The 72,089-nt window shown below is 40.9% G+C and overlaps 1 protein-coding gene and 1 long non-coding RNA gene across 2 annotated transcripts in view; both read left to right on the top strand.

Moving 5' to 3' along the window:
- Positions 1–18,208: 18,208 nt before the first annotated feature.
- Positions 18,209–56,555, top strand: UGCG (UDP-glucose ceramide glucosyltransferase). Its single transcript, XM_046022464.1, has 9 exons — positions 18,209–18,707; positions 37,403–37,544; positions 45,167–45,269; positions 46,021–46,122; positions 47,566–47,678; positions 50,946–51,124; positions 52,154–52,240; positions 53,280–53,469; positions 53,975–56,555. The coding sequence occupies exons 1-9, from the start codon at positions 18,610–18,612 to the stop codon at positions 54,143–54,145; spliced, it is 1,185 nt and encodes a 394-aa protein (XP_045878420.1). The 5' UTR covers positions 18,209–18,609; the 3' UTR covers positions 54,146–56,555.
- Positions 56,556–67,372: 10,817 nt separating this feature from the next.
- Positions 67,373–72,089, top strand: part of LOC123953404 — a 10,382-nt gene continuing 5,665 nt past the window's right edge. The window contains exons 1-2 of the long non-coding RNA XR_006820870.1: positions 67,373–67,865; positions 70,433–70,553. This is a non-coding gene — a long non-coding RNA (uncharacterized LOC123953404). The remainder of the gene's footprint in view (positions 67,866–70,432; positions 70,554–72,089) is intronic.

Here is a 72,089-nt window from a genome sequence, read left to right as displayed (position 1 = left end):
GTCTTCTAATTTTCCTCCCACTTCACAGGTTATTCTGTCTCAGTTTTCTGTGTGGGTTAATTCAGTTTGCCAACTTATAAACATCTGAGTCTGAGTGTCTTCGAGTTCAGTCCTTAGGCCTCTTCTTTGTCAATGCTGATGATTTTATCGATCTGTTTGATCAATGCTGATGGCTTTTCAGTCTTGGGGTAAGTGGATAGAATGATATTTCAGTATAATTGTCTTCCTTTGTAATACTATATATTTAATATTTTACATCTAAAAAAGGGATTCATAGGGGCGTCTGGGTGGCTCAGTGGGTTAAAGCCTCTGCCTTCGGCTCAGGTCATGGTCTCAGGGTCCTGGGATCGAGCCCCGCATCGGGCTCTCTGCTCAGCGGGGAGCCTGCTTCCCTTCCTCTCTCTCTGCCTGCCTCTCTGCCTACTTGTGATCTCTGTCTGTCTAATAAATAAATAAAATCTTTTAAAAAATTACACTTAAAAAAGGGATCCATAAACATCTCTAGATTACCAAGGGGTTCTGTGTCATTAAAAAGGCTAAGAAACGTACATCATAATTTCATTTATGCTCTTAAAGTTTATTTACGTGTAGATGACCCTTAGGTTTATATTTTCAATACTTGGATCTTATCAGTTATTTACTGTGGTGTAACAAATTGCCAAAAATCATAGTGGCATAAAACAACAACCGTTCTCTTTCACAATTTTGCAGGTGAAGAATTTGGCATTGACAAAGATTAGCATTCACTTGGCAGATGGTCAGGTCTGGAGAGTCTAAGACAGCTTCACTTGGTAGTAACAACTGGAAAGCTGAGCTTATCAGGGATCATTGACTGAAATACCTACTGGGGCCTCTCCAGCATGGTGGTCTGAAAGGGTGAGATTTTTTATGTGGAGGATGAGGGCACCCTAGAGTATGTCCCAATAGGCCTCAGTAGAAAATAGCGAGGCTTCTCATGGCCTAAGCTAGGGTGTTCCAAAATGTCACTTGTCTCAGTTACAGTCCACATTCAAGAAGGGAGGAATTAGACTCTGTCTCTCAAAGGGAAGGGAAGCAGAGAATCCATGGCCATCTTTAATCTATCACAGATGCCTAATAGGTATCTCACTTGTAACACATCCAAACAAGACTCTTAATTTCCTCTCCAAATCTGTTCCTTGTGGTGATCACCGTCCCAGTGAATGGGACCACTGTTCACCCAGTTTCTTGGGCTCTGCATCTTAGAGCCATTCATGACTGCCCTCTTCCTCTCATATTCTATCCTGTTTATTAGCAAATCCTGCTGGCACCACCTTCAAAATACACCCTAAGTCTAACTGCTTGCTCACTTCTCCACTGTTCCTGTTCTCATAGAATCTATACTTTAATGGAGAAGGCAAACCATGAAAAAAAAAATGTACCCTAATACAATCCACATCATCCTTTTCCTGAACTGCTTTAATAGTCTCCAGCTGGATTATTAGCTTACACTCTAATTCTCATGGACTCTTCTTCACTATACAGCAGTCAGAGAAATTCTATCAAAGTCATATCAAAACTATGTCACCCATTTGCTCAAAATGTTCCAGTGGCATCAAATCTCAAAGTAAAATCCAAAATCCTTACTATGACTGTCAGAGCTTTATATTATCTAGACCCTAGCCCTTACTGGGACCAATTTCCTACCTTTCTTCCCTTTACTTATTATACTCCACCCCCACTGGCTTATGTGATCTTCCTCCAAGAAGCCAAATGTGCTCTTCTGCAAGGCCTTTTCCTTGCACTTTGCACTAAATGGAACTCTCCCTATTTATATATTTACATGACTTACTCCCTCTCTTTGTTCAGATCTTCACTCAAATGTCAGCTCTTCAGAGAAGCCCTCTCGACAACTGCAGAGATATTTACTTTTTACTCCCTCTACCACACTATACTATGTATACATTTTTATTGCCTGCATTCTCTATTAGAATACAGGCTCCATGAGAAAGGAACTCTGCTCACTGCTATTTCCCCATTACTCAAAACTGTGTCTATTACATAATAGGTACTCAACAAGTATTTGTTAAATGAGTGAATAGATAAATGTGCTTAGTCTGCTTTGGAGCCAGAAGAGGATTTCAATAAAATTTGGGGAGTAATTTGGCTCAATGTGGAGCAGCACCTTCCCTAATATTAATAATGAGGAGATTCCATGGCAAATCCAAGAAAGGTATAAAATTTGTGAATCTGCCTCTCATTCATTCTCTTCTAGGGATCTAACAATAGTCCTTCTTAGAAGAATTATGAATTGCCAACATTAACACAACGGTTTTCCTTTTATTCCTTCTTCAGAATATTGGATTATTCTCCCCCCCCCCTTTTTAAGGTTTTATTTATTTGAGAGAGAGAGAGCATGAGAGGGAAGGGGGTCAGAGGGAGAAGAAGACTCTGCTGAGTGGGAAACCTGATGTGGAACTCGATCCCAGGACTCCAGGATCATGACTTGAGCCTAAGGCAGTTGCTTTTTTTTTTTTTTTTTTTTAAGATTTTATTTATTTATTTGACAGAGAGAGAGGTCACAAGTAGGCAGAGAGGCAGGCAGAGAGAGAGGAGGAAGCAGGATCCCCGCGGAGCAGAGAGCCCGATGCGGGGCTCGATCCCAGGACCCTGAGATCATGACCTGAGCCGAAGGCAGCGGCTTAATCCACTGAGCCACTCAGGCGCCCCTAAGGCAGTTGCTTAATCAACTGAGCCACCCAGGAGCCCCAGAATATTGGATTATTTCCTATCTCTTTCTTGCATATACATTTTATAGGATGTATATGCAATAGAATAGAATCTGACAGGATTCCAGTTCTACTGATAAATGTATGTATCCTTGGCAAAGTTAGTTGGTAATATAAACCATGGAATAAATCAAGGCCCATGTACAAGATGAGCTGGTCAACGTGTTAGGAGGATAGACATAAGAAGAGTTTGGGAAACTGACTTTAACATAGGAGGTTATAAATGCTAGTAAAAATTTCCCTTTCCGAAGCAGTCTTAAGATGTAACTTAACTCCCATTTTACTATGTATGCTAAGTGGTTAAATATCACAACCTAAAAATATTAAATTCTATCTTTTGAAACACTAAAAGCAATGTGAACACTGGCAGAAGCTGTCAAAATTAGTTGTTTTTTTTTTTTTTTTTCAGAACTCTGTAAGTTAACCAAAACCTACAACCATCTGAGGAGACATTATTTAAGAAAGATGGCTGAATCTGGGTAAGAACAGTTGGTTTTATGACATATTCATTTGCCCTATTTGCGTACTTTGAGGTGAATGGAAGCAAAACTACAATATCCCAGAACTTATGGGGGATACTAAGGCACTGCAAAGAGAAATTTGTAGCTGTAAACATCTATATTAAAAAAGAAGAAAGATCTCAAATCAAGAATCTAAACTTCCACCTTAAGAAACCAAAAAAAAAGGGGGCACCTGAGTGGCTCAGTTGGTTGAATGACTGCCTTCAGCTCAGGTCATGATCCTGGAGTCCCGGGATCCATTCCCCCAACAGGCTCACCAGAGGGTCTGCTTCTCCCTTTGACCCTTCCCCTCTCATGCTGGCTCTCTCTCATTCTCTCTCTCTCTCTCAAATAAATGAATAAAATCTTTAAAAAAAAAAAAGGAAACTAGAAAAAAAGAAAGAGCAAGCTAAACTCAATGTAAGCAGAAATAGGAAACTTACCAACATGAATGTGGAAATAAATGGAACGGAAATTAAAAAAATAGAGAAAACCTATGAAATGAGAAGTGGGTACTTGGAAAAGATCAACAGAATTGACAATATTTATCTAGACTGACCAAGAGAAGAGAGGACTCAATTACTAAAGTCGGCTGTGAAAGAGGGGACTTCACTACTGAGCTTACAGAAGTAAACAAGGATTACCAGGGAGTAATATGAACAACAGTTTGTCAACAAAGAAGAGAACCTAGATAAAATAGAAAAATTCCTAGAGTGACATAAATTATTGAAACCGATTCAGGAAGAAATAGAATATCTGAATAGACCTACAGCAAGTAAAGACATCAAAATGATCATTTAAAAAACAAAAACAAAGAAAAACCCAAGCCCAGATGGCCTTGCTAGTGAATTCTACCCAACACTGAAGGAAGAACTAATACAAATCCCTCAAAAACTTTCTAAAAATTAGATAGAGGAGGTAATGCTAACCAGTTGTTCTTTGAGGCCAGTATTATCAATACCAAAACCAAAGATGTAAGAAAATAAAACTACAGACTAATATTCCTTATGAATGTAGGCATAAAAATCTTCAACAAAATAATAGAAAACTGAATCCAGCAATATCTAAAGAGGTTTATACAACACGACCAAGTGGGATTTATTCCAGGAACACAAGGTTTGTTTAACATCTGAAAAGCAATCAGTGTAATACACTGTATTGATAGAATAAAGAACAGAAACTATATGATCCTTTTAGTAGATGCAGAAAATGTATGTGACAAAATTCAGTACCCTTTTGTGACAAAATATTCAGGTCTTGGAATATAAAGGAACTTCCTCATCCTAATAAAACTCACAGCTAAGATCATAACTAGTGGTGAAGGACTGAAAGGTCCCCCCTCCACCCCATAATCAGGAACAAGACAAGGATTTCTGATTTTGCCATTTCAATTCATATTATGTATTATACTAGAGGTTCCAGCTAAGGCACTTAGGCAAGGAAAGGAAATAAATGCACTCAGATTGAAGAGAATGAAGTAAAACTATTTTTTTAAGTAAAACTATTTCTATTGGAACATCATGATCTGACATATAAAAATCTTAATAAACCCACAAAAAAGCCATTAGAACTTCAGGAGGGCTTCAGGATACAAGATCAATATATAAAAATCAGTTATATTTCTATACATTAGCAATGAACAATCCACAAATGAAAATAATTCCATTTACAATAGCATCAAAGAGAATAAAATACTTTGGAAATAAATTTCACAAGAAATAAAATACTTGGGAATAAATTTAAGAAAGGAAATATAAGACTTGTGCACTAAAAAGTAGAAAACATGGTTGAATGAAATTAAGGAAGACCTTACTAAATGGAAAGTCATCCCATATTCATGGATCAGAAGACTTAGATTAAGATGGCAGTACTACCCAAATTGATCTATAGATCCAATGCAACCTCTATCGATATCTCAGCTGTCTTTTTTGCAGAAATTGACAGGCTGATCCTAAAATTCATAATGAACTCAGGAGCCAAAGCAATCTTGAAAAAGAACAAATCTGGAGAGCTCACATGTCCCAATTTCAAACTTACCACTAATCTATAGAGATGAAGACCATATGGTACTAGCAATAGAATTGACAGTCTAAAAATAAATCCATACGTTGATGGTCAACTGATTTTCAATGAGCATGCCAAGACCTTTCAAGGGGGGAAATTGTCTTTTAAATAAATGGTGCCAGGAACAACTAGATGTCATGTACAAAAGAATGAGGTTGGACCCCATGTCACATCATATAAAAAATTAATTTAAAAAATTAAATCAAATTGGATCAAAGACTTAATACAAGAGCTAGAACTATAAAAGATGAAAGCAGAGGAGTGAATCTCGTGACCCTGAATTAGGAAATAGTGTCTTTGATATGATGCTAAAGCACAAGTGACAAAATTAAAAATAGATGAATTGGACCATTAAAATGTGTGAAAAACTTTGTGTTTCAAAGGGCACCATCAAGAAAAGAAAAAAGGCAACCCACAAAAAGGCATAAATGTTTACAAATCATATATCTAATAAGGGACTTGTATCTAGAATATATAAAGAACTTGTACAACCCAATAATAAAAAGACAAAAAAAAAAACAAGAATCAACAAGGGATTTTTAAAAAAGATTTTATCTATTTATTTGACACAGAGAGAGCACAAGTAGGCAGAGAGGCAGGCAGAGAGAGGTGGGGAAGTAGGCTCCCCGCTGAGTGGAGAGCCTGATTTGGCGCTCAATCCCAGGACCCTGAGGTCATGACCCAAGCTGAAGGCAGAGGCTTAACCCACTGAGCCACCCAGGCACCCCTCAACAAGGGATTTTAATAGACATTTCTTCAAAGAATATATGTAAATAGCCAATAAACACATGAAAATATGTCCACCATCTGTTTTAGTCTATTCAGGCTGCTAAAACAAAATACACAGACTGGGTGAAATATATATTATATATTATATATATATATATATATATAATAAACAATAGAAAATTATTTCTCATAGTTCTGGAGGCTGGGAAGTCCAAGATCAAGTTCCCAACATAGTTGTATCCCGTTGAGAACCCTCTTCATGGTTCATAGGGAGCATTTTTTGACTGTACCCTCACATGGTGGAAGAAGCTGGGGACCATTGTAGGATCTCTTTGATAAGAGCAGTAATCCTATTCTTGAGGGCTTTATCTTCATGCCCTACTCACCTCCTAAAGGCTCCACTTCTTAATAATGTCATCTTTGGAAGTTAAGATTTCAACATATGAATTTTGGGGGGGTCACAAACATTCAAGTTAAAGGATTTTTTGTGTAGACACATATTTTTATTTCTCTTGGTTACAAATCTAGGAGTGCTGAGTTGTGTGGTAACAAACTTTTTATGGAACTGCCAGACTTTTTTCTAATGTGGCTCTACCACATTTTATAATCTCACCAGCAATATATGTGGGTTTCCATTTTCCCATATCCTCACCAAAACTTGGTATAGCCATATTAGTAAGTGGGAAATAGTATTTCATTATAGTTCTAACTTTAGTTCTATAGTTGCCTTTTGTTTCTGCGGTCTAAATGTGATTTCAATTCAATGATTTTTAGTGTATTTACAGGGTTGTACAACCATTACTACCTAACTTCAGGACATTTTCATCACCGTAAAAAGAAACTGCAGACCCATTAGAAGTCATTTCCCATTTCCCTCTCCCTCCAGCCCGTGGTAACCACTAATTTATATTTGTCTCTATAGATTTTCCTATTCTGGTTATTTCATTAAAATGGAATTATGCAGGGGCACCTGGGTGGCTCAGTGGGTTAAAGCCTCTGCCTTCAGCTCAGGTCATGATCCCAGGGTCCTGGGATTGAGCCCCACATCGGGCTCCATGCTCGGCGGGGAGCCTGCTTCCCTCCCTCTCTCTTTCTGCCTGCCTCTCTGCCTTCTCGTCATCTCTGTCTGTCAAATAAATAAATTAAAAAAATAAAATAAAATAGAATTATGCAGTTTGTAACTATCATCTTTCATAGCATGTTTTCAAGGTTTATCCACATTGTAGCATTTATCAGTACTTTGTTCCTTTTTCTAGCTACATAATATTCCACTATATGGATATAAAACATTTTATTTATTCTCTTATTAGTTGAGTTGGATTTAGATTGTTTTCATTTTTTGGCTATTATGAATAATGCTGTAATCTTTGAAAGAGTGAATTTTATGCTATGTGACTATAACTCAATAAAGGTATAATAAAAATAATAAAAGTTGAAATAGGTTAAATGGGATTTCACATTTAAGACTTTCTAGAAATTATCCATTGTTTGAGAAAAACTCTGTAGTGAACATCGTGGTTATCTCTCCAGTTCTATTTTTCCTCCATTCATTACATAATTGCTATGCAGTTTGAGTGTGATTACCCCTACCTACTACCAGCTTCGGTGGATCCTGATTTGACCATTCTAGTCTCTTGCCATAGCCTAAGCCAGTTAACAAGTGACATCAAGGGTTTTTGTTAGGTGGGTTTGAATAACTAACACATTTTCCTTCTTCTTCAGGGAAAACTATAGAGAAAACTATAAGGTACAGGTAACTATTAGCCACCATCTTACAACCATGAGAGAAGTCAGCTGGAAGATAAAACTGACACATTGAGAAGGAAAAATCCAACATTATTACAGAAAAAATGGAGCAAGAGCCCTAATGGAGCTTTGGCTGACTCCTGTGTCTTTTATTTATTTATTTTTATTTTTAAAAGATTTTATTTATTTATTTGACAGACAGAGATCACAAGTAGGCAGAGAGGCAGGCAGAGAGGGGGAGGGGGAGAAGCAGGCTCCCTGCTGAGCAGAGAGCCCTGTGCAGGACTTGATCCGAGGACGCTGGGATCATGACCTGAGCCGAAGGCAGAGGCTTTAACCGACTGAGCCACCCAGGCACCCCCTCCTGTGTCTTTTAAATTGTGTATGTCCACATGACTAATTTGCCTAAGGTAGTCTCAGTTTACACCAGTTCTCATGGCCTGATTGGTAATTGTGCCCATTTGCTTTCTCGAAAGGGTACCAATTTAGATAGACATCACTTATACAGTCAAATTCCCTATGACTGGATTTTCAATTACCTGTCAATTCAATTCTTAGTTAACCAAGGCCAACTGTTTCTCAGGTTGTGTCCATTCAGACTGTTTTCTGGCTGACTCCCGGCGTGCTCCCTCAGATTATTCAGTTGTTTAAAATACTGGGAGTCACAAAGGAACCACATGAGACATCTTGCTTTCCTCTAACTTCACCCCACTTTTCTTTCTTCAGGACCCAGGACTTCTCCATGAAGTCTTTTTAGACTTTACTAAATAAAAATAATCATTCCCAATCCCAAACAATTTCCCTCATGCCTCTTTATCAACACTTATAAATTTCATACAGTGATCTATTTTCATGTTTATTTTCCATAGTCCCCTGCAAACTTCTGGGGAAAAAAAAAGATTACATCAACTTTAACTTTATTTCTAAAGCATGAGAACAAAGTTCTCCTGCAACATAGTTTCTTTTGAAATTGGTTGAGGAAGGGGCGCCTGGGTGGCTCAGTGGGTTAAAGCCTCTGCTTTCGGCTCAGGTCATGATCCCAGGGTCCTGAAATTGGTTGAGGAATAAAGGAAAAGGAATAACTGAATAGGAAATCCATTTGTTTTCCTTGTTATCTTGTTATCTGAACAGTCTTGTTCCTATAATTCTGCTCAGCATTTTCCATTGTACAGTGACTGGCCCTTAATGATGTCTCCCAAACCCAAATGATTACAAAATAATTACAATGGGCTATTGAGTTTAGGGATCAGCTTAGTATAAGAAATGCCCCAATAGTTGTTTCTATTTCCTGGAATTGAACAATGGACTGTTTCATGCTTCTTCACACTTGAGATAACACTTCAAATTTATGCCCACAATAAAGTAAAGGTTTAAAAATTATCTGATAGGATTTTTGAACCATTAAATTGCTAGGCTGGATGGAGGGCTCATCTTCACAAATTCATTCTTAGTTTGGTGCTATGCAAATGTAATCTTTTTTTTTTTAAAGATTTATTTATTTATTTATTGGGGGGGGAGCAGGCGGGGTGGGGGGTAGAGCACAAGCAGGGGGAGAGGCACAGGAAGAGGGGGAAGCAGGCTCCCCTCTGAGTAGGGAGCCGGAAGTGGCACTGGATCCCAGGACCATGGGAATGTGACCTGAGCCAGAGGCAGACGCTTAACTGACGGAGCCACCCAGGTCTCCTACTGTAATCTTTGTTTTGTTTTGTTTTTGTTTTTAAACCAAGTCTAAGCTTTTAAAAAAAAATGTGTATATATATTGTCATTTAAACCAGACTCTGGAAGCTTTGCCTTCTGTTAATCCTGATAGCCTGATGCATTTTATTCTGAGTATTTTAAGGTATTTATTACACCAAATAATATGAACACTTATTCAATATCACTATTTCTTTTTTTTTTTAAAGATTTTATTTATTTATTTGACAGAGAGAGATCACAAGTAGATAGAGAGGCAGGCAGAGAGAGAGGGAAGAAGGCTCCCCACTGAGCAGAGAGTCCAATGCGGGACTCGATCCCAGGACCCCGAGATCATGACCTGAGCCGAAGGCAGCGGCTTAACCCACTGAGCCACCCAGGCGCCCTCAATATCACTATTTCTTACATGTCAGAAAACCCTCTGTATATCTAAATACCTTCTTAATCTTACTCTTTGCTTGGTATAATGTTATATTTCAAGGCCTGAAATAAAAGGAATTTATTCATGGAATAAAAGTATCTTTGTTTGTTCTTTACTATTTAATTATATTTTTCCTATTCCATACAGTTGTCATTGAATTGCACTTATTTCTGATTGACTAAAGCAATTATGTTGGCAAAAAAATGAGATCTATAGGATATTCTTATTTGTGTAAAATGCAAGACTTAGGGGATGTTATATGCTTCTATTACAGATAGACTGATTTGCTAAAAAAAATCCTTATAATTTTATTTTTTATAGGTAAAAACAGTAGAGGGAGAAGTGGAGGAAACAAGTGATCTAGATGAAATTAGAATGAATGAACTCTATTAAGGGATAGTAATAAAACTTTCATAGAATTTACATGTGCTTTAAACTGCTTTGGGTATTTAAAAAATGTTAACTTTATGCCTCACAACATATAGCTAGTAAATGGTAGAACTGGGATTCAAACCCAGTCACTTTGACCTTCACAGTGGATGTGTTTAAATCATAGCCTACACTGAATCCTAAAACAAAGCATTCTTTTTTTTTTTAGATTATTTATTTATTTATTTGACAAAGTGAGAGAGAGACCACAGGTAGGCAAAGAGAGAGGGAGAGCAGGCTCCCCGCCAAACAGAGAGCCCGATGTGGGGCTCGATCTCAGGACACTGAGATCATAACTGATCTCATATGATATGATCATGATATGATCATGTGATATGATCAGATATGATCATGATCATAACTGAGATCATGACCCGAGCCAAAGGCCTAATGACTGAGCCACCCAGGCACCCAAGACTATTCTTTTTAATTCTTCTACTTGTTGTACTCTCTTAGATGAATTGTTCTGAAATGACGGCATATTTTATGAAATTCCTCTTAAATGAAGCAAAAAATGTAAAAAGAAAAGAGCAAGGTGTTTAAATGGTCAGTGTATCAGCAACAATATATTATCTATTCTTAATATATTTTTCTATATCTCTAATGGTGAAATTGACCCTTACAGAACATTGGTTTCCAAACTAAATAATGCTAAACAAAAATCTCCTTTGCAATCTGAACTGTGAGGATTGATCATCTGCTATATATTGTTTAAAATAACTTAATATTTTCTTGCTTATACAAAGACAATTGCTTTTGAAGTCTGATAGAGGCAGGTCCAAACTCCAGCTCCCTCACTTACCAGGTGTTTATGTTCTTGTGTTCAGAAAACATTGGAGTCTCATCCTCAGTTCAATAAATATTAGTGTCTCTTTCAATAAACTACCAAGTTTGTTTACACACACACACACACACACACGCAGCTTAGGTGAACTTTTTAACATTATAAACTTTAATAAACAAATTAAATTGAGTCTATCCAAAAACAAAGCAATTTTAGGGGTACCTGGCTGGCTTAGCCAATGGAGCCTGTGATTCTTGATCTCAGTGTCATGAGCGCAAGCCCCAAGTTGGGGGTGGAGATTACTTTAAAAACAAAAATAGGGGTGCCTGGGTGGCTCAGTGGGTTAAAGCCTCTGCCTTCGGCTCAGGTCATGATCCCAGGATTCTGGGATCGAGCCCCACATCGGGCTCTCTGCTCCGCAGGGAGCCTGCTTCCTCCTCTCTCTCTGCCTGCCTCTCTGTCTACTTGTGATCTCTGTCTGTCAGATAAATAAATAAAATCTTAAAAAAAAATAGCCTAGGGGCACCTGGGTAGCTCAGTCAGTTAAGCAGCTGCCTTTGGCTCAGGTCATGGTCCCAGGGTCCTGGGATTGAGCTTAGTGGAGAGCCTGCTTCTCCCTCTCCCTCTGCTTGCTGCTCTGCCTACTTGTGTTCTCTCTCTCTGTCAGATAAATAAAATCTTTAAAAAAACAAACAAACCAAAAATAGCCTAAAGAAAGTAAATCAATAAATTCTTTAAAAGTTAAACCAAGTTTAAAGCAATTTTTAAAACATTATGGAAAAGAAAATTGTTGACATTTATATGAGACATATTTGCAAATATCTTAAATTTAGCCTCCTCTAAAAATAAACATTAACTCTGCAACCTAGCACACGAGCACACTATGGATTAAAATAAAATCAAATACAAAATTTGAAAAGAAAAATGAGTATGAGGTAAATCTTTTTAATTAGCCATTTGGATATGCGTTAGCAAAACACCTGTGAATGAAATGAACTCTAGTGCACTCTGGGCACTCCCCTGGACCACACCCATACACACAAACACATTCTACCTGTGGATTGGCAGGATCAGGCCCCGAACTGAGAGTTTGCCTACAACCTTTGTGTGTTTGAAGGCTATTCACAGTAATGTATAGTATCTGAGAATTTGTTGCTACCCATTCCATGGGTAACAAAACCAGCGTAAGTTAAGCACCTGAGCTAATAGGTAGATAAGGCATTTTTCTAACTAATTGCAAACATGCTTGGGCGGGGGAGGGGGGGGGATAGAACAAGAATTAAATTGTTTCTTTTGTTATTAGCACCACAAATCTCAAACCAATTGATTGTTTTTGAAACTTGGAGGATCATCTTTTTTTGTTTGTTTCAATTAATCTTATTAAAAATATTTTTAACAAGGCTGAAAATTTACAGTATATCTGTCTTTTAAAAATAACACATTAGGGGCTCCTGGGTGGCTCAGTGGGTTAAAGCCTCTGCTTTCGGCTCAGGTCATGATCCCAGAGTCCTGGGATCCCTGCATCTGGCTCTCTGCTCAGCGGGGAGCCTGCTTCCCTACCTCTCTCTCTGGCTGCCTCTCTGCCTACCTGTGATCTCTGTCTGTCAAATAAATAAATAAAATCTTTAAAAAAAAACCACATTAACCATAGGGAACTGAATTGTGATTTTAAAAATGTGTCTATGAAAGATTCTTTGTAATAATGACAAAGATGGAAAATATGTCCAATGCTGACATAACAATCACGCTGTTGAGGGGCGCCTGGGTGGCTCAGTGGATTGAGCCGCTGCCTTCGGCTCAGGTCATGATCTCAGGGTCCTGGGATGGAGCCCCGCATCGGGCTCTCTGCTCCGCGGGGAGCCTGCTTCCTCCTCTCTCTCTGCCTGCCTCTCTAACTACTTGTGATCTCTCTCTCCGTCAAATAAATAAATAAAAATCTTTTTTAAAAAAATCACGCTGTTGACTGTCAAGTAAAGCATGGGCTTTGGAATAGGTCTTCAGGTTGTGATTAGGCAAATTAATGGGTAGTTACTCTCACTCTGTGATCTAATTGTATAATATGAAAGAGGGGTTACAGTAGTTAATGTGTACATGTGTATTTTTTCTGCAAAGAAAAAATATATTTTTAAAGATTTTATTTATTTGAGAGAGACAGAGAGAGAGCCAGCATGAGAGAGGTCAGTGGGAGAAGCGGACTCCCTGCCGAGCAGGGACCCTTATGTTGGACTTGATCCCAGGACTCCAGGATCATGACCTGACCTGAAGGCAGTCCCTTAACCAACTGAGCCACCCAGGTGCCCCAAAATAATTTTTAAAGTATTTGCAAACACAGGAAAAAGGTGAGCAATTTTTCCAGTGACTTGTCTCAATGTAGATTTTTTATTAATTCATTCAACAAATTTTTGAGTGACTAGAAGCCCTAGTGTTTGATGACAAACTAGCTTACAACATTTTCAATATATTTTTGAGTGGAGTACTTAATTGACTTTTAGAAGATAGACTTTATTTTCTGGAGTTTTAGGATTACAACAAAATTGAGCAGAAATTACAGACAGTTCTCATATACCCCCTGCCCGAACACACGCACAATCTCCGCCACTATCAACCTCTCCACCAGAATGGTGCATTTGTTACAGCAGATGAACCTCCACTAACACATCATTATCACCCAAAGTCCACAGTTTATATTAGAATTCACTCCTGGTGTTGTAAATTCTGTGGGTTTTGACAAATGTATTATGCGTGTACCTACCATTACAGTATTGTACAGAATAGTTTCACTGCTTTAAAAATCTTCTGTGGGCGCCTGGGTGGCTCAGTGGGTTAAGCCGCTGCCTTTGGCTCAGGTCATGATCTCAGGGTCCTGGAATTGAGGCCTGCATGGGGCTCTCTACTCAGCGGCGAGCCTGCTTCCCTCTCTCTCTCTCTCTCTCTCTCTGCCTGCCTCTCTGTCTACTTGTGATCTCTCTCTGTCAAATAAATAAATTAAAAAAAAAAATCTTCTGTGATCTGCCTCTTCATCCCTAGCCTCCCTGGCTCCCTGGACAACCATTGATTTTTTACTGTTTTCATAGTTTTGCCTTTCCCAAAATGTCATATAATTAGATTCTTTCACTTCGTCATAAACATTTAAGCTTCCTTCATGTCTTTCATAGCTTGATAGCTCATTTCTTCTTGGTGCTGAGTGATATTCCATTGTTTGGATGTACCACAGTTTATCCATTCATCTACCAAAAGACATGGCTCCTTCCACGTTTTGTCCGTTATGACTAAAGCTGTTATAAACATTTCTGTGCAGGTTTTGTGTGGTTATGTTTTTGACTCATTTGGGTAAATATCAAGGATGTGATTGCTGGATCGTAGGGTAAGAGTATGTTTAGTTTTGTAAGTAACTGCCAAAGTATCTTCCAAAGTGACTGTGCCACTTATAATTTGAAAAAAAAAAAAAAAAGAGAGAAATTTCTACTTGGTTTGTATCAACTCCTTTGTAAAACAGAAAAATGGCCATTTTTCACCATAAAATCAATAATGCTCATTATTGGAAATCAACAACATAGACAGGTGAAAAATATTAACACATTTCATTATTCAAAGACAAATATTTATAATCGTCTGGTGTAATTTCTTTGTCTTTTTTTCTGTGCATAGGCTTTCAGTGCCACATTTTACACTTGATTTATTTAGAGTCTCACCAAAGATGGTGTTTTTCTTAGATACAACCCAAACCAGGAATCCTGATTGTTGAAAATGTAACTTTAAAAAAATGTAACACCAACTTTTAAATACAGGCTGTTGGGATAAATGTAACTATCAACTTGCCAAAGATAAACTCTTGTTTCTCTGGAGTAACTTGTATGCCTGTGTTCTCCCAGCCTTCTGCCCTATCTCTTCTGGGACATGGAGCTAGAACCAATACAATTTCATTTCAGTTTCAGTTTCTAGTCAGCTAAATATTTTGGTTTGGATTTGGTTCAAGCCAAAAGTGTGTTCTAACTACTTGGTTTGAATGAGCTATTTTGAATTCTTTTCTTGTTAAGGTTTTATAAACTAAAATATCTAGGGCCATTAAATGACAGTCAGATTTGGATTTTTGTCTCTGAAAATATTGCTCCTCAAACTACATGAATTCTAATACATGGTTTGTCTCTGGAGAGGATCAGAAGCCCTGACCTTGGTGAAATTAATTTTCTAATAGAAAGGAGGGCTCTTCAGACAACCAAAAAAAAAAAAAAAATGTTAACTGCCAAAAAGTAAGACCAGTGGACAGGGTCTTTGTTAGATTCCTATGCTGCTGAGCTATGTAGAAGAAATGTACACCTTTACAGTATCTGTAGAATGTTAGGATTACATATTCATGCATATTCCTTTTAGAATACATAATCCTATTGTTCTATAGATGCTGTATAATGATTTGAACATGACAGAGTTTAACTAGGCCTAACTACAATATAGCTGATCTTTAAATCTACTGATTATACTCAAGCATACCAATTGTGTTAAGTCATAAGAATATGTGCTGCTTTCGCCTTTCTTGGCCTCATTTTCCATGTTATTCATACTGTATAAAATCTTTTGTCGTAAGTTTCCAAAAGAAACATTTTGGAGAAAAGCAGAATATAACAAAATGCTTTTAATTGACCGAATTGATACAGTTCACTGAATCTAAGAGGGCATTCATTGTAAGAGGCTTTGTTATTTACATACGATCAAGAAAAAAAATCCACCAGTTAGTGTTACTATGAGATACATTTCCTTTTCAGAAATGTTAAAATAGGGGCACCTGGGTGGCTCAGTGGGTTAACCCTCTGCCTTAGGCTCAGGTCATGGTCTCAGGGTCCTGGGATTGAGCCCCGCATCAGGTTCTCTGCTGAGTGGGGAGCCTGCTTCCCCCTCTCTCTCAACCTGCCTCTCTGCCTACTTGTGATTTCTGTCTGTCCAATAAATAAAATCTTAAAAAAAAAAAAAAGAAATGTTACAATGTGTTAAATTGGGTTTTTTCTTTTTTCAAAAATTATTTATTTCTTTGAGAGAGAGTGAACGAGCGTAGGGTGGGGGGCATGGACAGAGGGAGAAGCCCGATGCTGGGCTTGATTCCAGGACCCTGGGATCATGACCTGAGCCAAAGGCAGACTCTTAACCGATTGAGCCACCCAGGTGCCCCTAAAGTGGTGTTTTTTGCTTTTTTTTTTTAAGGAGGGAGAGAGAGAATCTTAAGGAGGTGGCGCTCAATCTCACAACCCTGAGATCATGACTTGAGCTGAAACCAAAAGTGGGACATAATCAACTGAGCCATTCAGGTGCCCTATGCTAAAGTATTTTTTAAAGTGAGCCCTAGAGATACGTGGGTTGCTCAGTGGTTAAGCTTCAGATTCGGATTAAGCTTCAGATTTTACAGTTGTGGGATCAAGGCCCTGCGTAGGGGGTAGGAGTCTGCACTCATTGTGGGGTCTGCTTGAGATTCTCTCTCCCCTTTCTGTCCCTCCCCCTACTGGCATGGGCACTCTCTCTCGCACTCTCTCTCTCATAAATAAATAAATAGATAACATCTTTTTCTTTTTAAAGTGAATCCTAGAATTAATGAACTACAATGCTGATGTTTTAAAAATTTCCATTTGTAGTTAATTTGGTGGTAGTATTCTATCCTGGTATAACTTTAGTTCATTAACCAGTAACTCTGAACAACGGAAGTTTCATTTGTAAACATTGTTCTTTCTTACTGACTTTACCCCAGTAAAACAGATATGAATGCAGTACTGTTTCTCAATACAGACATTAATTTAAATTCTTCTCCGATTCTAGCTTACCGTTTAACTGTAAATTAAGGTAGTTCATTTAATCAATATCAAACATAATAAATAGCAAGGGTAAAATAACCAACTTCTTTTCAAAATTGAATTCAATTCTGAAATCTCTCAAGGGAGGTCATGGATTATTTAAAGGAAATCACTTGAAATAATAAACACTGTCTAAACATAAAACAATCAAGAAACAATATAAACTCATCCAGGCTAAAGAAACAAACAGAAACATTTAGTACGAGATTAAAACATCTCCCTGAACTGATTTAAAATTAAGATAAAGGCTAAGTTAACTTACTATCCAAAGCGCCGCCGCTTCTTTACATTTTAGAGCAATGCTGTCCACATGTGTAATTTAAAATTTTCTGGTAGCTAGCCACATTTAAGAAGGAAAACACCAAAAACCGTGAAATTAATAATTTTTAATTTAACCCAATATATCAAAAATATTGTTTCGACATGTCATCAAAACAAAATTTATTCAGGAGGTGGTCTTTGACATGCTGTGTATGGTTTAGATGCACAGGGCGCCTCAATACCTACCGGTCACACTTTGAGGGCTCAATAGCCCTGTATGGCTACCGTATAGGACAGTAGCCTTAGGGGACTTCGGTATTAACTGATTCCTTATATTCCGAGTTCAGAATTTCTCTTACATCACACACTGTCTCCATGGTGCTTACAGATCTGTGAGGAATAAGATTATTTTGCTCTCGGGTTGGTTGCCATCCAAGACAACACAGCATTAAAAGCAGTGAGGGAGGAAGGCAATGGGACAGCCAAGTGCCCAGGAACGTGGCTTGGAGGAGGGCCGAAGCCTCTCCGAGCAGTGCGGGCCGCAGAAGCGGGAGACACAGCTTTGGAAGCTGGATTTCGAGACAACGGGGGCGGCCGCCTAGAACTCCGTGTCTTTCTGCGGGACGCCGGGAAACACTGGAGCCCGACAGAGGGCAAACAGCCTTCGGGCCGGACACAGGGTCACGTGCCGCCACCGCCGAGGGAGGCCGGCGCACCGCCGCAGTGCTGGCCGCCCCGGGTCGCCGCCACCCGACCGCGAGGGTTAGGCGCGGCCGGAGACTGGAGCCCGCGGGGAAAGCAGGATCGCGTCCAGCAGAAGCCTCCCGGGGGCGCGCTCCCGACAGTGACGGTGACGCAGCGGGCGCGCGGGCGGACGGGGTGGGCGGGGAGCCGCGGCGCGCACCGCCCCTTAGAGGGACTGGCGCCGCCGTTCCGGTGGGCGGAGGCGGGGCGGGGCACGCCGGAGAGTCCGAGCGCTGGCCGCCGGTTTCGATTAGTGCCCGGAGCTGCGGCGGCGGAGCAGGGTCGGAGCTGTGCGGCCCAGGGCCGGACGGCAAGGCGGCGGGGCGTTGGCATCGGGGGCGCAGGCGCGCAGGGTCCGGCCGGCGACCGCGAGGGTGTGAGAGGCGAGCCTGAGCGCGGGCCGCGGCGGCTCTGACCACAGAGCCCGGCCACCGCAGCGCCCGCAGCCGCGAGCGCGCCCAGGACCGAGCGCGAACGAGTGCGCGCGGGCGGGGCGCGCAGGCCCTGCCCGCCCCTTCCGTCCCCACCCCCCTCCGCCCCTTCCTTTCCCCACCTTCCTCTCCCCTCCAGCGCCCCCGCGCCGGGCGCCCACCCTGTCTTCCTGCGGGAGCGCGGTCCGCGGCGGCGGCCGGAGCGGGCCGGGCCGGGCCGGGGGATGGCGCTGCTGGACCTGGCCTTGGAGGGAATGGCCGTCTTCGGGTTTATCCTCTTCTTGGTGCTGTGGCTGATGCATTTCATGGCCATCATCTACACGTGAGTGAGGGGCTGCTGGAGGAGCTGTCGGCCCGGGGGCCAGGGCCACGGGGTGGGAGGGTGGGAAGGTGGGAAGCATTGCGCTTTGGAGAAGATTGGGTTCGGGTGGGGGTGGAGAAAGCGAATTCTCATACGGTTCCCCCCATTCCCTTTCCCCTTGGACCAGCTGGGGCGGGGGTCCTTGAGGGGGAAAAGTGATGAGTGAGGGAAACGTTTTGCTGGGCTGCGGGAGACTGCACGGCCGGGGGAAGGGAGACTGCGCTCTTTCTACGTGTCGGGCGGAAGGTTGCTTGCTTGATTTCATTGTGTTGGGAATTCGTTTGATTTTTCATCTGGGCCAAGATGTATAGTATGTTGTTGCTGTTGCTGTTTTTTCGACCTGGGCGACATTTCTATTATGATGATGATCGTTCCCACTCTACTGGGAGCTGCACACAGCTACCCGGCGACCTCCCTGTGGATTTTCTTCTTCCTGGAAGAGCGCTATGCTTTTAGATAAGGTGTGGAGCACCTGTCCAGCTTAAAAAATGTCCACCAAACCTCCGGGCTGATGTTACAGCCTTGAGTCATGTCAGCTTGTACATTTCATTGTGGTTTTCTTTCCTTTCCTCCAATTCCTTATTTATAGTGTTATTTAGATTTATCCCCTCCGCACACACACCCCTTTTTCGTTATTCAACAAATAACTCCTTGAGGCCTACTAGATGCCATTCACTGGGGACACAGTGGTGAGGGAGGAGAGAATTCTTGGCCTCATAGAGCTTACATTCTAGAAGGGAGAGACAGATAATAATTCGAAAAAGGTTATTTCATATCGTGATAAAGTCTGTGAATAATATAAAACAGGGTGGGATGAATAATGACAGAGGGTATGTAGCTAGTTTGATATTTCAGTTTTTTAAATGTCTTTAAAATAAAATCTGTTTTTCTGAAGAAATGGAAGAATTGCATAGAGCACTTTTTTGATGTGGACTCACTGGCATTTTAGCCTGAAAAAGAAAAAATGACTATACATAGTAATCTTTATTACCAGCTAGAAGAGGGCATGTGTTAATAGAGGAGATGGAAGGACGTTTAAGAAATTTGTTGCTTTACCCCCCCTTTCTTACTACAGAAAAAATGTGCTTTTTCTTTTGGACATTCTGCATTTTATTAGTCTGGAGTGGCATTTCCTGGTATTAGAGAAACATGCTACATTGTAGAAGACATACCAATTTGGATATTGCTGATACCAGTTTTTGTAGTTTGTGAGCTGTTGTCGCTGGACACTTAGTGGAGTTCTTTTTTAATGTATGAGTTTTTAAAAGTCAATTTTATTACTTTTTTCCAATCACAAAAATTTTAAAAAAATGCTTACTATGTAAGGAATTTAGACAGTACAGAGGGGAATAAAGAAGAAAGTTAAACACACACCAAAACTCCATTACCTTGTCTACCTTTTTGTGACTGCCCTTCCGTGTGTGTGTGTGTGTGTGTGTTTGTGTGTGTGTGTGTATGTGTATGTATGTGCGCTGGCGTAGAGAGAGAGAAGGGAGGGGGAGAGAGGAAAGGGGAGTCGACATGATTATTCTGTAGCTTGCTTTTAAAATTAATTTATTTAGTAAATGCTTTTTGGGAAGTTCTTTTGTACAAGGCACTATTCTAGGTACTTGAAGCAAGGTTGCAGAACAAGACATCCAGGGTTTGCCCAACCTGTTCACATGGAGTTTCCATGTAAAGTGTTATGACCATTTTTTTCCATGTCAATAAATGTATGATCTCTGCATCATTTTAAATAGATGGTGACATTTTTGTTTATGATGTACTAATATGTATTTGTTGTTTTTAATTGGCATTTAGGTTGTCAATTCATAGAGATTAGAAACAACACTGTGGTGGATTCACATGTGTATATTTTGAGAGGGGATGTCCTTAGTTTATGTGCCTGAAAGAGGAATTACTGGGCCAGAAGCCTGTGCCTTTTAAACTTTGATACATACTGCCCTGTCGAAAGTTGTATCTGTTCATAGTCCTGGTAGCAATGTATGATGGTGCCCATTTCCCCTTACTAAAATATCAGGCTCTTCACTGTTTTCTGTCTTTTATTTTCATTCCTTTAATTACTGGTTCCATTGAATGTTTTCATAAATTGACATGCTAGTTACATTTAGTTGTAAATTATATACTCATAATCCTTTGTGCTGCAATCCATTGCCCCATTAATCTTGATGTGAAGATTGTTTTTCTGTGATAGGTTGCAGGATTTTTTTCCCTAGCTTTTTTTTTTATTTTTGGTTTTTCAACTATATTCATATATTTAACATGGAGAAAAATATGTGTGCCTGTGTTTTGGGTTTGCAGGGCTTTTTAAAAAAATGTTTCTGATTTGTGTAATTTTATATCTATTCCTCCAATTATTATATAGTTGACATCTGTTTTCCTTTAGTAATTTTACACTTTATCATGTGATGTACTCATTTTACTTCATAGCATGATGAGAGCCAGACCCTTAATTTTCGGTTCACCTAAATATTTAGCACTTGTTCCCGAACCACTTAGTGGATTATTATTTGATTGTTCCATGGTTTTGAAATACTGTTTTTATTATAGACTAGATTCTTCTGTATACTTACATATGTCTCAAGACTCCCAGTGCTATTTCATTGATCTATTCCTGTACTAGTATCCACTGTTTTAATTAACAAAGTTTATTCCCTTACTACTGGGGAGGCAAACCTCTCGTTCTTTTCCAAACTTTATTGGCTTTACACATTTTTACTTAAAGGTGTAGTTTAAAATTTTTTTCAAGACCCTAAGTAATCTTGTTTTTTAACTGCGATTTTTATTTTTATTTTTTTAAAGATTTTATTTATTTATTTATTTGACAGACAGATATCACAAGTAGGCAGAGAGGCAGGTAGAGAGAGAGAGGAGGAAGCAGGCTCCCTGCCAAGCAGAGAGCCCGATATGGGGCTCGATCCCAGGACCCTGGGATCATGACCTGAGCCGAAGACAGAGGCTTTAACCCACTGAGCCACCCAGGCGCCCCTAACTGCGATTTTTAAATCTCGTTTTTAAATTGGAATTGTTAAATTTACAGCTCAATTTGGGAAAATTTGACTTCTTTCAGCATAGGACTATGGTATATCCCTTCTTCAATTATATATATACATAATGATAAAGTCATACTTCTTTAATTAAAATGAATGCTAGCGATATAGCCTAATATTCCAAGTAACCTGTGCTGTTAGACTGAGACAACTCCATAGTTGTTTTATTTATTTTGTGCTTAATGATGCACAGCAGAGTTTTCTTTAAATATTTTGTGTTTGAGAATAGTGCAGACACCTAGCGTAGTTAAAATACTATAGAGAGGCTTTTATTTATTTTCGAATATCTCATGTAGTTACCTTCTTGACTGATAGTAACAGGATTCTGAAAATAGAAGAAAATGCAATTAGTTTATAAGAGATTTTGATGAACAGCGAATTAAAGGAATCTTGTGAATACCTTTCTGAAATGGGTAATTCAACGTAGAGCAAATAGTCAGCAGCGTAATTTATGTATAGATTAAATCCCGATCTCCCCCCCTCCCTTTTTTTGGATAAGTTCCTTTCTTCTGGTCCCACCTTCAAAATTACTTAGGTGTTTGGTCTGATTACTTTCTTACTGAAATAAAAATACATCCCAGTTTAATGAGTTATTTTCAGCAGAGAAGTACGGAGTGTGGCCCATCCCCCAAAATGTCTTTAGTGAAATTGCAAACTAGTTAGCTTAACATTTTGAAGAGGAAAACTAAAGAACACTGGCAACAATATTTTGGTTAAAACAGTGTGCTGACATTCTGTATTTTATTGAAAAATATATTTTCTGAATACATGTTCCGTGTCTCTCAAATCTTTTTTGAAATAAGGTGAAGTGTACATAAAATAAGCAAATATTGAAACTCTCCTACTTTGCGCTTGTAACTGGTGGAAATGGAGCCTATTTCAAAAACTTATATTGCACCATTATCTGGTTGTCACATTAAAGAGATTAATCACGACCCCTAATTGTTAAAAGCTATTAAGTCATAGAAATATTATAGTAAATGGCTAAGGAAAGCTAAAAACTTTAAAAAATGAATTGGTTATTTTTAAAAATTAAATACAGTGTTTAATGGTATCTAGTTAATTTAGATTCAACGTTCTATTGAATTGTGTCCCCTTAGAAAGAGACAGAGCTAAGTATTGGCCTGTGTTAAAAAAATGGAGTTCAGGGCACCTGGCTGGCTCAGTTGGTAGAGCATGCAGCTCTTGATGTCAGAGTTGAGAATCTGAGCCCCATATTGAGTGTATAGATTACTAAAAAAATAAACTAAAAAAAAAAAAAGGTGGGGGCAGCTCAGTATGATTAATACAATAAATAGTTCTTGCTCAAGTTACTCAGATTTCACAGATGTCTCACAATTCCTGTAAGCCTGCAATTAAAAAAAAAAAAAAATGAGGGGTGCCCCGGTGGCTCAGTTGGTGAAACATCTGCCTTTGGTTCAGGTTATGATCCTAGGACTTCTGGGATCAAGCCTTGCTTGGGGCTCCTCCTCTGCAGGAAGCCTGTTTCTCCCTCTCCCTCTGCCTGCCACTTTGCCTCCTTGTCCTCTCTGTCTCTGTCGTATAGGTAAAATCTTTAAAAAAAAAAAAAAAAAAAGTTAAAAAATTGAGATAATTTATAAGCTAGAAAACCACTCTTTTCTTTTTTAAAAAAGATTTTATTTGAGAAATGTGACCATGAGTGGCGGGGGTAAGGCAGAGGGAGAGAAAAGAAGCAAACTTCTTGCTGATCAGGGGGGTGGATGTGGAATTCCATCCCATTACCCTGAAATCATGACCTGAGCCAAAATCAAGAGTGGGTTGCCGAGCCCACTGAGGAAGCCTTCCTTTCCAATTTTCACATTGAACTGATGCTTAGTCATTTTGTAATATATTCTAGATGACAGACTTTTGTGGGATTACCGCCTATAGCATTCAAGATAATAGATTAGAGCCTAGAATTCAGGGCTCTTATTCCCAAGATTTTTTTTTTTTTTCCTAAAAATAACTAATGATTCTAACCTCAGGTAGAGTTGGTTAGTGATCTTTGAATTTTTTCCTTTTTGAGAGGTAGTGTGGTTTGATAGCTTGGGAGCAGCAGTGAAGTCTTACAGAAGTCTGGAACCAGTAATTTTCTTCTCTTTTTAGCCCTTGGGAGCCATATTGCTGGATGATAAGAGTATCTGAGCGAGGCACCTTGCCTTTTTCCCTCCATCTCCTTATTTCTTCTCTTCTCCCTCTCTTTCCATTTCTCCCTCTCATTGGATTATAATTTTTTGTCCTCTGTAAAGTTCTAATGTTCAGGGTAGGCTTTATCTTTGAAGTGACTGGAGGTGCCAGGCTAGTGTGGAAATACTTCTTGTATCTGTAAATATTAACTGCCCTCTAGTAGAGCAGAGGTCTTTCCCTGGAGTTTCCTTTCAAGTTCATACTACCTTTTCAAACCTTTTTCGCACAGCAGCTTTTATACTTGCTGCCTAGCTTTTCAGTGGAATTTAAATAGTTATTGTATCAGGATGTCTGTGAACATCCTATCAGAAACTAATTGTTTTTAATGTAAATTTTAGCATTTCAAATGTTATTTTTAGATAGTTTGATTTTTGCCTTAAATTCATTAATACACTGGTGTTCTGAGCCCTAGTGGAACCTGAGTTGAGAGTTTCTTTTCTAGGTTCAGTTCTGAGGATGCTCTTGGACTTTGGTCATGTGTTGCTCTGTCAGGGTCATTGCTGCCAGGACATCTTGCAGGAGAATGAATGAGGCGATTGAGCCCCCCCCCCCTTAAAAAAAATTTTTTTTTATAAACATATAATGTATTATTAGCCCCAGGGGTACAGGTCTGTGAATTGCAAGATTTACACACTTCACAGCACTCACCATAGCACATACCCTCCCCAATGTCCATAACCCCCCCCCACCCCCACCCTCAGTTTGGTTTGTGACATTAAGAGTCTTTTATGGTTTGTCTTCCTCCTGATCCCATCTTGTTTCATTTATTCTTCTCCTACTCCCCAAACCCCCCACGTTGCATCTCTGCTTCCTCATATCAGGGAGATCATATGATAGTTGTCTTTCTCCGATTGACTTTTTTCGCTAAGCATAATATCCTCCAGTTCCATCCACATTGGCACTTGAACCCCTTTAACCTGAGCCTGGGAAGATACCGAATTTAGACGATAATGTGATCCCTTTAGAAAGCAAAATGACAGGGGCGCCTGGGTGGGTGGCTCAGTGGGTTAAAGCCTCTGCCTTTGGCTCAGGTTGTGATCCCAGGGTCCTGGGACTGAGCCCCACATTGGGCTCTCCGCTCCGCAGGGAGCCTGCTTCCTCCTCTCTCTCTGCCTGCCTCTCTGCCTACTTGTGATTTCTCTCTGTCAAATAAATAAAATATTTTAAAAAAATAAATAAAAAGCAAAATGACAGTTGTAATTCAGTGATTAATATTCTGTGATGGTTCTGTTAACTCCGTCATCCCACCCTTTTCCTACATCAGGAGTGCAGTAGCCTTTATCTCTACTCTAGATAAGTGAAACTGTCTCTGTTCACTGGTATCTCTACCCACAGCCATGCTCGATCTCTACTTTATTTTTCTTAATGCAGCCTTATCCTCCTGGAGCATTAATATTAGACCATGTGCTTAAAATTTTACCATGGTTCCCCCACTGCCTTCAGGTTAACATTCAGGCTCCTTAACAAGAGACATGCATAGTTCTTTGAGAACTGAGCCCTTGTACCTAGGTCTTCAGCTATATTTGTGTGTGTGTGTGTGTGTGTATATATATTTTTTTTTTTAAGTTTTTAGTTATTTATTTGACAGAGAGATCACAAGTAGGCAGAGAGGCTGGCAGAGAGAGGGGGAAGCAGGCTTCCTGCTGAGCTGAGAGCCCAGTGCAGGGCTCCATCCCAGGACCCTGAGATCATGACCTGAGCAGAAGGCAGAAGTTTAACCCACTGAGCCACACAGGCGCCCCTAAGCTTTAGCTTTTTACTGCATTAAGTGGCTCTTCTTCCTCCTCCTCCTCCTCCTCTTCTTTTTCTTCTTCTTTTTTAAGATTTTATTTATCAGAGACTGAGAGGGGGAGTGAGGGCAAGCAGGGGGAGCAGCAGGCAGAGGGAGAGGGAGAAGCAGGCTTGCTGCTGAGCAGGGAGCCTGATGTGGGACTCCATCCCAGGACCCTCGGATCATGACTGGAGCCAAAGGCAGATACTCAACTGACTGAGCCACTCAGGCGTCCCAGGCACCTCTTCTTATACTTTAGTGCTTTGAATTTACGCATCTAAATTGTAAATGTGTGCTCAGTTGTCTCTTTTTCCCAATTAGATTGTAAGCTCTTGAGGGTAGGGGCAGTGTCTTGTTTACTGTTCTATGTCCAGTGTGTACTTGGCACTCAGTTACTGCTGGTTGAATGAATGAACTCTGAATTTTTTCCAGTAGTAATGGTGGATTTTTCAGTGTCATTAGTTTAGTTCATTTGGTCCTTGTGATCTGAGGTAGGTGGTCAGATTTGGGGATGTTTTCAGCGGTGATGGACTTCAGTGAAATTTATTGGACCAAATGGAATCTTTATTTCACTATTTCTAATGAATAGCATGTTAAAATAGGGTTCTGTTAATGTTTACTTACAAATCTGAATCCCTCCCCCTCCCCAGGGTCTTCCTGTGGGAATGCCTGTCTGGTGATAAATAATCTTTACGCTAAGATCTGACTTTCAGAGGGTGCAGAACCCACTGCTCTCCTCAGTTGGTGTGCAAATCATACATGCCCCTGCTTTTCCTCCATCCACAGAATTTTATTTTATATACAGAATAATTTAAACATTACATTCTGCTTTAGGGAATTTTGTAGAAGAGCACTGGGATAGTCCCATTAATTTCCTTTTATTTGAAAAGAGTGTGAGCATATGGTATGTTTGAGGGTCTCCTGTGTTTCTGAGCACTGTGTACTGGGACCATAGCTTCTGCTGGGCGCCTGGCTTGCTTAGTTGCTATTAGCGAAGCTCTGTACTCTTACCTATTTCCCCTACACTAGGGCCAGCTCTTTTGTCCCCAGAGAATTAGTGAGTTGGGGGGCACCTGGGTGGCTCAGTGGGTTAAAACCTCTGCCTTCAGCTCAGGTCATGATCCCAGGATCCTGGGATCAAACCCCGCATTGGGCTCTCTGCTCAGCGGTGAGCCTGCTTCCCCACCTCTCTCTCTGTCTGCCTCTCTGCCTACTTGTGATCTCTGTCTGTCAAATAAATAAATAAAATCTTAAGAAAAAAAAAAGAATTATTGAGTTGGGGTGTTTTGGGTAAAATTAATAAAGATCTGTTACTTGTTTTCAATGGTAACGGAATCTTTTGTATTCTGTGTTATGTAAGTCTACTGTCCAGTGGAAATAGTTTGTGTTTTCCCGTAACACTAACTCACTGTTGGTTGTGATGTGTTCCGTGGGGAAGCTTGTGTCTACAGAGTGCAGGTTGTTCCATAAGGTGTGCTTTGTGTTGCTGAAGGATCCCATTTTGATGCAGTGCTGTTGTTGAAAAGATCCGTGCGTTGCGGAAGTACCATGAGTCATGACACATACTGATCGTAAACACACAGTAACAGCTTTGCAGGGCGCAGTCACAAGTTAACAACAGAAGCCTTTAATCATGGGAAATCGCAGGCAGGGACTCGGAAGTAGGGGTACCTGCTGATGCAGCAGTCAGCCTCATTTCACATAGTAGCAAGCTTGGTGGCATGGAGCAGAGGAGATAAATTCCGAGAATCAGATAAAATTGGTTCAAGGGAACCACCGAGCAGAACTGTAAAAAAGCACGGTCTGGGGCTGGTAAGCAAGGTGAACTTTGCTCTCAAGGAGTCCACGTTCTCCCTTGGAAGCCTTGCGGGAGGATCTTGGGCTGCCTCTCCCGGAGGTGTTTTTTGCATTAAGATCGCTGTAGACACTGCTGCCCTCCCACAGAAGGGGCACAGCCTGCCCTCCCTCCAGGGACTTTGCTTTCGCACCAGGCTTGCTCCTGAATGAAATTAGGATAGGAACCGGTAAAATAAGTCATTTGAAGTGGTACGCCCTATCAAATCAAAAACTTGAGAGGAAGCAGGGAGGGGGAACGACAAGCTTAGACAGATGAAACAGTAAGCCATAGAAAGAGTAACAATTTTAGAGACTGAGCTCTTAGGAAATATAAATCACCTAAGATAAAAGAAGGCCGTTCCAGCAGCTCAGAAGTTGAAAACCCTAGTGCCAAGAGGCGATTAGGTCTCATCAAGCTAAAGCTGCTATAAAATCCAGCAGAACCTCCGAATATTTGATTATTTCTTAACAGGTGCTTGGAGTTCTTTGAAGTGTTCCCTGAATAGATGTCCTTCTAGCTCACAGTGGAAAGCAGGGCCCTGAAGGCCTCTCTCTCTTTTGCCTGTGATTCATCCCTCACGACCTTTCGGACTTCACTCTGAGGAAGCACTCCTGCTCCCATCACCCTGCTGGCGGGGCACCCCTGCAGGTGCCTGTGCCTGCTGTGAGCACCCCCCCCCCCCCATCGTGATGGGCCTTAATTACAGGAATGTGAGTTTTGTGACAGAGTGACTACCTTCTGATTGAGACTTTAATTCAGAAATCATTCCTCGGGAGTGAGATACGGAACTTTTCCTGTGCTTTCTGTCTCCCCAGCATTGCTCAGTCACATTTCAGGATCATTTTAGTCTTTAAAAATGAAACAAATCAAAAACATTGACCGGATGTAGAGGAGGTGCATTCCCTTTATATCCAGTGTGTTCCTGAAAATACAATACAATCAAATTTCTGAAAATTAAATGGACATAGGTGTTAGGGGAGATTCTGTTTCATAAAGAACTAAGATTATTATCAAAGTCCCAAATTAATGGTTCTGCTGGGCCCGAGGCCTGGGACACGCTACCATTGGATTGAAGGCTTTCCAGGTGTTAGGGGTGGTGTGGGGGGGCCTCCCCCTGGCCTGGACTAGCAGGAGAAGAGTGCCTTGTAGCGTTTGCTCTGGGTACTGCCCTGGGCATGGTGATTTTATGGTCAACAAAACACTGTCATCTGGAATCCCTCAGAATGTCTCCGTCCTAGAAGGCAGTGTGCTCGGATTACATAGTAACTGGGAGTTACTCTGCTCATTGTGTCTGGCCTTCTCTCCGCTCTGAGCGCGGCAAGCTCTCCCTCTCGCAGAGCCAAGGGAAGGGTTCTTGTAGCACTGGAATCCCACATTTCCCGTGAGTCTCTGAGGGTAGAGGAATTCAGAGAAGCCAGGACTATGCAACACCTCTGCCCAGTGGAGAATGTTTCCAGCAGTTTAAAAGGAGAGCTCAGGCCACATCTCATTGGTAATATTTAATGTTCCTCTCTGTTGTACTTCCATTGTCTCTGTGCTTTTGGATCATCTCTGTAGAACTTTAAATTGGTTCCTAAATATTGGGCACAATTTTAATTTTGAATATAATTTTTGCCTAAATGCTGCATATAATTTAAACTTTGCATTAAATCTGTCTTATGTCCTCTTTCTACTTTGTTTTAACCATGATTTGAGACTTTTGATGATTCCCCTTTCCCCTTTTATCTTTCTTAAAATACAAGGGTGGTTTTATGTTTTAACCCCCCACCCCCACCCCCCCCGAGAGCTTGGGTGGCTCAGTCAGTTAAGCGTCCAACTTGATTTCAGCTCAGGTCATGATCTCAGGGTCATGATCTGAGTGCTACGTGGAGCCTGCTTAAGAGTGTCTCACTCCACCTGCCCCACACCCCTCAAGTGCTCATGCTCTCTCACTCGCTCTCAAAGGAGAAAAAACAAAAAACAAAAAAACGACAACAAACACCAACATGGGGGCACCTGGCTGGCTCAGTCCGTGGATCCTGACAGTCTTGATCTTGGGGTTGTGCCTTTGATCCCCACATTGGGTATAGAGATGAATTAAAAACAAAATCTTTAAAAAATAAAAATATATTTAAAAACCGCAACATAATGGCTTAATATTTAAATATCTATGAAAGAATCTTTAAATATATGAGTTTCCAGTTCTTCCATTTTGGTGTATAAGCCTCCTCAATGTTTGACAGTTCTAAATCTCTTACTAGAACTATGGCAACTCAGAGAAGTGAACTATGGTAACTCAGAGAAGTGGGAATTGTCCTTGAAATTAGCAGTTTTTAAAAAATTGTCAGTACTAGCTATCATTGAATACTTACTGTGTGGCTCAACCTCCCCTATTTCTCACTACTAATTATCCATGCTTTAAAAAAATGAGATAAAGAAGTATTTTACCCAGGGATACTCAGTTATTTTGCTGTGAACCTGGCATAAAAATCCAGGCGGTCTGCTCCAGCCTGGGCTCTGAAACCAGCGTGCTGCTCTGTACAGCCAGTGATAACCTAAAAATAATCCCGGAAGTAATCCAAAGGGATAGAGTATCTGTGCGGGACTTAGGCTTGAGGTTCTGATAACTGGCGACACTGAGGGTTCTGTGGAGGGACTCCCCTACTCCTTTTCTGCAGCTCTTCCCATTCTCACGCCACTTGAACCGCTGCACCACGGCCGCCTCGTTCTCCGCTGTCCTGAACTGCTGATCTTCCCTCGCTCCCACCCCTTCTCGCGTCCTTCTCTTCTCACAGTTATCTGGTCTTCCTAGTCCATGGTTCTCAGCTCAGACTGCCCTTTGGAGTCCTCAGGGGAGACCTTAAAAAAAAAAAAAATACTGCTTGCCTGGGTCTTAGCCCTAGACATTCTGATTTAACGGTCTGAGCAGCAGGCTGCTTTTTTTTTTTTTTTTTTAAATAAAGCCCCAGGTGATTTTCTTGTACAGTCAAGGTTGAGAACAACTGCCCTAGGCTGTCTGTCCACAGTTGTGGCCTCCACCTGTTATCTCTTGGTTTTGTTGGATTCTCCCTCAGAGTTCATCGCTCCATCATCTTGCCCCTCGCCTTCCCTTCTGTCAGTCTGCCTTGTTATCCTGAGCCCATCTTACAATTTATAGCTTCTCAGCTTTCAAAATCCCGCAGAGGGCAAGCACACAGCCACGTGGGTTAGTACTACGACGCATTCATGGTCTCAGATCTCTGCCGAGCCTTCAGCACTGTCTGGCAGTGCTTTGTTTCTTTATTTAGCCCCTGTCACCCATTACGGGCAGAACCTCCTCGAACTCTTCACCCTTCTACCTCAGTCTTGTCAGATTTTCCTGACTCCTGCTCCACACCATGGGTCCCAGCGTGCCATGAATTATTTTAAATGTTGTCTCTCTTTACCTTTGACTGGCTTGTTCCCCTTACTCTGTGTGCTCAGGTATTAAAAAGAAAATCATTTTTCCAAAATTAAACTGAAAAACCTTTCTCCATCTAGTTCCTTTGGCCAGAGTAACTTACTCAGATCAGATCTCAGGAGAAACTGTTACCACATTGCCCTTCTCATTCATTTGCTTCTCAGGCTGTTTTCATTGACCTCCCCTGCCCACCGTGCTCCAAGGGCCCCAAGTCCACACAGTTGGGGGAAAATTCCAGATCTTGTCTGGACCTCTCAGCTGCATTCACTGTTGCTCTTCCTTGAACACTTTTTTTTTTTTAAGATTTTATTTATTTGACAGAGAGAGAGAGCGATCACAAGTAGGCAGAGAGGCAGTCAGAGAGAGAGGGGAAAGCAGGCTCCCTGCTGAGCAGAGAACCCCATGTGGGGCTTGATCCCAGGACCCTGAGATTATGACCTGCCAAAGGCAGAGGCTTAACCCACTGAGCCACCCAGGTGCCCCCCTTGAACACTTTCAAAAAGAGAAACAGCTTAGCCAAATAAAGCCTTCTTTACTAAATCCTTTCTTCCTGCCTTTCTGCTGCTTGGGTTACTCACTCATAGTCCCCTTCGTGCATGACCGGCCCTCTCTCAGTTACATTGATCTGTGGCTAACTGCTGATGGCACGCTTTGCCCACGAGAGCTCATGTAGTTAACATACTCTGGAGGGCTCTGTATTTTTATCTCTGAACTCTCCTTACCTTCTGAGCTCTGTATATGTTTATTTACTCTTATTTAGTAGGTGTTTTTTTTTCTTAATTGAGGCACATGTACGGTTTATTATTATTTTGCTGGAGCCTGGAGAATTTGTAGGCTACTGTAATGTGGCTCACTGCTGGCCTGCACCAGAATCATTTGGGATGCTTGTGAAAATACAGATTCTGAACTTCTGCAACTGGTCCATTAAGCTGCAGCTTTTACCTCTGGGCATTATATATGTAAATTTTGAAAAACACTCATCTCCTAGCCTGGAAATTGTTTCTAGGCAGTAGAGTTACTTCATCTGTTTTCCATGTCGCAGGAGCCGGTGTCCTTCTTTACCTTATGTCTGGTTATCTTAAAAAACCATTGTTTCCTGTGTTTTGTCTGATTTTTAAAAAACTGCTTCAGGTGGGCAAGCAAATACAGTCCCTGTTTCTTCATCTTGTCCGAAAGTTTTAACTCCAGGGGTGGGATGGGGTTTAGGCCAGGGTTTTTGATACTTTCGTAAGGACAGAGACAAGGCTGCAGACTATGTGTGTATTAGCCCCAAATTGGAAATAACCCAAACACCCATCAACGGAAAGTAACTAAATAAAGTGTGGTGTATTAATACAAGGAATACGTGCTGTAATAAGAAAGAAAGAACTGAGTGAGACAGTCGGTTGAGCGCCGGACTCTTGATTTGGGCTCAGGTCATGATCTCAGGGTGGTAAGCTTGAGCCCTGTGTCAGGCCTCATGCTCCGCAAAGTCGGCTTGAGGTTCTTTATCCCTCTCCCGCTGCCCACGCTCCCTCTTGAAAATAAATAATAAATCTTTTTGAAAAAGTGAATGAACTGTAACTAAATGTAACAGCAAAGATGAGTCTCACAAACATTGAAGTCAAAAAACCAGACACAAATGAGTACATCCTATGGGATTCCATTTAGATAAAATTTTAATGCTGGTAGAATTAGTGTGTTGGAAGTCAGGATAGTGGTTACCCTTGAGGAGGAAGGTAGTTAGTTGGGGACAGGCCAAGGGCTTCTGGGGTTCTGGTAATATTCTGCTTCTTGATCTGGGTACACTGGTTACACGCGTGTTTCACTCAGAAAATTCATTGTGTTGTATACTTACATGTGGTCTTTACTGTATGTGTGTTACCCATCAATAAAAAAATACTGTCCTCCACCCTCTAAAAGAAGGACAGGCCCGCAAGCCAAATGCATGATGGGGAGGGAGAACTGGATTCCCAGTGCAGAACCTGAAGGATCCTGACAGAAAGCAAGTCACCTGCTTTAGGCCAGTGGTGGAAATGGGCACCCATGATAAAGCCTGGCCGGTGTGTGGATGTGTTGGGCTCAAGTTCAGTTCTGAGTGATCCAGAACCCCTGCCCTGAGATACCAAAGTTAAAACTGGTTTGAAACCAGTAACCCTTGTAGATCCTGTCAGAGCTACCCCACTTGGAAGCCTCCACCACTCAGGCCACTTTTTGAGACTCTGGGTAAATAGGCTATTGATCATATTTTGAAAAATACTGACTGGTTTACAAAACACTGGCTATGGCCAAGGCACCCACCAGCATCATTTCTCCGGGTGGCAAGCCAAGTTAATATATTTCTTGCTTTAGAACATAGCTTGGTTGACTACAACAGTTTTATATGGGAAGAGCTTCTGTATGTGTGCGACTCCCCCATACGACTGCAGCCCCCGGACAGTCAGGAATTTCCCTGTTCATCGCCGTTTTCACCAGTGCACAGGGTAATGGCTGGTGTACATTAGGGGTTCCAAAGTGATTGTTCAGGAGGGGAATGCTAAGTAGTCGTGGAACACCGCTATGTGGTGAGCACAGTGCGGAGTGATTTTGTGTGTGAGTTAATGGGTATTTTACTGTTTTTGATAAACATTTCACCTAATTTGTAGCAAAGGGCTTTGTCAGTTGTGTTACGTAAATCGAAACAGTATTCTCCAAAGTAGGATTCCTGTATCCTAGGGTGTACTCCACGAGATGACTCCTTGGGGTATGAAATACTGGGGGGTGGGAGAGGAGAGATAGATATGGGAGAAACACAAATGGGAATTTTTTTTAAAGGTCCCGTGATACAGTTTGGGTTATAGTTATTTTGACTAGAAATTTCAGATACGGTATTAACCAGTTCTCTTCATCATAAACCTGGAGACAGCTTCATTGCTGTTGGGTGAGTCAGAATGTGTCTGATAAAATATTGCATTCTTGATATGAAAAGATCTCCAAAGGATAGAAGGTATATCTATATTAGCATTTGAAGTAAAATGTCTTAATAAAGAAGAAAGGAAAGGGGAAATGGAATCAATTCTAGACTATTTAACACTGTTTAAGTTATCCTTGCCGTTTTTAATCTGAAGACTCACCAAATTCAGTGGGTTAGTAGGCTGGGTTTCTCTGTATTGGTCATGAACTCGTGCATGTTTTGATGAATTTAATAGCACTTAAGGATCATGCAGTGGGAAGAGATGAAAAATTCCTGGGATTTCAGGCCTTTTTATTTTATCCTCCGTGTCTCAAACTGTTCCATAATTTCTATGTCTTTGCGTCCCCTTCTCTTTATGCCTTCAGGATGTGGCCCAGCCTGAATAATTTCTTCGAATCTAGATTCCGGTTCTCCAGTTCTCTTTTGAACTGTATGTGCATTCTTCTGTCCTCTCTGTCTATTGAGTTTCTAGTGTCAGTGATTATAATTTTTATTTCTCTTGGGTTTTGTTCAAGCAGCGCAGGTAGTTTGCCTTTTGGGTTCCAAACCCATGTGGTTGGGTGTTCTCTTGGAAGACATTTTCCTTTTATTCCACTTTATTCAGGAGTTAATCCAAGAAGGCAACATCCCCATCTTCCGACTGTGGGCCAGCATTTTTTTACTTTGCCTTTCAGAGATTCCATATTTCCACAAGGTGGACAGACCAGAGTTCCCTCATTCTTGTCTCACTCAGGCTTATCTCTATCTCTGGATCATCCTGGACCAACAGATGGCCCTGGGCCAAGCAGCCAGTTCTCCCTCACTCAGAGATTTCTCCTCGTTTCCGACCTGGGAGGTTTCCTTTATTTTCCTAACAGTTCTGTTATGTATTTTAAAACATGCTTTTAATGCATCTATGTTAAACATTATAAATATTATGTAAGAATTTGTACGTGTGTGTTGGCTTGTCTATGCAATTTTTTTTTTAAAGTTTCTGGAAAGATGAGTAAGAAACTAATAATGCTGAACCTGGGGGGCAGAGGTGACAGGGAGACTTCTTTCATGTGACTGTCATAATATCTTCAGTGATTTGAACCGTGTGAATATTACTGTCAGTCAATTAAATATATAAACTTTTTTTTCTCCAGCAGTCTATACGTTCTGTATTGGATAGGTTTCTCCAAATATCTCCAGTCTGCCATTTTGTTAGGTATGGAATAGAGGTCATTTTGTGGTTATATAAATTTCATTTATTTTTATTGTTTTTTGAAGAGAGAGAATGCGTGCACACCAGAGTGGCAGCGTTGGGGAGCGGGGAGAGAGAGAATCTGAAGCAGGCTCCGTCTCACACTCAGTCTCATAACCTGAGATCATGACCTGAGCCAAAATCAAGAGTTGGATGCTTAGCCAACTGAGCTGCTTAGGCACCCCTTATTTTATGTTTTTAGAGGGAGAGGGAGAGAGAGAGCCCATGCATGTGTGTGGGGTTGGGGGGACGGAGAGAGAGAATCCTAAGCTCCATATTCAGCACGGGCTCAATCCCATGACCCTGAGATCATGACCTCTGAGCTGAAATCAAGATTCGGACGCTTAACCAACAGAGCCACCGAGGTGCCCCAGTGGTTATATAAATCGTGGTTTTTACCTCTGTCCAGCCTCTCGATGAACTTGCTGAATATTTTCCAAACTATCTATGGCAGAGGATCAGCTCTTTAAAATTTTTCCAGTCTGGCACGGACTGATACTTCAGTAAACTACAATAAAAATAAATACTGATCACGTGCTTGGATGGCATGTAAATGTCAGATTGCTGTAAATGTTTCTAAACGCTTTCTTTCCATTTCTTCTCATGGCAGACCAGTAAAAAAGCAACTTGTGCACTAACTATACTGTGCAGCACTCCTGGAAATGGTGCCCCATTATTTCCCAACATTTGGGGGCTGTAGATCTGATATTGATGCCATCTTGTTCTTTAAAAAAAAGCTCTTACTGCTTTAAATGTTTTCCATTGTAGGTAACCTGTTTTCTTTCTGTGAAATGTCTTGTGGCCTTATCTGAAACATCAGATGTTCTCTGTGGCACATCCCTGCCCTTCAATTAGTTGAGCATGAGCACATGGCTCACTGCTCTGCCTGACATTAGTGGTGTACTTTTAGAAGTCATTCATGGATTAATAGTGTATTTCATCAAATCAGAGATGCATTGATGCTGGCATTTTCTTGATCTTCTAGAAGGTTTCGTTGGTTGGTTTTCATGCTACTAATTTAGGACTGCCATCTGGCTGCCACCAATTGTTAAGATGCCTTCGATTTCAGAGATGTTAAAATGTGGAAGAACGTGTGTCTTAAAATATCTTGCGCATGGTCCCGTGATTGTTCTAACCTCTAATTACTGTTGAGTGCTTGGAGACTTGCTTATAAGAAGGAGGAAAGACTTCAGTGACTTCCTTTAGAAACATCACCACTCTGCTGAAAGGCATCTGTTCTCTTTGTTTGCATGCCATGAACATTAACCAGGGCACATTCTCATTAAAAGGCATGGCTTCCCTCTTTAGGAGCCCTGTGCTATCGTACCCTTGGGATGGACCAGCTCGGAGAACGTTGGCCAACTGACTTGTGTTTTGGTGGCACCGGTGTATCTTCCAATATCATTAATAGACATTTTGCTCGGGCACCTGGGTGGCTCAGTGGATTAAGCCGCTGCCTTCGGCTCAGGTCATGATCTCAGGGTCCTGGGATTGAGCCCCGCATCGGACTCTCTGCTCTTCAGGGAGCCTGCTTCCTCCTCTCTCTCTGCCTGCCTCTCTGCCTACTTGTGATCTCTCTCTCTGTCAAATAAATAAATAAAATCTTTAAAAAAAAATAGACATTTTGCTCATCATAGAGATTTTTTTCCCTTAACTTTGAAATTCACTCTGTTCCACTCCTGCTGTTCTGATCTTGTGAATATCAGGAGGTCTGCTAGTTATCCCATTTGCTTGCTTGCCATGCTGGCAGCGTTGTACTTCTTTTAGTCGTGTGTTGTGTGGACTGCTTCTTACAAAGATTTCTCAGATTTTTCTGGTTACATTTCTCCCTCTTTCTGGGGAAGATAGGGATTCCCCTTCCCCCCCGTTGTTAGAGTTCTTGGTCCACATAGATGGCAGGCTGGGAGGAAGGGCAGTTAATATGTGGGCTAACACTATAATTCATTTCTTCACCGTGTATTTATTTATTGGCTGCGTACTCTCTGCTGGGCATAGTTCTCGAAGCATAAACCACAGTCTTAAGCTCCAGGCTTCATCAGAACATTCATTCTGCTTAGTTCTGGTTTTCCTAACTAGATAATGTTTCGTAGACATTTATCTGGTTACTTTCCTTCATTTTCAGATAGCTTTTTAAAACTGAGAATTTAGTAATTTCTTGATAGCTTAACACATTATGCTGATGTAGCACTAATGTGTTCTCCAGAAATGATGTATATATATATCCTTTGCTTTTTAGCCGATTACACCTCAACAAGAAGGCAACAGACAAACAGCCATATAGCAAGCTCCCGGGCGTGTCTCTTCTAAAGCCACTGAAAGGAGTAGATCCTAACCTAATCAACAACTTGGAGACCTTCTTCGAATTGGATTACCCCAAAGTAAGTACAACCTTATCATTAGGTATGGGTGAGACCTCTTTTTTTTGAGGCGGGGACAGAGATCACAAGTAGGCAGAGAGGCAGGCAGAGAGAGAGGAAGGGAAGCAGGCTCCCTGCTGAGCAGAGAGCCCGATGCGGGGCTCAATCCCAGGACCCTGAGATCATGACCTGAGCCAAAGGCAGAGGCTTAACCCACTGAGCCACCCAGGCGTCCCCTCTTTTTATCTCTTCCCTTTAATATTCAACCTGTAGTTTCTTAGGACAACTTACTAAATCAAGAGATTATGTATCTAGCTTTATTGCAGCATTTTAAATTGCTTGAAATACTGCTTTGAATGTGTCTTTACATTTCAAGCAGGTAGCTGCTTGATTTTTCGGCCCATGTGAATTTTCCTCCTAGGTCCCTATTTGCTTGTGTCTGTTTTGACCCTCAGTGTCTCAGTTTGTCCATAGTTTTTGCCATTTGGAGGCTCTTCCCCTCCTGTTTCTTTAGGACATTCGAAATTGTGAGAAGGAAAATAATACACACACCACACTTCTCATGATGACAGGTTTTCACACTCTTGTTTCTTTCCTTTTAGCTTGTACTTTTCTCGGTAGCATCAATGAAAAAGAATAGAGAAGACACAGATGTGATGTAGCCTTAATACATCTCTTATTAAGTATGTAGACATGAGTATAATTTGGCTATTTTTTTAGTGTTGTTTTTTATATTAGTGCTTTTAAAGTTTGGAAGTCTAGGTATTTGAAGCTGATTTGAAGCAAAAGAGTTATTTCTTCTTGTTTGTGTGTGTGTGTATGTGTAGTTAATAATTTTAGAGCTCTGATTCATGCATGCAGTACCTATCCAATAAATTGAATATGTAATTTTTTAAAAATAAGATTCATACTTGATTTTTTCAAACTAAAAGTGGAGAAAGTGTCCTTTTGTAATTTGGAAAGTATGATACAAATAAATTAATTGTAAAATAAATTTTGCAATAAGAAAAATGGAAGGTTTTCAAACCTTATGTAAGTAAATGCAAAGAGAATTTTTCTACTGAAACATATTCATTATTATTAAATCTCATTATTAAATATTTTATTGATTATAAGCTAGAATCATATATTTATCCTTGTGAAATTTAATGTCACATTTCAATTGTTTAATCATCATCCCACCCTTCCCCCCCCATTCACCCACTCTCAGAATTTGGTTATGGACCTTTTATTTTGGGTCCTTGGGAGTTGATAGTCATGGAATTGAATTGGTCATGAAAGTTAGTGTGGGCTGTGAAAGAGTGTCTAAGAATAACCCAGGAATATAGTATCCATTAATCCTGAACATTTGGGATAAGTCAGTAATTGATTTCTTCTTCTGAATGATTTTTTTTTTAATTACAATTTGATATTATCTCAAGAGCTCGGGGCACCTGGGTGGCTCAGTGGTTTAAGCCTCTGCCTTCGGCTCAGGTCATGATCTGAGGGTCCTGGGATCGAGCCCCGCATCGGGCTCTCTGCTCAGCAGGGAGCCTGCTTCCCCCTGTCTCTCTGCCTACTTGTGATCTCTCTCTCTTTCTCTCTCTGTAGCAAATAAATAAAATCTTAAAAAAAAAAAAAAAGAGCTCTAGTTTTTGCTTCTTTTTCCATTTTTGTCATTGAGGTATTTAAATTGATCGCGGAGAAAATGATTTTGATACATACTATAAAATGAAGAACCACCACGATATAAGAGATCGTTTTTATTCTTTTTCTCAGAACTTTACTTATTATAAAAGTACTGTTTGTTAGCTCTGTAAATAGAAAACAAAGACAGCGGAGGGAAAGTGCTAAGGACCTGTAATCTAAAGGAAAACTTGGACCTCGTGGCATTTTTATTGGCTTTTTGAAAAGACCAAGCCCAGTGGCAAATGTTCCACAGGAAACTGAAGTTAAACCTCTGAAATCCCACAAATCTGAGTGTGAACAGGCAAGGGGCTGTGTCACCCAGGAGGCATGTAGTCCTGAAATGAATCTTTGTGTGACTGCCAGGCCCAGCACACTTTACTGTTGGCTTTTTGTCCAGGGTGAACATTGTTTTCCAGAAGTATGTCTGGTTTCAGTCCGGACATACGATTTTCCTGCTAATTTGATTCAGAACATTATAGACCACTCTAGAAAAAGAACATGTTGAAGTTCATAACTTCTATTTAATTTGGGGCACGTGCAGGAAGATTTACTACTGGTACTTGCCCTGAATTTCTGGGCTTAAATTTGGGTGAGAATCGTTACTGTACTAATTGCCCTGAAAGATTTCTGTACTTGACATATCTTGTCAGTCCACTATTTTGGGTTGTTTTGTTTTAAGATTTTATTTATTTGAGAGAGAGAATGCATCAGTTGGGGTAGGGGCAGGGACCTTAAGGAGACTCTGCACTCAGTGTGAAGCCTGACTTGGGGCCCCATCCCAGGACCCTGAGATCATGACCTGAGCCAAAACCAAGAGTTGGGACACTTAATCATCTGTCACTCAGGAGCCCCAATCCACTTTTATTGATATTTATTCCTTGGGGTGTAAAAAAAAAGAATGAAAAAGTCATATAATTCATTTTCTGCAAAACTGAGCACTTAGCTTGGCTCAGCATAGACTGCATTTATGGGGGAGATTTAGCCACAGAGGGAAGCAGCAGCAGTCAGCTTTACGTTTGTAAATTCTGACCATATGAAGAGTCTTTAAATTAAATGATCAGGGGCGCCTGGGTGGCTCAGTGGGTTAAAGCCTCTGCCTTCGGCTCAGTCATGATCCCAGGGTCCTGGGATCGAGCCCCACATCGGGCTCTCTGCTCCGCAGGGAGCCTGCTTCCTCCTCTCTCTCTGCCTGCCTCTCTGCCTACTTGTGATTTCTCTCTGTCAAATAAATAAAATATAAAAAAAAAAAAAATTAAATGATCAGAGTTATTACAAAAGTGAGGCTGTGGTAATAGTGGTGGGTTTTTCCCTCCTTTTTTTGCAAATACAGAATTGGTTTAAAATGTTACAAGTCTGGTGCCATGTTTGGACTCTTTGTTGCCGGTGGTGTAGTTATCCCTAACAGGAATTGTTTCTTACTGAATGGTCTTCTAAACAAAGAATTAGAGAAGACAGAAAAGCAAATCCATTTTCAAAAGACCAAGCACAACATTTGTGGTGAAACTAGTAAATCTGCAAGATAGGAATTTGCCAAGTAAATTTGGAAAACTGTATAGACAATTTTTTGAAAATAAAGAAGTATATAACGTTACTTGTCTAGACTTTGAATTCAGAGCTGTGTTCTTACAAAGCATCTCCTTCCTGGCATCTGTCTTTCACTCAGAAGTTATCCTAAGGACGAATGCATTAACTTAATAAGTGTATTAATCTCTCCATGCCAGAGAATGTTCTAGGCATTTGGGGTCTAAATATGTTATGTCATAGAAAATTCATATTCTGTTGTCATCCAAATATCATCGTAAAATTTTTCTGTAAAAATGATGTGTAGTGGGGTGCCTGGGTGAGTCAGTGGGTTAAAGCCTCTGCCTTCGGCTCAAGCCATGGTCTCAAGGTCCTGTGATCGAGCCCCGCATCGGGCTCTCTGCTCAGCGGGGAGCCTGCTTCCCCCTCTCTCTCTGCCTGCCTCTCTGCCTACTTGTGATCTCTGTCTGTCAAATAAATAAATAAGATCTTAAAAAAAAAAAGATGTTTAGTTATTTATAGAACAATAGATAGAACAAGATATTCCTACTTGATATGCAATATAATTGATTAATGTCATTAAAACAGTTTTCTATTTTAAAAGGATGTATTATCTTGTTTGCTATAGTACACAGTTTATATTACTAATGTCTACAGGGCTGAATCAGTGGGGTTTTTCTAATGTTATTTATATACCTAAACTAATACTATATATGCATCGTAATTTATTCATGCATACGAATTTATTCATAAAAGCTAAAAAGTAGCTTTCATGATTATTGCTGTTCCAGATACTCAGTTCTTAGATATCAAAGGGCTGAATCCCTGTTTGTGGATTTCCTACACCTCTCTTGTCCTCAGCCTTTTAGTCGTTGCACTGTTTGAAAAGCAAAACAGAAAATTAGCCACTTTAGCTATATGTATAGTAACCTTAGTAAAGGGTTATCGGACACTAACCTTTTCATTTAAACTACTCTGGGGTTTATTTCTAGGCTTTATGTATTCATACTATACTGATTTATAATGGAATTCACTATATCTTACAGCCCTTTCAAATCCATAAAGTAAGTGTTTTCTGGAGATATTTTTAAAGTGTAATATTTTTAAGATTTTTTATTTATTTATTTTGGCAGAGAGCGATCACAAGTAGGTAGAGAGGCAGGCAGAGACAGAGGGGGAAGCAGGCTTTCCACTGAGCAGAGAGCCCAATGTGGAGCTCAATCCCAGAACCCTGAGATCATGACCTGAGCCGAAGACAGAGGCTTAACCCACTGAGCCACCCAGGCGCCCCTAAAGTATAATATTTTTAATAAACACTACGTTTTTGAACATATATACTTCTGCCCGATCCTTTAGATAATACAAAAATATCCAGGGCCGCCTGGGTGGCTCAGTCAGCTAAGCCTCTGCCTCTTGATTTCAACTCAGGTCATGATATCGAGCCCACGTCAGGCTCTTCGTGCAGAGTCTACTTGTCCCTCTTCCTATGTTCCTCTCCCCCACCCCCATCTCATGCACCCTTCTCTCTGTCTAAATTAAAGAGACAGTCTTAAAAATAATTTCAGAAAAAAACTTTTTGTATTCTTTAAGAAAACCTTTAACCTATTTGATTCGTTCTGTCTTGCCAGTTGCAGGGTAGTTGGAGTGACTTAACTATTCAGTACAGAGATTCCTAGCAAATAAATGTTCGATCAGACTGAAGGCACAGGTGATTATCATAGCTGAAAAATGAACTCCAGGTTAAAATCTAATACTTTAGAAAATATTTGAAATGCTTACCTCTTATTTGGTATGATTTTCAGTATCAGAAACGAGCAAAAGTTACATGTTTAGTAAGAGTCTGAACATTTCTTAGATAATGTGAATTGAGTTTTATTTGCACTCTGGCTAATCAGGAGGTTTTTGATTTTCATTTTCAGAGGTATAATCCGTAAAAATAAAAACTTCATTTTTTAAAAGATACTCGTTTTAGAGAGTGCAGTTGGGGGTGTAGGGCAGAGGGAGAGAGAGAGAATTTCCAGTGGGCTCCCCGCTGAGCGCGGAGCCCCATGTAGAACTCCAGCTCTCAGGACCCTGAGGTCATGACCTGACCTGACACCTAACTGACTGAGCCACCCAGGTGCCCCTAAAATAAAAACTTCAAATCTTGCATTTGAAGAAAGGTCAACTCTGCCTCCTTTGAAATCATTTTTAGAACTATATTCTTCAAAGTTTTCTTTCGCTGGGGAAAAAAAAAAAGCTAAGACTAACTTCTTTATTATATTTTATGGAATTATATCACTTACGAACATTTCCTTTCACTGCATTTGCTCATACCTGCAAAACATCATAAGTTATAAAAGTATTAAAGAAACCATGCGGTGTTTGGAAAAACGAGGAATTCGTTACCACGAGTCTTGCTGAACAGCTTGCTCTAGTACGAAAGCCAATAGTTACGTTTACCCTTTGGAAGGTCACTTAATCTTTCTGATCTTCATTGTTAAGGTCAATGCCTTTTGGCTGGTTCAGCCAGACATTGTTTTGAGAGTCAGGTTGGGAGGATGACTGATGCTTTATAGGACTTAAGAGTCAACTCTTTGGGAAGTTCAAGGGTGTGGTGGTGTCCTTCCCATCCTCAGATTTTTATCTGGTCCCTGGAGACTGGGTAGTTGTAAAATTCATTTTCAGTACCTCCTGAGTGGCAGTTTTGGTCCGTCATCATCAAAGGTAGATAGTTGATAGAATGTATAATAATAGTAGGTAGAAAGTATGAGGGAAGTATACATTGTTTTCCCCTCTACTTAATTATTGAGAAAACATTTTCTTTCTTTGACTTAAAAAATCGTGTTACCTTCTTTGACTTTAGTCCTGGCCCTTTTCATACTCAGTCACTAATTTCTATATTGCCAGTTTTTGCTGGGTTTCCCATTTACCCGAGTTAGTCCCTGTATGTTAGATACTTAAAAAGTTATGTCCTTAGCTCTTTTTATTTTTTAGGGCACATAGATTTTTTTTTCGTGGGCATAATTAACCTCCCTCCTCTGCTTAAAAACGCCCACCCCATATTACAAAGAGGATTGGTAGGAAATTTGTCACAGAGTCAGCATGAATTTAGCAGCACTCCTGCAAAAAAAAAAATACTGCTTAGAATACTTACCCATAAAATATTATAGTAGCATCTTTGTATGTGAAAGCAAATACTTATTTTAAAATTTATTTTTATTTTTTTAAAAGATTTTATTTATTTATTTGACAGATCACAAGTAGGCAGAGAGGTAGGCAGAGAGAGAGGGGGAAGCAGGCTCCCCGCTGAGCAGAGAGCCCAATGAGGTGCTCCATCCCAGGTCCCTGGGATTATGACCTGAGCCGAAGGCAGAGGCTTTAACCCACTGAGCCACCCAGGTGCCCCAAGCAAATACTTTTTTAAAACTTAGTAGTTTACTAAATGGTAGCTTAAAGGTTAAATGCTCAAGATTTGATAAACATGGCTACATGTCAGAATCATCCCCAAGTTCTAATTCAAAAGTTAGAATGGGGCCCAGTATTCTCTACTTTAAATAAATATCCCAGGGTAACAGACATAGCCAGTCAAGTGCAAAGAAATGACTCCCTAACCTAGTGAGCAGAATAAAACCCTGGGTATTTCCATTGTTAGAAGGCTAACCATGCTTTTCAGGGTGATAGACTTTCTTTTCTTTCTTTTTTTTTTTTTAAGGATTTTATTTATGTATTTGACAGACTGATCACAAGTAGGCAGAGAGGCAGGCAGAGACAGAGGGGGGAAGCAGGCTCCCCACTGAGTAGAGAGCCTGATGCGGGGCTCAATCCCAGGACTCTGGGGTCATGGCACAGGCTTTAACCCACTGATCCACCCAAGCGCCCCAGGATGATAGATTTTCAATCAAACTCCACTTTATTTCAGAACTTAGTATACAGCAAAAATCGAATCTCCCTTTGTCCTTTTCATGTGAAGAGTTTGGGGAAACCCTTTAAATCATAATGGGAGTTGATATGTAATTTATAGCACCTTCACGAAATAAGAAATTCAGATACCAAGCTTCCAGAGAACAGAGTGGGTGTTTATTTTGTTTGCTTTCCATGTTGCTTTTACACTCCTAGGCACCCTGTGAGTATTTGGTAAAGCTGCAGTGATGGGCCACGGAGAAGCTTGAGATGCAATTTAATTACGAGGTCCTGCCTATCTGGGAATGGCAAGACTTCAGCTGTCAGGACTGCAGGGCTTTTCCTTATCTCTTCTGCCTGCAAATAGGCCCCTGTTCAGGGAGAAGCTGCTCTCTGTTAAAGCAGCACTTGACATCTTAAGTGTTTGCATCCATTATGAGTACTCTCTTAACTTCTCAACTCTGTGTGTACCATTGCTTGTTTTCCTCATGCCTTTTTATCAGCCAGTAAATACTAATAATGTGCTTCTTTTTGGAAGAGATTAATTTACATAAAATGTGTTCTTTGACTAGTATGAAGTCCTCCTTTGTGTACAAGATCATGATGACCCAGCCATTGATGTATGTAAGAAGCTTCTTGGAAAATATCCAAATGTTGATGCTAGACTGTTTATTGGTAGGTAAAAATTAATTCTGCAACAACCTTTTGCTTTAATAGTATTAAGTATCAGTAACCTTTGCATTAAACTAGAGTGAAGATACTAGCATGTTTGCTTTACGCATGTTGGAGTAGCAATAGGGTGTGTTATATCCTTTTGAGAAAACTTAAGTTCTAAAAACACAGGGTTGTTTTCATATCTGGAATTAACAAAACAACAATAAAAACCCTACTCCCTCACCACCCCACTCCCCGCCATTACCCTGTTATGTTTTTCTCAGTCAGACGTGAGAGTCTGGTTTTTCTTGTTGTTGTTGTTTCTTTAGTATTTTCAACCTGTGGGCTTTTCTATATCTTATTCACTGTAATTGGGAATGAGTGATAGAATTTGCTTTCATGATATGACAAAAAGAATATATATATATATGTATAGTATAAAGGATTTTTTCAAAAGCCTATAGGTTTATTCTAAAGACTTGTAGAGAGATATTTGCTATTAAACATTGATTCATACTACTGATGCATTAATTTAAGAATTAAAAAACTGAACCTAATACATTTTCAAAGAAATTAATTCCCTTTGAGAATGAACAATTTCTTTCTAAACATATTGTGAATAATAAGGAACGTACCACATAATGGTAAAAGTATGTTTGTTTAAATTATTACGTATGAAAGTACTTTTCGCTTCTCTCTACCCTGTATTTGTATTCTAGAAAATATTCTTGGTGTTTCATGAATCTTTCACTGTTGCACTTTACATTTCTAGGTGGCAAAAAAGTTGGCATTAATCCTAAAATTAATAATTTAATGCCAGGATATGAAGTTGCAAAGTATGATCTGATATGGATTTGTGATAGTGGAATAAGAGGTGAGCTTCTTTTTACTTATTTCATAAAACTATTCCTTTGATGATAAAATGCCAAAAGCAATCTGAAAATATATTTATCAGTCCTTTTTGTTTGCCTCATGAAGTAATTTATTTCATCTAATTTATGGTAAAATGTCAAGTTACACTTACTAAGATTAGGAACTTTTTAATGCTAACCTAGACTGTTAGATGTATAAAAATATCTTTGCTTTGAAGAGAAAATTCCAGCTATTAAAAAAAAAGTTATGGTCCATTTTACAGTCCCTTTTACAAGATTTTTCGTAGTTTTAAATTTTCCCTTGTTCATGCTACCCTTATCTTCTACTTTAATCTGTTTGGCACCAATAATACACTCTCTCACACAAAGGGATAAAAATTAATAGGTGAATATATTAATATTACCAGAATACGTACATGGCTTATTTTAGTAGGAAGGCGTTTACATACTGATATTATAATTTGCATCTTTGCATTTTTAAACATTTATATTCTAATCACCACCAGTTTCTCAACCTCGGCATTTGGGGCTGGGTAATTCCGCTGTGGAGGATGCCGTGTGGGATGGTGAGTCAGCAGCCCTGGCCTCTACACACTGAATGCCGGGAGCACCAAACACCGTCTCTAAGCATGGCTAGCTGTCCGCTGCAGGGCAGCCGTGGAGAACCAAGGCTCTAGAAGATGTGTATTGAAGGTCCAGATAAAGTTTCATAGAGTAGATTTCGTTCGTGAAGACTTGAGGGAAGTAAAATCATGTAAAAAGATAGGAGGTGTTTGCTATTTGAAGAGGGGACCATGATTTAATTTTTTTTTATTAGTTTTAAAAAGCAGATTTGAAAATTAATGGAAGTGTGTCCTCCCTGATTCATCAGGACCATTACAGATCGCTCAGTCTGTGGCCAGAGATGATGTTCATTCTTTGTGTTTGCTATCCTAAATTATCATATATTATGTTTTCATAACATGTACGCATCTCTGTGGAGTATCATCACGTTCAGTTCCCACTAGCAGTTTGCGAGATAGGACATCTCATACCCTCTAGGAAAAGTGGAGGCTCATTTCCTGCGGTTAGAGAATGCAGGAACCAGCATAAGGACGAGGTCCTTTGACCTTTGCTCCTGTACGTTTTCTGTTAGGACACATTATCTCTAGTCCGGTTTGGAGGTTCTTAAATAGGGGGAGTAATGTTTTCAGGGTATAGCCTATTTCTGATACATGTTAGATATATATTAGACTGAAAATGTATCATGTAAATTAGCTTATCCTGTATTAATGCCTTTTTTGAGATTTTGTATTCTAATTAAAAAAGTGATGGAGAATAGTTCTATTATATCCAAATATAAAAAAAGACTTTAGTAATGGCTCACAAAATACATTTCATGTTAGTGGACGCTTTATTAAAAGGAATTTTTTTTCTCTCTCCCTTGTCACCTTTTTGTCTTGTAGTAATTCCAGACACACTCACTGACATGGTTAACCAAATGACAGAGAAAGTAGGCCTGGTTCATGGTCTGCCTTATGTGGCAGACAGACAGGGCTTTGCCGCCACATTAGAACAGGTAAGTATCGTGGTCATGTGTCATATTCTTACTATCACATCCCTCATCTGCCAGAAACCTGAGACTAGTTTAAGTGTGAGAGTTGGGATGAGCTTCCCGAAGATAACTGTAATTAGGTCTATTTTAACCTGCTAAGTACTGGCTGGCATCCTCAAGATGAGAGTAGTTTTCCTTCTTTGTTTTCTTTTTTTTAAAGATTTTATTTATTTAAAAAAAAAAAAAAGATTTTATTTATTTATTTGACAGAGATCGCAAATAGGCAGAGAAGGAAAGAGGAGGAAGCAGGCTCCCTGCTGAGCAGAGAGCCCTATGTGGGGCTTGATCCCAGGACCCTGGGATCATGACCTGAGCCGAATGCAGAGGCTTTAGCCCACTGAGCTACCCAGGCACCCCCAGAGCAGTTGTTTTATTAGTGAAGACTTCTTTGGGTGCCTGGAATCACAGCTGAAGTTACTGCCCTCTGGCATTGAGTGGATGTGCACAGGAAACATCCCTGTGGTCTCATCACCAGCTGAACACAGTATATTCTTTCTTCTTACGGCTCTCCCTCTCAGTTCTAGAGTCAGGTTCTAGACTACTGACTTACATAAAAGCACATGGCATGTGGTTCTTTCAGAGATCCAATATAAAAAGAATCTTTTTTTAAATATCACAGAATATTTTAGTTTTTAAAGATTTTATTTATTGAGTTGTCAGAGAGAGAGAGCGAGCACAAGCAGCGAAACAGCAGGCATAGGGAGAAACAGTCTCTCCGCTGAGCAGGGAACTGGATGTGGGACTCGATCCCAGGACCCTGGGATCATGACCTGAGCTGAAGGCAGATGCTTAACGACTGAGCCACCCAAGGCGTCCCCAGAGTATTTTAAATATACAAAAAAGGGAAAATTATTTGTACAAATCATTATAAAATCCATTTGATGTCCTACTTTTTTTTTTTTTTTTTTTTTTTAATTTGAGAGAAGAGAGAGCATGCTGGAACTTGGTGGGGGGCGGGAGGTGGTGTCACAGAAGGAGAGAAAGAGGGAGAAGCAGACTCCCCACTGAGGTAGAAAGCCTGACATGGGGGTGGCCCTGGATCCCAGGACCCTGAGGTCATGATCTGAACCAAAGACAGGTGCTTAACCGACTGAACTACCCAGACACCCTTATTTGATTTTCTTTTAAATCAGATTTCTAGAAGTTACATGAGAAAGTTATTTTGCATTTTCCTTTTTTTCCCCCTCTTCACCCTATAACAAATAGAAACTATAGATTGTGGACAAATAAAAGAAGCAAAAAATAAAAAAACAACCCATAACCCTACCAATTAGAGGAAGTTTCTGTTTTTTTCCCCTATGTGCATTTTTAAGAACAGTTTGAGATAGTACTCTAAAAACAATGAGTATATGACTTTTGTTCCTTCATTAGCTTTTCTCCATATCGTTAGTAACTTCTTATAAAAGTGATTTTTATTTACTCTATCACAGTCTATCATACGTATGTTCTGTGCCTGATTTAACCATTCCTGGGTTGTTACACATTTAGGAAGAAAAGCTTGCCTTAATGTCGTCAGGGGAGGATATACAGTTGTAGTCTTTAAACATATCAATTTGCTTTTAAGCATATCTGCACTTACATTATTTTGTACTGGAGTCTTGTGATGACCACCGATCTGACGGGGTAAAAGTACATTGTGAGTGGAATTTAACCTCTGGCAATTGGAGCCAGGAGCTCTTACTATTGCCCATGAATATATTTGTCCTATTGTAAGAAATTGTTACATCTTTAAATACCAGAATTTTTGTTTAGTGAGAGAAACTCTGAGTAGGTACTTTAAAATAAAATACTTTCTATTCTTATATGCCACATTGTATTTTTGTTTTAGAAATACCCAAGTTGATGTGTATGGCAGTGGTAATCCTCTCCCAGATCACGGTCAGTCCCTTAGGTTAAATTTAATCCTTAAAGGGCCCTTTTGCCTTACTCAGAGTGAATGGAAGTAGGAGGATTATTCCAGTCTGAAAAGAAATCCTGGGAGCCATTGACATAGTTCCTGTTTCCACCTCATTCTTAAAGCGCCACATAGTAACTGCTTAAGGAATTAAGATGTGGGCTTCTGGTCTTACTTATTTGGTTCAGTTCAATCCCACAAACACCGAAGGTTCATTGTAGTCTGGACATAGGGTAGGTAGCAAGAATCATCTTCTTCATTACCACGGATAATTCCCTTGTTGCCCACTGTGTGTATAGCTGCTGCCATTGAGAAAATCCCCCTTCTCCCTTCAAGCTAATTAGAAAAGGCAGCAGATCTCAGATGTAAATAATAGGGTTTTATGTCTCATAATTAGGGTGCTGACCATTTTATCCTACCACTGGTTTAGCAACTTGCATAGCTCATTACTTCAAAGCATATCTAGGGAAAGGGGGAGTAAAATGGGAGAAAGAATTTTAGTCTCCACCCTGTTCATGGAAAATTCGTTGAAAAATAACACGGGGGAAATTGGGGAAAAGCTCAGTGACTCGGGCAGGAAGCAGCTAGCTATGAAAGGAGTTAAAATAGGATTGTCTTGTGGGTTGGTACACCTATAGGTGGTGTATGTGTGAGTACACTGACATACAGTCACACACATACAGCTGTGTGTGTAGGTGTGTCTGTGTGTAGTTACACTAACATCTGTATAAGATATTTGTTAACATTTGACATGTCAATGAGTGATACTTTATCTGACTTACTTTATATCCCATTTAAGTTTTATTTGGATAGAATCTTGCAGCTTTACAGAACACAGTGTTTATTTGAGAAAAGAATACAATTTTCTTCCCCAGAAGTAGTATATTTTTCTTCATAATGGTGGTAGTCAGAATAGTCAGTCTAGGGGCACCTGGGTGGCACAGTCGGTTGAGCATCTGACTCTTGGTTTCAGCTCAGGTCATAATCTCGGGGTCGTGGGATCAAGCCTCACATTGGGCTCCTTGCTCCGTGCAAAGTCCGTTGAGAGCTCTTTCCCTCTGACACTGCCCCCTGCGCACATGCTCTCTCTCTCGCTCGCGCTCTCTAAAATAAACAAACCAAAAAAAGGAACAGTCCATCAAGTAAGAAATTACTGATTGTCTGCTACATGTAAACATTATTTTGTAATCACATTTATTAGGTAGTTTATATAAGAATAATAAGATACTCAGTCATAATTAAAGGAAGTTCGTTAGGGAAAAAAAAAGTTTATAACTACCATACTTTTAACATAACATTCTAATTACACATACATGTTTTTGCTTTTGTTTTGGCAGGTATATTTTGGGACTTCTCATCCAAGGTCATATATCTCTGCCAATGTAACTGGCTTTAAATGTGTGACGGGAATGTCTTGTTTAATGAGAAAGGATGTGTTAGATCAAGCAGGAGGGCTTATAGCTTTTGCCCAGTACATTGCTGAAGATTACTTTATGGCCAAAGCCATAGCTGACCGGTAAGCAAACTAAATTACATCAGGCTATAGTATTGTTAGTACCTGACTTATGTTGGTTTATTGTATTTGTTAAACCTATGGGTTAAGGGGCTGTTTCATTTCTTGCTAATGAGTACAGAATAGGTTAATATTTTTAGGAAGTAATTCCTATTATTCATAGATACGTTATGAAAGAAATAAGTGAGGAAAATAAGTCTTCTGATTCTTTCACATTTTTTACTGTACTTGACATTAGAAGGAAGCTTCTCTGTGATTATAAATTTACATTATTATAGATGTGAATTTCTATGTGTTTTAGAAGAATTGAAAATACTAGTGTGGTCATAAACCAGCAGGTGAAAATTGGAAGAATATGATTTTATATTTTGGAATTTCTCGGTAGATTATGTGATGCTTTGCTAAGAAGCCACCTAACAATTCACAGAATGACTTAACAACATTTCTCTGTTACAAGAGACTTGTTTGCTTTTAAAGGGGTTCATTGCCTTATGTGATAATTTACTAAAGATAAGATTTTAAAAATTGAGGTGTGCTTTTAAAATTTAAGCCTTAAGTGATGCTATTCAACGTGGCTGATAGTTCCTTAGTGTTTCCCATGAGCTGCAGAATGCTTTCTGTTTCATTTCTTATCGAATAGCCTTGTCGATGCCCACGTGTCACACATACCCCAGCCCACAGTTGAGTTGGTGGTTTTTGATTTTGGTTTTGTTTAGTAGTGATCAGGGACTAAGCTATGAAATACAGAACCCACGTCACCTAGAACTTCCAGAATGTCTGTGTTTTCAGTTTCTCAAACTAGACTGAGGGGTGATAGTTCTTCCAGCAGTAGATGGTACTGTCACGGGCCCGTGTAATTGCTGAAACATCCGTAAGGATGGTACCCCCGAAGCAGGGTGCTAATCCTGAGAACTGGGCTCCTGCCGAACACCAGCAGTTGCTTTCACTTTATAGTGATGAGTAAATGCATAGTCAGTCATGCCTGCGTGTGTTCATTGTCTTAGTACGTTTTATAATTGTCTTAATTTTCAGAGGCTGGAGGTTTGCGATGTCCACTCAGGTTGCAATGCAAAACTCTGGCTCTTACTCAATTTCCCAGTTTCAGTCCAGAATGATCAGGTAAATCAGCTGGTTTTCTTCTTTTTTGGCTAAAAGAAAAAAAGGGTGGGGGTGATTTTTACATGGTCTAACTCGGGATTTAAAATATCTAAAAGTCAAATTTTGCTTAGTTCTAGAAAAGAGAGTTTAGCATCTTTATTAAATGTATTGTCTAAATATATTTTCTTTGCTGTGTCACCCTGAAAGCATTCAGGAAAGAGCTGTTGAGGTTGGGGGGGGTAGCTGGGTGACGGGCATTAACGAGGGCACATGATGTAATGAGCACCGGGTATTATATGCAACTGATGAATCACTAAATTCTACCTCTGAAACCAGTAATACAGTGCATGTTAACTAAATTGAATTTTAAAGAAAGAATTAAAGAGATGTTGAGAATTTTATTCTTTAATGTACTGATCTCTTTTTTTTTTAAGATTTTATTTATTTATTTGACAGATAGAGATCACAACTAGACAGAGAGGCAGGCAGAGAGAGGGAGAGAGAGAGAGGAGGAAGCAGGCTCCCTGCTAAGCAGAGAGCCCGATGCGGGGCTCGATCCCAGGATCCTGGGATCATGACCTGAGCAGAAGGCAGGGGCTTTAGCCCACTGAGCCACCCAGGCACCTCTGATCTCTATTTTCTAACTTTCTATTATTTATTTGACAGAGAGAGAGAGAGAGATCACAAGCAGGCAGACGGGGGCGGCGGGGGGTGGGGAGGAAGCAGGCTCCCCACCCAGCAGAGAGCCGGATGCGGGTCTTGATCCCAGGACCCCGAGATCATGACCTGAGCTGAAGGCAGAGGCTTAACTCTCTGAGCCACCCAGGCACCCCTATATTTTGACTTTTTTATTCGTTAGAGTGTAGGCCATACAAATAAATTTATAGGCTCTTTTCTTTGATAATACTAAATAAAAATAGAAAAGAGATTCATTAAATACTCTTTAAAGAGGAGGACCTTTACATAACAGGATAAAGAGCTGATCATTTGGGGGGAAAATTGATTAGTCTTGTAACCAGGCTGTTGTTTAAGTAAAACCTTTTTTTTTTTTAATTTTTAGGTGGACCAAATTGCGAATTAACATGCTTCCTGCTACAATAATTTGTGAGCCAATTTCAGAATGCTTTGTTGCCAGTTTAATTATCGGATGGGCGGCCCACCATGTATTCAGATGGGATATTATGGTATTTTTCATGTGTCATTGCCTGGCATGGTTTATATTTGACTACATTCAACTCAGGGGTGTCCAGGTATGTGGATAGGCATGAAAAGGTTGGCAGTCATTTGGAGAACTAAAACTATTTTCATTTAGAAAGGGTTGAAGCAATCTTTCTGAGCCATACTTTGGCTTCCCACCAGAGGTTAATAATCAGGTTTAAACATTACTTTCCTTAGTAGAATGCGGATGCAGAACTTAACATAATTTTCAACTTTCTGTTGGTAGTTACACTATGACTTTTATTAAGACTCCCCCCAAAATAATGTTAATAAAATGACTCTCATTAAGGCTCCCCCCAAAAACGAGTATTCAAACTAAACTATGTCAGACTAGCCATGATTTTAATGCTTTTTCTTCTCATCGTTAACACTTTTTAATGGATATAGCTTGGCAGTTAAATTATATAAAGAAGCAGGCTTGATTTTTCTATAGTGTCTGTATTAAGAGTACAATAGAAGAATTTCATTTTTTTAACTGTGTCTAGTTCGACAGTTGGTCAATCAGTTCTTTTTGTTTTCTTTTTTTCCAATCCCCAGGGTGGCACACTGTGTTTCTCAAAACTTGATTATGCAGTAGCCTGGTTCATCCGTGAATCCATGACAATATACATTTTTTTGTCGGCATTATGGGACCCTACCATAAGCTGGAGAACTGGTCGCTACAGATTGCGCTGTGGAGGCACAGCGGAGGAAATTCTCGATGTATAACGACAGCTTTGTGACTGTACATAAAGGAAAAAAGAGAAGTATTATAAATTATGTTTATATAAATGCTTTTAAAGATCTACCTTCCGTAGTTTTATCACATGTATGTTTGATATCTGTTCTTTAATTTATTTTGCATGGCAATTGCATCTGTGAAGAAAAAAAAACCACATCTGTAGTCTTGGCCAAATGGTACACTTTATTTTGTGGAAGTAGTGAATCAAGAAAACTGGTTCTAGGAACCTGGGTTTGGTTTTTGTCGTTTGTTTATTTTTTAAAAAATAAATAAATATATATATATGACTATATGAATGCTCTGCAACAAACACTATGACAGTATCCTTCAGTAGAGAAAGTTTCTTATTTGTGAGTACACTCTGGTAGAACATTTACGGGATGGTAGCAGCTTTGCTTTGGGGTTTAGGAAAGACTGGAAAGTAATCCCTTTACGCGTCTAAAGTGAAAGGTGTGCGGTGAACAGCCCACAGTGAGGTACTAACTAAGAAACTTTTTCATGCTCTATGCCTACCTCTTGTAGTTGTTGCAGAGCAAATATAAATTGTAATAAGGTAGCTAGGCCTTGCAAAAACAAATGGGAAGACTTTAAAAATAATAATAATAAAAGAGCTGGAGTCTAGTATTTATATGAATCTGTGAGAGATATTTTTTTGGTCTCACTGCAATGAACCAAAAGTGGCTGAGTTTGGTTTTTAATTGTAGCCATGTATTGAAGGCATCCTTTTGACCAACTCTTGTTGGTTCTGTCTTGAACCATTGTTAATCACTGTGCTGGTAAACCTTTCCTTCCCTGCTCTTCACCCGGCCCCACCCCATCTTTCCCGAACTTTTTTTTTTTTCTGGGGGGTGGGGTGGGGGGGCTGGGGTGGTTTTGTTTTAGTGTGAGTGGATGTTTTGATAGTTGTGAGGAAAAATGCATTTCAGACACATTTCACACATGAGCTATTTTCTTACACAGTATGTCTTATTGTTAAAAAGAATGTAATTTCATGATACAGGTATTTAATATCTTTTTTAAGTAAGTGAATATTCTAGCCATCAAATAAATTGCAGTAGAGTATTAAGTGGGGACGGGATGAGTTTTACTCTTAAAATTAATCAGTATCAAACTAAGTCTACTGTGTGTGTGTTTTTTTTTTTTAAACTCTTACATTAGTCTAGTCTTATTTAAATTGGATTTTTGTATTCCAGTTTGTATGACGGAATAGACTAGATCAGCGCTAGTTGTAAATGCATGCTGTCTTTCCTCTCCTCTCCCCATCCTGCCGCTAAACTTGCTTGTCAGGTTGTGCTTAACTTGTGGTGAACTGGACTCGTTTTTGTTTTTTGTTTTTTTTTTAAATAGGCAAAAATGTAAGGGACAGTGCATAAGCCTTTTTTTTTCTTTTTTCTGTAGTGGAATTTTTGCTTTTTCTTCAGGATTGGATGGCATGTTGTCCTCATGAACGCCTGCTGCAGGGCTGACGCTGGCAATACAGCCACTTTAAATTCTAAGTTTCTACAGTTTCTGTGTCAGAGCATAATGTGTAGCCTATCAGCAATAATTACGTATTTCTAGAAAATGGACACATTTTCACTACACTGAGCCAGTTCATTTGTCTAATGACTAACATACATGGTTCCCATTGTAATGTATCTATTAATGTGTATATACTATGTATACACATTATGTATAAGCTTTTCTCTGGGCCAAAGTGCTTCATTCAAAAAAAAAAAAAATTTTTTTTTCTCTTTTTTTGCGCCTTATGACGAATTTGTTTGGAGGGCATTTTCTTCATGAACAAAGGCTTTGATGCATACTCCTTTCTATGTGAAATGGGTAGTATTGTTCCCTGAGGACAGTTGCACAGTGAAAACCAGTCTAGTTGTGACCCACTTTGTGTTTTGTTTTTTTGTTGTTGTTTTTTTGTTTTTTATCTCTATTACACAAGTTGAATTTTGCTGAATATGTTTGTAATTTGTTGGTTTGTTTAATGAAGTTTGGTTGAGGCCATCTTTTGCACTGCTGAAGTGAAATCTTGCTTATTACTTAGCTTTTTGCTAATCTCAGTATGGGTAATGTAACAACAAATCCAAATGGCTGGACAGACTTCTTGTGTTCTGTAAATACAAAAAATGACTGTTCTGTATGTGTGTTTTATGTGATAAAGTGAAGCTTCAGGCTTCACTTAGAGTGATTCTTTGTTTAGCAAGTTTAGAGTGGTGATAATATGGTAAGAAATACTATAAATGTTGAAGAAAGCATCACAACAGAACTGTAGGAGTCCAAATTTAATAAACTGTTTAAAAAAAAAACCAACAAGTGTCTAGAATATACGTTTTATTATTTAAAATCATTGTATTAAGTTTTTTGTTCAAAATAAAAATTTGAATACAATCAAAACATTAACAATAATTATTGTTGTTTGCTGTCTTTCCTTTTTTTTTGTATTTTTATAACATGTTCCACCATTCACATCAGAATTACTGGGAGAATTCTGTCAAGTGATAATTTTGAAATCTTCCTCTTTACCTGTGCTACAGGCATGCTTTGGCATAACATGGGGCTTTTCTACATTGATTGCACATTAGAATCACCTGGAGAACTTAAAAAACAAACCAACCAACCAACCAGATGCCTGGGCCCTGCCCACAGAGATTCTGGTTGTTATTCTAGGGTGAGGCCTGAGCTGTCCTTGTTCTGAGCAGGCAGACCTGAGAAGCACTGGCCCAACCTGGAGAAGAGACCCATGGGCCCTTTTTGCCCACCCCCTCCCCCAACCTTGGCTCACAACCTGACTCGGCCTCTTAGATGTTACCAATCCAATGGCTGGGAAAGGCCCAACCAAGGAAAGGGAAGGAGGTGGCTCTGGGGCTGGAGACCTAGATGGGAGATTGACTAAGTCATCCCACACACTCTCCAGGCCAGGCTCTTCCAAAGCTGGAGGCGTTTCCAGACCTGTTTCACTCTGGGCCTGTGAGGGAAGAGTACTTATAACTTGAGAGTAAATCCCAGAGGAGGAAGACTCTAAAAGGAATTTGAAACCATGAAAATGTTTTGTCATAAAACAGCAGTGATGGTTGCACAACCTTGTGAATATACAAAAAAATCCCGACTTGTATACTTTAAAAGGCAAATTTTATGGTCTGTTAACTATATCTGAGTTTTTAAAAAAATAAGGAAAGGAAATATTGAAACCACCGTTAGATGTATTATTTCCCTCCAGTCTTCTGACACCTGTTCAGGGTTTGAGAGAGCGTGCAGAACTGTTTGCTCGTTATTCGGTATCCTTGCTCAAACCCAAAATGGCCATTCAAGATCTTTCCAAAATTGACAGATGAAATTACTGTACCTCATTGTTTAAACAAGGAGGGTTTTGTTTTTTTTGTTTTTGTTTTTTTTTTAAGTGGGATCCATGCCCAGCACAGAGCCCAATGCAGAGCTTGAACTCAAAACCCTGAGGTAAGACCTGAGCTGGGTTCAAGAGTTGGATACTCAACCCACTGAACCACCCAGGTGCCCCTCAACATACAGATTTTTTTTAATGACTGGCAAAATTGAGTATTTTTTTAATGATTTATAACTACTGGAATTTCTTCCATTTCTTAATCTTACTTAAGCAAGGGTCTTAATGCTTCCTTATTGAGTATTCCATGTCTTTTAACCCTAATAAACAATCTACATTACCAGACAGAACAGTTCTAAAATCTTTGCATTTAGGATAATGCTTTCCCAAGGCAAGATGGGATGGGCGTGGAAATAACTGATCAACGTTTGTGCAACCAAATGGCCCACACCAGTGTCCCCATCAAAAAGATCAGCCTTGGGCACCTGGGTGGCTCGGTGGGTTAAGCTGCTGCCTTCGGCTCAGGTCGTGATCTCGGGGTCCTGGGATCGAGTCCCGCATCGGGCTCTCTGCTCAGCGGGGAGCCTGCTTCCCTCTCTCTCTCTGCCTGTCTCTCTGCCTACTTGTGATCTCTGTCTGTCAAATAAATAAATAAAATCTTTAAAAAAAAAAATCAGCCTTCCCAAATGTGGTTTCCCTCCTTGTCTTAGAACAGAACCATTTTTAGCTTTGAAGTAACAGTATTTTCACAGTCTGTATGTATTTCTGACACAAAGCTTACTTGGCCTTTGGATACCACTGTTTGTTTTTTTATATACATTTCTGAGCTTTATTTGCTAGTATTTAATGAAATATTTTCTAGGCTTTAGAGGGAGGTTATGCTAACTGCGAAGTCAGTTGGGCACCCCCCCCCAACCCCTGTGCTCCAGAAATTATTTAGCCAGGGATGATCTGTTCCTTGAAAGTTTGAAGGGATTTATCCATAAAACTTCATGGGCTTGGCACTTCAATAATTTTTTGGTTTATTTCATTGGTACTGATCAGTTCACATTTTCTATGTCTATTATAAAGTCCATTTTAGCCATTTACACAATAGAGCTGCACACAGCATGTTCATAATTCCCTTGAGACTCTTGCTGGCTACAGACGCTACTGGGCAGGAGGTTTGCAGCCCCTGTGTGCATTGAACTTGGAGCAGAGTTGCAGGCAAGGCCATCCCTCCTGAGGCTCCCAATATCCTCTTAATATAAAGAAAACTTGGCCCCATCACTCCTCTTAAAACACTTGAATCGCTTGATGTTACCTTCAGGATAAAGCCCAAGGTTTAGGCCATTTTAGGGTTCGTCCTTGCCAACACCTCCCCTCTTGTCCTTTTGCCAAACCTGCTCACATTAAACTCACTGTAAACTTCCTGTCCTTTCCCTGACATCTGCTCTTTCCGGCTCTGGGCCTTTGCGCATGTTGCTTCCTTGAACTCCATTCCTCCAACCTCGACATCGCCTTTGGGACTCTGCTCAGGTGCCGGCTCCTCCGTGACTTATCTGCCCAGGTTATGGACCCTGTGCCTGCCTCCACGGCCTCACCCTGCACTTCTGCCCCAGCACCTAATACTAGTTATTTTAATTGGGCTTATAGTTGTTTGTGTTCATCATTAAATTGGAAATACCAAGGGCAGGGAGGGTCGATAATGTACTTGACCTTGTGTCCCAAGCTCCTGGCTTAGGACCTGATACAAAGTCCGGTTTCCTGACTGAATGAACAAATAAAGAAAGGCGTGCCTGTGTCGCTAATCTTCGGCCTACAGCTAATCACATAATAGGAATGCAGTCCGTGGAGCCAGCCTGCTTGGGTCCACTTCCAGCATCGCCATTTGCTTCCTGGACACGCTCTCTGTGCCTCAGTGGACACCAGCATGATCTACTTCTCAGGGTCAGCATGAGAATTAAAAGGAGTACTGCGTTTGAAAAGCCACGTTCTCAGTAAAAGCTTGTGTGCCGATAAGGATCTCAAGTCACTAAGTGAAAATGAAAGCTTAGTTACACAGTCAACAAAGTAGCTCTTCTTCCGCCAAGGGAAAGAATTGTTCACAATCTGATGGAGAGGGTTGCATGATCTTTTGTAGGGCAATTGACCCCTCAGCCCTTGGTGGCTCAGAGTAAATATTCTAGCATTCAAGATGAGAATCAGTCTGATTTATTTAAACTGTTCTAAACAGTGCTATGGGAGCCCATATAATACTGTTCCGAATGTCAGAGCCAATGGCCTGAGCTGCAAGGCTTGGCGGAAAATTGCAAGACCCCACTGCACAGACCTGCATTCTGACCAGAACAGTCCACAGAATCTAAAGGCTGAGGACATGGTGTTCACAGCAGAGCATGGCAATACACCTGTATGGAATGAGGTGCACCCGTGACATGGGCAACATTCAAGGAATTTTAAACTGGCTGCAATGTTTCCAGCTATCAGTCTTTCAATTTTTTTTTTAAAGATCTTATTTATTTGACAGACAGAGATCACAAGTAGGCAGAGAGGCAGGCAGAGAGAGAGGAGGAAGCAGGCTCCCCGCTGAGCAGAGAGCCCAATGCAGGGCTCGATCCCAGGACCCCGGGACCATGACCTGAGCCGAAGGCAGAGGCTTTAACCCACTGAGCCACGCAGGTGCCCCCCAGCTATCAGTGTTTTAAAGGACAATTCTCTGTATATCTCAAAGAGAATTTTCTGGTGCTCTCTGCCTCTGGGCAATGAGACCAGTGAGCATGGAGGCTGAGGTCTCTAGACCTGGCCATCTGAATGGGGGATTTTCTTCCACATGGCTTTGTGGTTTCCCTGGTTCCCAAGCTAGTACAAGAATTTATTTTTTAAAGATTTTATTTATTTGTCAGAGAGAAAGCACAAGCAGGGGAGCATCAGGCATAAGGAGAAGCAGACTCCTGCTGAGCAGGGAGCCTAACATGGGGCACGATCCCATGATCCCCCTAGGGATCATGACCTGAGCCAAAGGCAGAAGCTTAATGACTCAGCCACTCAGGCGCCCCTTTCACAATCACTTCTCATCTCAGTCCCTCCCAGCTAGGACCACTCAGCAATAGTATAAAGAGTCCAGACACAGCTAGGACCTCATTGCTTGAAATCTCCGCATGAGGATGCAAATCTAGCTGCTGCCATCCTTGCTGTGATCCTATGTGAGAGACACTGGTTTGATTCCACGGACAGCAGTGGTGCTGGAAAGACTGAGCTTTCTTCCATCCGAGAACAGAGACCCCACCCCAAAGCCTCAACAGAAATGTCAGGCTCCCTGTCCCTGTTAGAGCTGGCCCATATTACAGTGGCAGTCAGCCCACCTCTGCCTGAGGGAGTCCAACAGCTGACTTGCCAAATTATCAGGCAAAAGAAATTGCAAATGAAGAGAACACACGTCATTTGCAAGGAAGACCAAGCTGACCAGAAGATGTGATTAAGTGGAGGCAGAATTAATAGGAGAAACAGAGGGGAAGTTCAATTAAAAAACCTAATGAGTGGGAAAACATAATGAGAACTTTCAAGAAGATGGAATTAGAGCATAACAAATGAAATTATGGAACTAAAAGGCAAGATTTCTAAATTTAGGATTTGACAGAGAAATAGAGTGATTCTGTCTAAAAATTAAATTCGTATTTGGGGGGTGGGAAGGTGTCTCAAAAACCCAGCACCAAACAAAACAAAACATACTAAATGCGAAAGTGCAAAGGTCCAAGATGTAAAGGACCAGTAGTCGTCTAACAGTAGGAGTCCGTGGAGAAAGGGGGAAAGAGAAGAAACTTGAAGACATGATGATTTCTATTTAAAGGGCCCAGGCAGGTTTATTGAAAAGACATGCCCACAAGGAAGCATCCTGGTAAAAGTTCTGAACTTCAGGAATGAATTTCACCCTCATCAGCCAGAAAGAACAAGTTACTGACAAAGGAAAGAAAGTGAGGCCAGCATTGGACTATCAGCAATACTAGAGCTTTTGGGAGGCACAGGAATGAAATCTACAGGCTAGTCGGGCGGGGGCGTGGATTATGATCAGAAAGGCTCATGTCCAGTCAAAACATTATTACAGGAGGGCAAAAAAAAAAAAAGAAAAAAAGGCATTTTTGGACACAGAGGGTCTCAGAAAGTACACCAGCCATGTTCTCTGCCTGAAGAAATTAGTCAAGAAGGTACTCAAGAAAATAGCCCCAATCAGAAGTCTCTGCATGAAAGAATTGAAAGAATTCAAGGAAACTGGTGAATAAGGAACCTTGTGTTACTCATGTTCTAAATGGATTGTGCTAGTGTGACATGGAATAATGAGAAATTTTTGAATCAGATAAGACTTTTTATAGGGGAAAGTTCAACAACCTTGGCTAAAATTCTAACTTTCTCTAAGCCTAGGAGTAGGGACGTGAAAGGCAATGGGGAGTAAAAGTGGTTTCAAGCTTTGTTAAGGTTTACCGAGTCTCGAGGAACGGGCTACGGTGCCAAGCCACAGGGCGCAACCACAACTTCAAATTGCTCCTCAGACATGCAAAGTCCTTTGTCCATCCTTCCACTGAGGATTTCCTAAGAGTACTAGTAGTATCTCTTCAATCTCTCTCTCTTTTTCTGCCTGTGTGTGTGTGTGTCTCTCTCTCTCTCTCTCTCTCACCTAGTGGTGTCCTTTCTTTACCTTCTCAGCTTTCATGCTTGTTTTTGCTCCTAGCCACATGTCTTACTCTTGACACAGGGCAGATTAGATACAGATTGCAAACTTAGCTCCAGGCCCACCTGCTCAGCTCCAAAACCCATCAAGATGCTCAGTTGGATAAAAGGAACAGTGTCTCCCTTAGAAATAAAAAAGGACTAGCAGAAACCTTGTGGTTATGGTCTTTTTTTTTTTTTTTTTAAGATTTATTTATTTGACAGACAGAGATTACAAGCAGGCAGAGAGGCAGGCAGAGAGAGAGGAGGAAGCAGGCTCCCAGCTAAGCAGAGAGCCCGATGTGGGGCTCAATCCCAGCACCCCGGGATCATGACCTGAGCTGAAGGCAGAGGCTTTAACCCGCTGAGCCACCCAGGCGCCCCATGGTCTTTCTTTTGATAGAATCCACCCCATTAGAAGGCTGTGCACTTTCAAATTACATTTCTTCCCCCTTCGTGGCAGAGTCCTGGATGAAGTTCGGGGTCACTGGGAAGTGATAGGGTTGGGAATAGGGGGAGGGATGGAGGTGGGGACCATGAGATAAAGATGGGTGGAAAGACAGGGCAGGAGCATGCTAAGCCTTCAAATCCTAGATAAAGAATTTAAGCTTTATCCTGAAGGCAGTAGGGAGCCATTGAATGTTTTGTGCGTTAGAAAGATTTCTCTGATGGCTACATGGAATTAAAAGAGTTTTTAGTGATAATGACCCTGAAGGCAGAGACCAGAAGGAAGGTTTTTGCTCTAATCTAGAGGAATTGTTTGTTTATGGAAACCATCCCCACCTTTATGACCACAATGTGGCTAAAAACTTCCTTCTTCCCTTTGTGCAGGTCGGATGGGAATCTAACAAATACAACTTGCTTGCTTTCTACAGTTGGGAATCCTTTTATGTTCCATACCGACCTTAAGTCTGTCTTCATGAGGGTCGGACTTCTCACAGTCCCAGGAGGCTGGACACATAAAAAATCCGTCAGGATGACAGCCCTCTGCAACCGACTTCCTACATTCACCTGACTTCTCAAGGACACGACTCTCCCATTTGTTCTGGCACTGACTGGCTCTCAGTGCTACTAACCCTAACCCTCTTCCAGTCTCCAACTCACAGCTTGGCTTTCCCTGCTGCTATCAAATGATCAAAATTTGATTAAATTAAAAGCCTTAGCTGAATCCATAGCTTCATCAGGTCTGTTGCAAAAAGTTATAGCATTGACCCAAAGGAAGTAGATCCCCAAGAATTGATTCGGGGGGACTCGTGTGCTTCAGGGTATACCAAATCCCATGGAGCCTCTCACCAGGAGAGGCAGATTTTCTTCCTCCTCTTCCAGTCGGGATCCCACAATGATCTTCTCTAGGGAGTTACTCTGCAAGGGCAAGCCAATTTCTCCTTGCCCCATCCTTATCATCTCTGATTATCTTCAAACTTACAAATAGAATTATATCCTCCTATGTCCCCAGGGGCCCAGAACCAGGAAGATGGCAAAGACATCAAAGGAACTTTTAAATCTTTGCTAATTTTTATCAGCAAAACCCTGGCAAATGTGTGTGAGATTAAGGGCTTGGCCAAAGAGTGAGGGACTGACCAAATATTAGGCTACATTTTTCGAGATGGTTTTCTTGCCAGGGATTCTGGATGAAATACTAGCTCCAGCAGCTGGGAGTACATGTAATTGTTTTTCTCAGTTCGCTGGCTGGAAACTGCCTCAGAGATGGACCCCAACAAATGAAGCCAAAAAGTCAGAAATTTCTGGGGCAACAGTGAGAAAGAAATAGAGAGATTTAGGAAGACAGGGATTGGGAAATGCATTTATCACTGGTAATTCAGTCCATCTCCCAGTAAAGAGCAAGAATGTACTCCTATTGCAAACCATTGAGAAACACATTTGTTCAGGGAGTGCAAGGATCTTCTAAATGTATTTGGCCAAAGATGCCGATGGGAGGGACTGGCTGTACAAAATATCTTCCTGATTTCATTAAGGATGGTGGGATCAGGGTAGGGCTCTGGAACAAGGCCCAACATTGCATTTAACCATCAGAAGCATGGTATCTATGATTAATGTACGTGGCAAAGGTACTACAGTGGTAACCGGCATGGTCTGATTATCAAATTAATACGCAGAAGATCCAGAAGTGAAACAGATGGGCAGCCTCCTACAAGGTTGGAACTTGGTTTCTCGAACCAAAAAAAAAAACCCCAGTCTGGTGGAAAGAGAGCTTCCTTGAGCCACTACAATAGAAAATCCCTTGTCCTCCCTCAATTCACAGGCCTGATTTATTTCAGAGACTCTGAGCCCCTTAAATGAAAGGAAGGTCCCTGACAGAAGCTTCTGTGATAACACGTCAGGGTCATACTGTGCCTCTTTCTCCTCATCTTCCCCCAAAAGGACAGCAATGTATCAGCGTCAATATATACCGAAGGAAAGAAAATCTCCAAGCCTTTAGCTTTGAAATCATGGCAAGCTAGGATGTCTCTGGGGATTACCAGTGAGGGCCAGCCTTCTCACGATCAGATTATAAATATTTTAATTCTAATCAGCCTCACCTTGGGCCCTGTGGAAACCCATACCTATCTGGTGGCTGAGTACAGCTGGCACAGATAAATTTAGCAATGAGAATAATTTCCAAGTTTGCTTCCTGGCCCATCACATGGGCTGCTGAGGTAAGACAAGCAAATTAAGCCTCCAAGGAATACTGTTCAACAGAGATAGAATGTGAGCATACATCTGATTTTAAGTTTTCTGGTGACCATAAGGTAAAAAGAAGCAGGTGGCGGTACCTGGGTGGCCTAGTCTGTTAAGTGTCTGCCTTTGGCTCAGGTCATGATTTCAGGGTCCTGCAATCGAGCCCTGCGTCAGGGTCCCTGCTTGGTGGGGAGTCTGCTGCTCCCTCTGCCTCTGCGTCCCCCCACTGTTTGTGCTCTCTTTGTCTCTCTCTCAAATGAATACAAAAAAATCTTGAAAAAAAAACCAGGTGACATTAATTTTAGTAGTATTTTTTTCTTTAACCCACTATATCCAAGATAGTATCATTTCAACATGAAATCAATACACAACTTATTAATACACTTATTTTTGTCCTAAGCTACACTTACAGAACACCTGAGGAAAGAAGACCTATAAACACCAACTCTGACCAATTTAATCAACAGTGGGGCAAAAGGCTATATTATGTACTTGTATATTTTCCTTTCTGTGATGTAACTAATTGTTATTGTCATGGTACTGGTGGTTATCTTTACAATATAATCCCCAGGTTACGGGATATAAAGTCAGAATTCAGAAGAAACTAGAGGAAGAATGTACGTCACCCAGAAATCCGGGACTTGAAGCTGGACAACATTGGGTTGTCTCCTTTTTGGACAGAGGATAAGTCTGTTTTCATTTGGGGGATATTTGCATTGTCTCAAGGCAGAAGACTTATCATTGGTAAGCTTAAGTAAGCAAGAAGGGTATAGGTTCATGGTGAGTAAACAGAGCCGACTATATTGTAAATATTTATTCCATTTTCTGGCTACCCAGCAATTTTTGAGCACCCTTGCTATGTTTTGGGACTTTGCTGCCTTATAAATAGCAGCCCACTTCACCCCAAGGTAAAAACCAAAGGAACTCTCCTAGAGTTCCTGTCAACTGTACCATAAACATGCAATCCAGACCCCATCGATAAGGCTCATTCACAGTGACAGTGATTTTGAAGTAAGCAATATAGATAAGGAAACAGTAATGCATATGTTTATTTTTTCTGCCCATAGGGTAGCAGAATTCTGGCTTCTAGAGCCCTCCAGACTGAGTTCTTGCTGAAGACATGCCACAGATGTTGGCAGAAATAGCAGTTGCAATAAAATTGAATTTCCCACCCAGAGATGGCAGCAGGGAAAACCACAGATTTAGTTGGTGCTCAGGGAGACAACCAAGGTGTTCTCCTCATAAAGCCAGTTCTGTGGCTCATCTGTTTGCGACTCTAGAAATACAGGGCTGTGGTTGACTCTCTGGTCCTGTCGATCAGTCTGCAAACTACCCAATCTCCAGAGACTGTTTCTGTCTCTTGGACCTGGTGACTGACTTAGCCATAAAGGCGCTAGTTCCACTTGAAAGGGTTGAAGGGTACATAAAAAGAAGGAATGGGAGGCAAGTTTAAAACCTGTGATAGCGGAGCCAGCGCAGGTCTGAGCAGGGAACTGGTCACCAGAGTAGTACATTGGGGAAAAGTCAACTGACAACAGTAGGGAAGCTTTATCGAAGAGGAACGTGAGACAAGTTCCAATTAAGGCCAAGAATAGGCCCATGAAGGGACCATTGCACTTGTCTAGGCTTGGACCAGATGGGGGTCTAGGTCAGGAATACAGAATTGAAGAAGTCTCATTCTGGTTTGACTGTTGGCAAAGAACTCACATAGCTTTCTAATCACAACCTTTAATATATTAAAAGTCACTGCTGGGACACATGGGTGGCTCAGTGGTTTAAATATCTGCCTTTGGTTCAGGTCATGATCTCAGGGTCCTGGGATCAGGCTCCCTGCTCAGCAGGGAGTCTGCTTCTCCCTCCGCTCCTCCCTGACTCATGTTTTCTCTCTCTTGCTCTCTTTCTTTCTCTCTCTAATAAATAAAATCTTTTAAAAAAAAAAGTCACTACTGGTATTTTTTTCTGTTTATCTAGGCAGAGAGGCAGGCAGAGAGAGAGGAGGAAGCAACTTGCTGCTGAGCAGAGAGCCCAACGCGGTGCTCGATCCCAGGACCCTAGGATCATGACCTGAGCCGAAGGCAGAGGCTTTAACCCACTGAGCCACCCAGGCACCCCTTTTTTCTGGTTTTTGACTGAAAAAGTTATCAAACTCCAATCTGTCCAGATGTCACAAGACAGTTCTTTGTGTGGATTCAAGTTTGAGCTTGACATTCTGTGAGCTTTCTTTGCCCTGTGGTCCTCAAAAATTGCATTTCTGCCAAGCAAGTTACTTCTTCTTTTTTTTTTTTTAAGATTTTATTTATTTATTTGACAGACAGAGATCACAAGCAGGCAGAGCAGCAGGCAGAGAGGAGGAAGCAGGCTCCCTGCTGAGCAGAGAGCCTGATGCGGGGCTCCATCTCAGGACCCTGAGATCATGAACTGAGCCGAAGGCAGAGGCTTAACCCTCGAAGCCACCAAGTTACTTCTATGAGAGTTACTTCTATGAGAAGTTACTCTATGAGAGTTACTTCTATGAGAAACTTTTCTGAGGAGTAGCATCTTACGCAGCATTTAATGGAAAGAAGAGAAGTAACATTTAACTTTCTAATCACATGCCAGATCTCTGAGCCTATTTACTCCCCCTTAGAACTTTATGAGATTGGAATGATTATATTCATTTCATAGATGATAAGAGTAACCAGGGATTCCAACTAGTGAATTCCCCACAGTTTTCAGAATTCCCACCCGCCAAGCTGATTGAGCCCCAGTTAGCCTGGCTAAGCCCAGCTTCTTCTTTTGCTCCAGATAACGGGGCTCACAGAAAACTTAGCAATGCTATAATTACCAGAAAACTACTGCATCTTTTTCATCTCCAGCTTGGGACCACCAGAACTCAAGAGGAAAAGCAGAGGGAGATGGGTAGGCGGGAAGAGCACCATGCCTCACTCTCAGCAGGCTTGCTGGCAACTACTCCCATCTGCAGAGTCGACCAAAGTGTTCCCACTTCTTTCTTTATTGAATGAGATCTTCACAAGGACTGAGTAAGTATCATGAGGTCCATCTTAGAGATGGAGAAACTGAGACCCAGTAGACTTACATATATGTACAATTATGCAACTAGTAACCAGCAGAGCCAAGGTTTGAGTTCAAATCCTCTGACTCTGAACCCAGAACGTTTTCCACTGGACTGAGCCACAGGAGAAAATGAAAGATGGAGTATTTTTCTGGATAGAGTCAGGGGCCTGGGGTTCCCTGGTAGGAGGCCAATACCCCTTCTTTCCTCAGGTTGCTTTGGGACCCTTGAAGCAAATCGCTCTGTGCTGTATCAAAGCTGGCACGGCAGGCTTTTTCAAGCACTCAGGCCCAAGGATGACCATATACTGGAGAACAAGGTGGTACTCGTTGACCATATTCCTCCCTCCTAAGCCACTTTCCAAAGTGACTGAGACATAATTTTAAGTTTTCACAAAGACAAAAATCAAAATACTAGCTTTATGGCTATAAAAGAGACCATAGCATCACCTCCCCAGACTTCCTACTGAGGGGCAGAATATGTTCTGGTAAGTTCACTGCATGGAGAAGCAGAGAATCTGTGTTTTCAGAGAGTAAGCTGCTCCAAAAGAGAATTTTCCAGTTGGTCACTCCTCCTCCCTTGGGGAGCACTATGTGGAGAGACAGACTGAACGTGACTGCCCGTGCTCTCTCCGTGGCAGCATCAGGAATGGGGAACAAGCATTTCTTCCTCTCAACACTGTGCTTCCCACATTGCAGTGTCTTGAGTCTATCAGGGACCATCAACAGATGCAATATGTAATCCACTGTGATGAAAGAAAGACAATGGTCTTTGATGTCTTATCTCAAATGGTAGGTAAATGAGACAATCATATAAGAGGAAAGACTGGTAACCAGGAAGAGCAGATGTATTATTTGTGGACCAGTATAACCACCAAATTGGATTGTTAGGACTGTAAAGAACCTTGGAGATCATGCACAACAAATCCCTGCTCACCTGACAGGCTTGTTTGTCAAGGTCATATGGGAATCCGTGGAGTTGGGATGTGAGTCAGGTTGCTCTAAAGAAGTCTAATGACCTCAGTCCCATACCCATGACCCTCTTCTGAGGCTTTCTCACGTTCGATCCCATGCTGCCCCTGTTGACTCCTCCAGCATGGCCATCTGGTGGAACAGTAGCCAGCCCAGATGCCAGTCTGTAAACTGAGCAGAAGGGATTCCAGTGACTAATTGAGCCCACCAGATTCTGTCTTTTGAGGATATTTGAATTTGAGACACTGGGCACTGAGTAATCAACAGGAAGAGCAAAAGACACAGAGAACATGCAGTTAGAAGACATGAGTTGAAGCTACGAGTAGAGTGTGAGGTCAGGTGGCGTGAAAAGCATTTCATTGGCAGAGGTGTGGACGCAGAAGAAAGGACAGAGGAACTGGCTCCAACTGATGGAGAAGCTCTAGAGTAGCAATTAGCTCCTCCTGCTGCTGAAGGAACAACCCAGTTGGCAACCCAGTTGCCAGAACCACTTTGGAACATAGTTATCAAACTGTGTTCTAGGCCCTGGGGAGGTTAGCTACTGAGCTATTTATAGGTTCACCAGAGATCTGGTTATATGGCCAATATGTCACTCTTTCTTAAAACATGTAGCTTCACAAACCACCAACACTCAGGGTAATCCGGATAAACCTCTTTGTTCATTACAACCCAGAGGCTAACACATTAGCTTTTCCAGTGGCAATGGTCCCTGTACAAACCATACCCAATAGTATTAAAATTTTTGATCCAATAATTGTACTCCCTTGGCAGTAAGACCTCAGGTCTTTTGATCAGTCCAGAGTCTCACTTATGATCCTGTCCTCTATCCCAAATAATCACTAATGCAGCCTTAGAAACCAACCTAAACAACGTTTCCTGGCACACTTGGCAGGGACTCCTTGGGCAGCAGGTGCCTCCATATCTAGTGTCCGTCCTGAGGTCCAGGGATGGCGCCAGGATGATCAAGTGCCCAGGGCATGACTAACCTATTTGCAGACGGGGAGCAGCTGGGTGGAATGTATGCACTGGATGGAGGGAGGCAAGTCAGGTGGGGAGAGAAGAGGAATGCACCTGATAGCTAGGAACTGTCTTCTCTAGCTTTGCTGGCTGTGCCCCAACCTACTACTGCTGGACTTCTTCACCCTCTTCACCATTTTTTTTTCCTTGGTACCTCCTCTTCTCTCCTCCTCACTCCCACTCTCCCCAGCCTCTCTATAGGACCCTGGGGGAATATAAGTAAACAACAAAGCTTCTGCAGAATCCAGATCTCCTTCTGCCAGAGTTTCCACTGATAAAAGCATGAATTTTTCACAGTTGAATGCAAACTTTATTTTATTTTCTCATCTATAAAATTGGCAGAGTTCATAAGCCCATTTTATTTACAAAGGTATAGGACAAGAAGCACTCTTTCTCATACGTTGTTGGTGGAGGTATAAATTGGCACAATTTTCAGCATGAAAATTACAGATCACATGCCTTTTTACCTAATAGTACTAAGGAATTTATCCTAAAGATATACACATAGCAAACATTTTTTTCTTTTTTTTCTTTCTCTTTCTTTCAGGAGGTATCCATTAAGGATGGCTCCAATGAGGAAGAAGCAATCTTTGGAAGTTTGTGCAGCCCATGATATGGGGGAAGCAGTGTTGTAGCCAACAGTCTGTCTGGATCAAGAATGGACAGAGGTAGAGGGCATCTCCCTCCATCAGGCTTTCCTCGATTTTTCCCATAAATGACACAGATTGCACTTTGCTATATCTCTTAGAGATTGCATCAGAAGAACTCAAACTATTGCCCAACTATTCTGCCTTTCTGATGAATGAAAGAGTGCAAGAGGACTGTGACCATGTAATAGGGGATACTGGGCAAAAAGTGACAGTACAATTGCATAGAAAATGCCAGAATGTTGTGTAAATGAGAAGGTCATTTTCAGTTCTGACGTCAAGGAGGAAGGGACTCCTCTGGCCAGAGAGCCTTTAAAACCCTTTTTTTTTTTGCCACCACAATTTATAATGAATATGGGCAGTAGAAAAGAGGAGTCCCAGCAGAGTGTACACACAGAGTCCTTGGGTAAGAGATTCAGGGCACTCAGCTATTCCCAGACTCAGCATCCAAACATTGTACCTTCAAGTGTGTGCGGAAAAATGACATGTAGCAGTTGGATCCTCCAGAAAGAGGCAGACCTTGGGGCACCTGGGTGGATCCGTGGGTTGAGTGTCTAGCTTTTGGTTTTGGCTCAAGCCATGATCTCAGGATTGTGAGATCAAGCCCCACATCAGGCTCCACATTCAGCACCAGAATCTGCTTGAGATTCTCCCCCACTCCCTCTGCCTTTCCTCCTGCTCAGGTGCACACGTGCTCTCTCTCTCTCTTAAATAAATAAATACATAAAATCAAAAGAAAGAGAGAGAGAGAGAAAGGAAGGAGGAAGTAAGGAAGAAAGGGAGAGAGAAAGAGGCAACTTCCCAGTGCAGGGCATACTGTGTGCGATGGGAATATATGGGCTGCCTACAGAGAATTAGAACCCCCCTGCCCCTCTGCTTTAGGGTCATTGCCAGAATCATCTAAAGAGGAGCCAGAGCTGGGCTTCAGAACTCACCATAGGGTTACCCGTGTGTACCAGAGCCTTGAGTCAATCATTCTCAACGTTTCACTTTGCCATTTCCATAAAATTCTGAGCATGGTGAATTCCAGTGCAATATTATATAGTCCTCTAGAAAAATAAAGATATGTACCACCTTTCCTATCATTCTTGCCACATATTACAGCAGTTCTTCATTTGAAGAGGCATGATAATTGGATGAAAAGATCATTTCACTTGCTATTTGATGTAGAATGAGCCTTCCTGTGCTTTGTTTCCTTATCTGCAATATTAAATTTTGATGATTCTGAGGTAAATTCTCTGACATGGAAAGAATGGGGAAGGAAGGAAGGGAGTTGAACAGAATAATGGTGGGGTCTAGAGTTCTTGGATGGCAGGGAGATACTTCAGACAGAAAAATGGCAAGGCCCCAAATAAGTTGTGTCCCAACTGTGATGTTGGCTGTGTTGTGAGGACAGGTGTTTGCCCTCTGATAATGAGTAGACTTTAATCCTAGGCATGAGTACAAGTCGTGTCAACAGGGGTGGTTCCAGAGAAATCCACAGTAATTGCCCAAGACACAACATGAGCCCACAACCAAATTCTCACACTGAAAAATGACTGGCAAGTAGGAATGTCA

This window comes from Meles meles, chromosome 11 (assembly GCF_922984935.1).
Source record: "Meles meles chromosome 11, mMelMel3.1 paternal haplotype, whole genome shotgun sequence".
Taxonomy (NCBI): domain Eukaryota; kingdom Metazoa; phylum Chordata; class Mammalia; order Carnivora; family Mustelidae; genus Meles; species Meles meles.
The sequence above is the reverse complement of the archived record's forward strand: the minus strand, read 5'-3'. Positions and strand labels throughout refer to the sequence as shown.

Bases quoted from the DNA above. Each gene is read 5' to 3' on its own strand.
- UGCG (XM_046022464.1), top strand. From the start codon at position 18,610: ATGGCGCTGCTGGACCTGGCCTTGGAGGGAATGGCCGTCTTCGGGTTT. The intron at 37,545-45,166 runs GTAAGTACAACC...TTCTTTGACTAG, and splicing joins TCGAATTGGATTACCCCAAA to TATGAAGTCCTCCTTTGTGT. The intron at 52,241-53,279 runs GTAAATCAGCTG...TTTAATTTTTAG, and splicing joins TTTCAGTCCAGAATGATCAG to GTGGACCAAATTGCGAATTA.